Source organism: Protomyctophum bolini (genome assembly GCF_963924005.1).
Source record: "Protomyctophum bolini genome assembly, chromosome: 18".
Classification (NCBI taxonomy): domain Eukaryota; kingdom Metazoa; phylum Chordata; class Actinopteri; order Myctophiformes; family Myctophidae; genus Protomyctophum; species Protomyctophum bolini.
This window is the reverse complement of record NC_137879.1, coordinates 2,969,506-3,041,594: the sequence shown is the minus strand read 5'-3', so window position 1 is coordinate 3,041,594 and position 72,089 is coordinate 2,969,506. Positions and strand designations below refer to the sequence as shown.

At 45.0% G+C, this 72,089-nt stretch overlaps 4 protein-coding genes across 5 annotated transcripts in view; 2 read left to right on the top strand and 2 right to left on the bottom strand.

The window, feature by feature from the left end:
- LOC308333097 (kelch domain-containing protein 3-like) overlaps window positions 1-367 on the top strand; it is a gene marked incomplete at both ends in the record, with an annotated part of 1,679 nt that extends 1,312 nt beyond the window's left edge. Inside the window, one exon of the mRNA XM_080789292.1 lies at window positions 360-367. Coding sequence (XP_080645418.1) covers window positions 360-367 — 8 coding nt within the window. The remainder of the gene's footprint in view (window positions 1-359) is intronic.
- The window catches only part of LOC308333227 (leucine zipper putative tumor suppressor 2 homolog), a 66,969-nt gene extending 50,112 nt beyond the window's left edge, over window positions 1-16,857 (bottom strand). The window contains exon 1 of the mRNA XM_080789463.1: window positions 16,275-16,857. The gene's annotated coding sequence lies outside the window, so the exon portion shown is untranslated. The remainder of the gene's footprint in view (window positions 1-16,274) is intronic.
- Window positions 16,858-39,636: 22,779 nt separating this feature from the next.
- On the bottom strand, window positions 39,637-56,354 carry twnk (twinkle mtDNA helicase; the record flags this gene model as incomplete). The annotated part of the gene is made up of 10 exons (XM_080789291.1): window positions 56,214-56,354; window positions 55,346-55,634; window positions 54,534-54,728; window positions 53,447-53,833; window positions 48,994-49,221; window positions 48,224-48,338; window positions 45,285-45,525; window positions 43,667-43,774; window positions 42,783-42,924; window positions 39,637-40,146 (listed from the first exon to the last, which is right to left on the bottom strand). The coding sequence occupies exons 1-10, from the start codon at window positions 56,219-56,221 to the stop codon at window positions 39,637-39,639; spliced, it is 2,223 nt and encodes a 740-aa protein (XP_080645417.1). The 5' UTR covers window positions 56,222-56,354.
- A 4,061-nt stretch (window positions 56,355-60,415) lies between these two features.
- Window positions 60,416-63,793, top strand: mrpl43 (mitochondrial ribosomal protein L43). 2 transcript variants are annotated; one of them, XM_080788944.1, is made up of 4 exons: window positions 60,416-60,574; window positions 61,708-61,854; window positions 62,628-62,734; window positions 62,841-63,793. In XM_080788944.1, exons 2-4 carry the CDS (start codon window positions 61,724-61,726, stop codon window positions 63,047-63,049), a joined length of 447 nt encoding a protein of 148 aa, XP_080645070.1. In that variant the 5' UTR covers window positions 60,416-60,574; window positions 61,708-61,723; the 3' UTR covers window positions 63,050-63,793. The 2 variants fall into 2 exon arrangements, with proteins under 2 accessions (XP_080645070.1, XP_080645071.1); XM_080788945.1 differs by having other exon boundaries at window positions 60,423-60,558.
- Window positions 63,794-72,089: the final 8,296 nt, after the last annotated feature.

Genomic DNA, 72,089 nt, shown 5'->3' with positions numbered 1-72,089 from the left:
CATCAGCCAAATCGAATATTCGACAGCTCTGCCGATCTGACTGGGGGCCAGCCCTGGGCCAGTGGCCCTGACTGGGGGCCAGCCCTGGGGCCAGTGGCCCTGACTGGGGGCCAGCCCTGGGCCAGTGGGTCCGTAGAGATTTTTGTTCTAACACAAACATTAAATGCCATCGACAATGAATGGAGAATTTACGTAATCTGAGGACGAGCAAATCCACATGTTGCGTCATGATGATAAGCGCGAGCAAATCGGCCATTTTCGTCCTACACAAAATGTAATTCCCATTGATGGTGACAGTACATACTGTACATACTGTAGGTGGACTCCATATAATGGCGTTTATTGGCGCTCCCCTGCAGCTAAATGAGTTAAAATAGCATAACAATCAGTTTAACCACTTCAACACTCATTTTATGCTTCGGCTATCCAAAAACACAGCAGATCTACAGGCTCAGTTTGACAACCACTGCTTTAATTTCAGTCAGTTGTGTTTTATTTCATTTGGACGGATGCTATGCCGAAAGGTAGCCGTTTGAAGTAATGAATCGCACCAGAGTCAAAGGATGCAAATGAGAACTGCTGCACAAATTGGCGTCCTTAAGGCGTGCATGGCAACAGTTTGTGTTGCATGTGATGATGTCACACCGGGATATATAAGATGATGCACTGACACACAGACAGACAGACAGACAGACAGAGAAGGTGATGTTTTCTTGGACGGTTTCCAAAGCAGGAGGACCAAAGGGAGTATATCATGCATCTGTAGCAGTGAGGAACCAGATTTATTCCTTTGGAGGCTTCCATGTCTACATGACCAAGGATCAGTTGATTGATGTCCATGTCTTCAACACAACGTCTTTATGCTGGAAGAAGTTACCTCCAGCGAGTCCTGGAAGAGGAGACGGTCACCTTGAGGTTCCATCCATGTGCAGGGGACACACAGCTGTGCTGATAGAAGATACGGTCTACATCTGGGGAGGCCAATATGGAGGGGAGCGCTACAATGAGCTTTATGCATTTGATGTGGACGCCCACGTGTGGTCCAAACCCAGAGCTACCGGGACCGTTCCAGAGGGGAGGAGCTCTCACTTAGCCTGTGTGTTAGAAAAGGTCATGTTTATCTATGGAGGATACCAGCGGTTTGATTACGTCACAAATGACGTGTACAAGTTGGACACCACCTCAATGATCTGGAATTTAATTGACGCCAGAGGCTGTCCACCAACCAGGTCACCAGTTCGCTCTGCAACCATCATTGGAACAAAGATGTTTGTATTCGGGCCCATGGGGGTCAAATACCCGGGGGTCAAATACAACAGTATCGGAGTGTTTGACACAGAGGCCAACAACTGGATGAGCACACCTTCTACACAGCTTCTTCCAGATGATCGCTACTGTCATTCAGCTTTTACCTACAATGGAGAGCTTTACATATTCGGTAGCCGTAGTACTGGTTTATGTAAACACACCTTCAATGATCTGTGGAAATTCAGTCCAGAGTTCTTATCCTGGACGAAGGTTGAGCCCAAGGGGAAGAGACCCATTCCAATGTATGGAGTGTGCTGTTGCATGGTGGGAGATCTTATCATCCTGTTTGGAGGACACAAAGGAGACGACACTGTCGCTGTTGACGTGTACATCGTGGACTTAAGTCCTCATTTGAAGACGTTATGTAAGCTAGCAGTTACTCAGCACGGTCTGGATCAGTCTGAACTCCCACACGACATCAGGTGGGAACTGGAAGCCATGACCAAAACAACACACAACTGAAGAGGCTACTTACTGGTGAACCCGATTTGGATACATGGTCTGACGTAGGACAATGTCACTAGTCCCCAAAGCAGGTCCAACGCGAGCCTACCATGCGTCTGTAGCAGTGAGGAACCAGATGTATTGAGCCTACCATGCGTCTGTAGCAGTGAGGAACCAGACGTATTGCTTTGGAGGCTTCGGTGCAGGAGGGACCAACAACAACCAGATGGACGTCTTTGTCTTCAACACAGTGTCTTTATGCTGGAAGAAGTTACCTCGAGTGACCACTGGAACAGGACGACGTCACCTTGAGGTTCCATCCAGGCAGCTACGACCACACAGCTGTTCTGATAGAAGATCAGAACATCTGGGGAGGCTGCTGTAAAGGGGAGAACGACAATATGCTTCATGCATTTGATGTAGACCAGAGGCCCACGTGTGGTTGAAACTAGGGACGCCAGAAAGTGACCATCAGCCAAATCGAATATTCGACAGCTCTGCCGATCTGACTGGGGGCCAGCCCTGGGGCCAGTGGCCCTGACTGGGGGCCAGCCCTGGGGCCAGTGGCCCTGACTGGGGGCCAGCCCTGGGGCCAGTGGCCCTGACTGGGGGCCAGCCCTGGGGCCAGTGGCCCTGACTGGGGGCCAGCCCTGGGGCCAGTGGCCCTGACTGGGGGCCAGCCCTGGGGCCAGTGGCCCTGACTGGGGGCCAGCCCTGGGGCCAGTGGCCCTGACTGGGGGCCAGCCCTGGGGCCAGTGGCCCTGACTGGGGGCCAGCCCTGGGGCCAGTGGCCCTGACTGGGGGCCAGCCCTGGGCCAGTGGGTCTGACTGGGGGCCAGCCCTGGGCCAGTGGGTCTGACTGGGGGCCAGCCCTGGGCCAGTGGGTCCGTAGAGATTTTTGTTCTAACACAAACATTAAATGCCATCGACAATGAATGGAGAATTTACGTCATCTGAAGGACGAGCAAATCCACATGTTGCGTCATGATGATAAGCGCCAGCAAATCGGCTATTTTCGTCCTACACAAAATGTAATTCCCATTGATGGTGATAGTACATACTGTACATACTGTAGGTGGACTCCATATATGGGGTTTAATGGTGAGAGTACATACTGTAGGTGGACTCCATATAATGGCGTTTAATGGCGCTCCCCTGCAGCTAAATGAGTTAAAATAGCATAACAATCAGTTTAACCACTTCAACACTCATTTTATGCTTCGGCTATCCAAAAACACAGCAGATCTACAGGCTCAGTTTGACAACCACTGCTTTTAATTTCAGTCAGTTGTGTTTTATTTCATTTGGACGGATGCTATGCCGAAAGGTAGCCGTTTGAAGTAATGAATCGCACCAGAGTCAAAGGATGCAAATGAGAACTGCTGCACAAATTGGTGTCCTTAAGGCGTGCATGGCAACAGTTTGTGTTGCATGTGATGATGTCACACCGGGATATATAAGATGATGCACAGAGACGGTGACACAGACAGACAGACAGACAGACAGACAGACAGACAGACAGACAGTCAGTCAGACAGTCAGAGAAGGTGATGTTTTCTTGGACGGTTTCCAAAGCAGGAGGACCAAAGGGAGTATATCACGCATCTGTAGCAGTGAGGAACCAGATTTATTCCTTTGGAGGCTACTGTTTTGAAGGCTACATGACCAAGGATCAGTTGATGGATGTCCATGTCTTCAACACAACGTCTTTATGCTGGAAGAAGTTACTTCCAGCGAGTCCTGGAAGAGGAGACGGTCACCTTGAGGCTCCATCCAGGCGCTACGGCCACACAGCTGTGCTGATAGAAGATACGGTCTGCATCTGGGGAGGCCAATATCGAGAGGAGTACGACAATGAGCTTTATGCATTTGATGTGGACGCCCACATGTGGTCCAAACCCAGAGCTACCGGGACCGTTCCAGAGGGGAGGAGCTCTCACTCAGCCTGTGTGTTAGAAAAGGTCATGTTTATCTATGGAGGATACCATATGGATGAATACACAAATGACGTGTACAAGTTGGACACCACCTCAATGGTCTGGAATCTAATTGACGCCAGAGGCTGTCCACCAACCAGGTCACCAGGTCACCCTGCAACCATCATTGGAACAAAGATGTTTGTATTCGGGCGCATGGAGAACCCGGGGGTCAAATACAACAGTATCAGAGTGTTTGACACAGAGACCAACAACTGGATGAGCACACCTTCTACACAGCCTCTTCCAGATGATCGCTACTGTCATTCAGCTTTTACCTACAATGGAGAGCTGTACATATTCGGTAGCCGTAGTACCGGTTTATATAACCACACCTTCAATGATCTGTGGAAATTCAGTCCAGAGTTCTTATCCTGGACGAAGGTTGAGCCCAAGGGGAAGAGACCCATTCCAATGTATGGAGTGTGCTGTTGCATGGTGGGAGATCTTATCATCCTGTTTGGAGGACACAAAGGAGACGACACTGTCGCTGTTGACGTGTACATCGTGGACTTAAGTCCTCATTTGAAGACGTTATGTAAGCTAGCAGTTACTCAGCACGGTCTGGATCAGTCTGAACTCCCACACGACATCAGGTGGGAACTGGAAGCCATGACCAAAACAACACACAACTGAAGAGGCTACTTACTGGTGAACCCGATTTGGATAGGGACACATGGTCTGACGTAGGACAATGTCACTAGTCCCCAAAGCAGGTCCAACGCGAGCCTACCATGCGTCTGTAGCAGTGAGGAACCAGATGTATTGAGCCTACCATGCGTCTGTAGCAGTGAGGAACCAGACGTATTGCTTTGGAGGCTTCGGTGCAGGAGGGACCAACAACAACCAGATGGACGTCTTTGTCTTCAACACAGTGTCTTTATGCTGGAAGAAGTTACCTCGAGTGACCACTGGAACAGGACGACGTCACCTTGAGGTTCCATCCAGGCAGCTACGGCCACACAGCTGTTCTGATAGAAGATCAGAACATCTGGGGAGGCTGCTGTAGAGCGGAGGACGACAATATGCTTCATGCATTTGATGCAGACCAGAGGCCCACGTGTGGTTGAAACTAGGGATGCCAGAAAGTGACCATATCCGATCTCTGGTTGTTTACAGGGTCATATCTGCCGATTCTGATATTATACAGAGGACCACAATGGAAACAAGCCTATAGGGGGCCTGTTAATAAAGTATTCAATCAATCAATAAATACTGTATACTCTTTTTTTTTCTTCAAGAATGAGTACAAAGCCATTGGCGGTCACATTTTTATTGCGTCATCAATAATCTGTGAAAATAATCTGGATTATTTTGAGACCGATCGGTGGGTCATACCAAAGACTGTGTAAAAACGGGACCCAAAGCCTTGGGGGGTCAGTCCCTGCTTGGCACTCAGCATCAAGGGTTGGATTGGGGGGGTCAGTCCCTGCTTGGCACTCAGCATCAAGTGTTGGATTGGGGGGTCAGTCCCTGCTTGGCACTCAGCATCAAGGGTTGGATTGGGGGGGTCAGTCCCTGCTTGGCACTCAGCATCAAGGGTTGGATTGGGGGGGTCAGTCCCTGTACTAGCATCATGTCCAGGGGGTGTACTTGGGCATCAAGCTGCCTCACATCACGCTACAGAAACAGGAGGTCCTCATGGCTCGACAAGGCTTACTATCTGTGACAAAATTTGACTGAGGGACTGCCATTGGATTTTTTCATGTCATATATTTTCGTTTCTTCATGTCATGTGAAAGCAGGGAATCATAGCTTCAAATTGACATATTGGTTGTTCAGTTTGACCCACCGGTTCTTGAGATATGGCTTATAGAGTATAATGTCTTGCAGAGAAACAGTGAGTTGAGAAAACAGGCTTGAAAAGGTTCACTTCTGTGGACTCAACATTACACCTATAGCTACATGTTTAAGCATTTATTTCATATTTACATGTCTTCTGTGGACTCTAACATTACACCTAGCTACATGTTTAAGCATTTATTTCATATTTACATGTCTTCTGTGGTCTCTAACATTACACCTATAGCTACATGTTTAAGCATTTATTTCATATTTACATGTCTTCTGTGGTCTCCAACATTACACCTATGCTGCATGTTTAAGCATTTATTTCATATTTACATGTCTTCTGTGGACTCTAACATTACACCTATAGCTGCATGTTTAAGCATTTATTTCATATTTACATGTCTTCTGTGGTCTCTAACATTACACCTATAGCTACATGTTTAAGCATTTATTTCATATTTACATGTCTTCTGTGGTCTCTAACATTACACCTATAGCTACATGTTTAAGCATTTATTTCATATTTACATGTCTTCTGTGGTCTCTAACATTACACCTATAGCTACATGTTTAAGCATTTATTTCATATTTACATGTCTTCTGTGGTCTCTAACATTACACCTAGCTACATGTTAAAGCATTTATTTCATATTTACATGTATTCTGTAGTCTCTAACATTACACCTATAGCTACATGTTTAAGCATTTATTTCATATTTACATGTCTTCTGTGGTCTCTAACATTACACCTATAGCTACATGTTTAAGTATTTATTTCATATTTACATGTCGATTTCAGCTCTGACATTTGTTTCAGACATGCTCTAGTATGTGAAGAGTCTGCCTGTGCTATTAACTCATTTTTGAGGGGAAAAAAATCTCCTCTGGTGAAAAGCTGGAATTTGCGCGATGGCAGTCTCTCAGTCAAATCTGGTCATATCTGACTGTAGGTGGTGCCGGAGACAGACAGACAGGTGTGGTGTGGTTATATACAGGCTAACAGACAGACAGACAGACAGGTGTGGTGTGGTTATATACAGGCTAACAGACAGACAGACAGACAGACAGGTGTGGTGTGGTTATATACAGGCTAACAGACAGACAGACAGACAGACAGACAGACAGACAGGTGTGGTGTGGTTATATACAGGCTAACAGACAGTAGAGTCAGTCCACATGTCTGTGTTTACACGACATCCACACCCTCTGGACCGCTGCCTTCAACAGTCTCCCTCTGAGAGAGAGAGAAATTAAGGCGTGTGTGTGTGTGTGTGTGTGTGTGTGTGTGTGTGTGTGTGTGTGTGGCGTGCTTAGAAGGTGGTAGAGTGTTTGGACAACATCACCCTCTCTCTCTGGCCCAGTTTACCAAACGCTGAGAGTCTAACCACTGCTAGTCTTATCATCAGGGGCCCAGTTTACCAGGATGATTAATCTAACGACTGCTCCTTCATTCAGGGGACGGACGGACGGGGCCCCTCCCTGCGCTGCGGGGGGGGGGCCAGGGGGCCGATACAAGGTGGTATCATAATGTCACCTTACAGGAGAGAGTTCTACTTCTGAGGCAGACATGAAAAGGAAGGAGAACAAGTACAATAACCTAGTAATCTCGGGTAAAATGCAGCGACTTTGGTACCAGGTACCCTAACCCTAACCCTCAACGTAACCTCGGTAAAACTATGCTTAAATCTAACCTTATTCCTAAACGCAACCTCAATAAAACTGTGTCTAAACCTAAGCGTATACAGTGAAGAAGTGGTCCGCACACTGCTTTTTAAACTATAGTTAAACCTAAGCGTATATAACCCCAGTGAAACTATGCCTAAACGTAACCTCAGTAAAACTATGCCACTGCCCGCCAAGAGACTACAAAGCTACTGGTAGCTCTAACAAACAAACCTAAACGTAACCCCAGTAAAACTATGCCTAAACGTAACCGCAGTAAAAACTATGCCTAAACGTAACCCCAGTAAAACTATGCCTAAACGTAACCTCAGTAAAACGATGCCACTGCCCTCCAAGAGACTACTGGTAGCTCTAACAAACAAACCTAAACGTAACCCCAGTAAAACTATGCCTAAACGTAACCTCAGTAAAACGATGCCACTGCCCTCCAAGAGACTACAAAGCTACTGGTAGCTCTAACAAACAAACCTAAACGTAACCCCAGTAAAACTATGCCTAAACGTAACCGCAGTAAAAACTATGCCTAAACGTAACCCCAGTAAAACTATGCCTAAACGTAACCTCAGTAAAACGATGCCACTGCCCGCCAAGAGACTACAAAGCTACTGGTAGCTCTAACAAACAAACCTAAACGTAACCCCAGTAAAACTATGCCTAAACGTAACGCAGTAAAAACTATGCCTAAACGTAACCCCAGTAAAACTATGCCTAAACGTAACCTCAGTAAAACGATGCCACTGCCCTCCAAGAGACTACAAAGCTACTGGTAGCTCTAACAAACAAACCTAAACGTAACCCCAGTGAAACTATGCCTAAACGTAACCTCAATAAAACTATGCCTAAACGTAACCTCAATAAAACTATGCCTAAACGTAACCCCAGTAAAACTATGCCTAAACGTAACCTCAGTAAAAACTATGCCTAAACGTAACCTCAATAAAACGATGCCACTGCCCGCGCCAAGCGACTACAAAGCTACTGGTAGCTCTAACAAACAACAGGGCTTGTGTGTTCGTGACATTTTATCGTCCACAGAAACTCTGTAAAAAACAACCCGTCCCACAAACCACTAATTCACACCACCACACTAAAAACAGGCCCACCATTAGCTTTGGAGTAGAAACAGACGTTCCCATTTTAACTTATTTTGACTTGGGAACGATTTTTTTTCTGAAAAACCCTATGTTTCGTTCTCAAACATTTTCATGTCAAGGACCCCCAAAAATATATGTAATATGCCGCCGACCCCCCATCTGAAAATATGTTGTTCCAGGGACCCCCCATGAAGCAAAGATTTTAGTTAAAATGCTCGCTCTGAAAGAATATATATTCAAAGATTTGAGTTAAAACGCTCGCTCTGAAAGAATATATATTCAAAGATTTGCGCCACATTTTCACATTCTTTTAAAAAATAGCAGACCTACAGTACAAGTTCATAGCGCGGCACTTGAGCTTGTAGATCTGCTATTTTTCAATAGCTAAAGTAGAACATAATGCAGTTGAAAGTGAAACACCAAAAGGGGTTCCTGTTACAAAAAAATTGCTATATCGTGCGTTATCGGGATATAAAATGAGCTATATTTAATTGCGATATGACCAATATGTGAGATATTGGTCATATTATCGTCCAGCCCTATAATCTGAAACATGCAGACAGGAGGATTCTGCCCGACAGCAGTGACATCCTGCTCTGGGATTGGCGGTCCTTTCTCATCGTTAGTGGGAGTCAACCCATTTTGGACGGGAACCAATTTTGGGTGTTAGCATTGTGTTATGCTTTAGCTATTGAAAAATAGCAGATCTACAAGCTCATAGCGCGCCACCGAGTGGCGCGCTAAGAGCTTGTAGGTCTGCTATTTTTTGAAAAATCGAAATCGAAGAACGACTGACATATAGAAACATAGCTTTTTCAGAAAACTGACAAGTGTCCTTGACATTTTGTAGAATCTGATCTCAGGTCAGAATGGGTTAAACTTATACAGAAAGGGCTTTTCACGGCCGCTCTGTGAGAAGTGCAGCGACTTGACCTGTCACTTTCTACATCCTCAACAGACACCCATCACTTTATACACTATCACTTCCAAAGCACCGCTTCTAATCTACTTACTGTACTACTGCAGAACTTGAGGCAAGTAAATTGACCGGGTCAATTTGACCCTATATGGGCAAATTCCAATACCCAAAAACTTGGGACACTCGCTCACTCACACTCGCTCACTCCAGCATGGTAAATTATGATGAAATTGGTGACCTGCAGAAATATGTGACCATCTTGTTGTCTTCACTCAATTTACATGGAAGTCTTTAAATGTGTGGCCTAAATATCGCTATAGGTTGAAGCTGCTAATGAACAAACTGCAACGATTTACATTCAGACACCGACGTTATTTATGTGATTGACTCTACACAATTGTCACATATTTCAGCAGGTCACCAATCTCACCGTAACACCACCATGCTGTGAGTGACCGAGTGTAAGTGAGCGAGTGGTCGAGATTTGGGGTATTGGAATTTGGCTTATGGGAGCCAAACCCAGGGCAAAAAGACAGGAGGGGAAAGAAAGAAGCGTAAACCACCTAATGTAGACGTGCTGCGGCTACGACAGCTTGGCTGACAACACTGAAGAGCTCAAGAACCTGATGTTGGATTATAGGACATTGTGGAGGACAACTAGAACCTGATGTTGGAGAGGACATTGTGGAGGCAGCGATCCATCCAGGAATCCCGAGTTGGTGTTGGCTAGACCTCACTCTGCTTTTTTCTCCCTCCAGCCCTGAAATCCCTAAATTCTATTGCAATATTTAGGAAAGACCTGAAATCATGGCTCCATCTACACACTCACTGGTCATAGTTAGATTCCGACCCTGGATAGCCCATCTCCCATGCTCAGGACTATTCTCTCAGGGTACCTCTTGTCCTATGTATATAGCTCCCAGCCTTATATATAAGGATTATTTATTATATGTTCCATGGTTGTTTTGTCTGTACAGTATGTATGTGTATAGTGTCATGTTACAAAGTGGACCACAATGGAAACAAGCGAAGGCTTTTTTGTGTCTAAGTCCATTTGGCGTTTTTTGAGACTGCATGTATTTCAAAACTTTAGTTGCAAGCAAGCAGGCCCCAGTTTGGGGCTGTGTTGTTGTGAGCTTGTAGATCGGCTGTGTTTTGGGCTATACTTTTGTGTGACACCCTGTGTACTACTATGCCGAAGTATAAGGCGTTCCTTCATTAAAGCATAAAAAGCTAAAGTGGATTAAAGGGAAGGTTTCAGGACGACAGCTCCGACATGCAGATGGAATGAGAGCGAGGAGAGATCCGCCCACAGACAAAGGAACCATTATGTAGCCCGAAGCGTAAAACACAAACACACACACACACACACAAGCACGCACACGTGCACACGCACACACCACGTGAATAAATCATAACACTCATGCTTAGTTACAGTTCTAACCCATCTTACAGTTAAGTCAGTCTACTCTAGGGAGGTTAAGAGCAGAAACAAACAGGCATAATGAATGATGCTGATGCACGGTGAAGAGCTGATGAATGAATGAACACAATAGAGCAGAGAGAGAGCAGCGTAGCAGAGAGCAGAGAGCAGAGAGCAGAGATAAATACGGATGTGGGTCAAGGGAACATGTGGAAGAGATGCTGTTACAGTACAGACAGCCTGGCCCTGCTGCCCTGCCTGGCACCACTAACTGACAGAGATACAGTACAGTACAGACAGGCTGGCCCTGCTGCCCTGCCTGGCACCACTAACTGACAGAGATACAGTCAGTACAGACAGCCTGGCCCTGCTGCCCTGCCTGGCACCACTAACTGACAGAGATACAGTACAGACAGCCTGGCCCTGCTGCCCTGCCTGGCACCACTAACTGACAGAGATACAGTACAGACAGACAGGCTGGCCCTGCTGCCCTGCCTGGCACCACTAACTGACAGATACAGTACAGACAGACAGCCTGGCCCTGCTGCCCTGCCTGGCACCACTAACTGACAGAGATACAGTACAGACAGCCTGGCCCTGCTGCCCTGCCTGGCACAAACTGACAGATACAGTACAGACAGCCTGGCCCTGGCTGCCCTGCCTGGCACTATAACTGACTGTATAACATAATGCTAAACATGACATAAAACACCAAAAAGGGATTATATCCCCTGGGCCCTGACTATACAGGGGACAGTATGGAGGTGTGATCATGGTATGGAGGTCACAGCAGGCTGTAGCTCCATAAGGAACATCCTCACATTGTGTTCTGTGGATAACCTGCTGCGATGACTTAAGAATGAAGTCTGCTGACGCAGCAGAACACAGTGTGAGGGAAGCCTTCTGCCCAGTGCCCACCCACCTACTCACCCACCAGCCCACCCACCCACCCACCCACCCACCTACACACCCACCCACCTACTCACCCACCCACCCACCTACTCACCCACCCACCGGGCTGGGAAATCACTAGAGGAATCTGCACTGCAAATAAAACATGAGGCTCCCTTCAGACATGGTGCACGCACGCACGCTACTGTACTGTAATGTTTTGAGGACAGCAACATTTAGGGTTTTTAACATCATTGCTCATTTCTAAACCAAGGAATAGGCGCGAGGAGGCCATAACCAGCTGAGGGCTGCCCACAGAGGGGCACAAGGGGGACATAACCAGCTGAGTGCTGCCCACAGAGGGGCACAAGGGGGACATAACCAGCTGAGTGCTGCCCGCAGAGGGGCACAAGGGGGCCATACACCTAAACCCCAAACCTAGCCACTACTTATTGCAAAACCTCAACCTACACCCCAACCTCAATCTTTTACTATTTGAGCACAGCGGTGGAAAAGGTAATCACATTTGGAAATGCTCTGTGGAAAAGTAAAAGTCTGCAATTCAAAATTTACTTCAGTAAAAATAAAAAATAACAAAAGTGTTGATGGTATCAAAAGTAGAAAGTATAGGCTACTCATTTTTGCGGAATGTCCATTTTCACAAGTTTTCAAATGCATCAAAAACCTTTTGAAAATATGACGATTTACAAGCTTATACGCAGTACACACGCACACACACGCACGCACACACACATGCACGCACGCACGCACGCACACACGCAGTCTCAGGCTGACACAGCGTATTAGGTATAAGGATCAGAGCAGGCCGTTCGTGCAGTAAAATGAGAGTATTGTAAGGAAGGAGTGGTTGGTTTTGGGAGGTGTTCTGCTTTGCATCGTGTCCACTGTTGTTTTTGTTATCGCTGTGACCGGGGCAGGAAAACCTTGCAAGTCCAAACAAAACCTTTGTACTTGTACCATTATTATTATTATCATAAAAAAGAAAAACATAAAAAGTTGTCGATTTACAAGCCAACAACAACGCCTCTTGGCTTGTAGAACGGCCCCTAATGTCACTATACTGTTGCGCAAAACTCTTGTATGGCATTAATTATAATGTACAAACCAACGTAAAGAGTTGAAACATGGAGATATGGTTTCCTCCTCACAGTGACGCGATGAAAGCAAAGCAAATGGAATACAGGGCCCTATAAATACATGATAATGCTTTTTTTTTGTTAAACTAAGTATACACGAATGAGTACACTGCAGGGAATAAAGGACTCTGTAAAAAAAGATGATACTAGGGTTTTTTTTTTTAACTAATTATACTTAAGTCATTCTGGACGGGAACACCTTTTGGTGTTTTAAGCATTACGTTATACTTTAGCTAAATGTTGAGAACCACTGACATAGAAACATACGTTTTTATTTTTAACCCTGTGAGAACCACTGACATAGGTTTTTCTTCTGAAAGAAAACCGTCATGATTCAGAAGACATTTTGTAGAATGTGGCGTCAGGTGTAAACGGATTAAAACGAACTACACGTCAGGGAATAAAGGGCCCTATAAATAGATGATAATAGGTTTTTTCTTTAAACTAATTATACTATTATACTGCCAGAAATAGCAGCCAGGAGAGTGAGACTATAGCGGGACATTGCCAAAAGGCATCAAGAAGAACTGCCAGCCAGCAACCTGGTGCTCTGGGGAACCAACCAACACACTACGGGCATCGATCAAGAGGACGCCCCACGCCAACGCAGGAGCACAAAGCACCAACGAACTGGTCCAGATGTATGGAGAACCATCTGGGAGGATGACTGGAGGGGACGATGGAGGGCTCGTCTGAGGACGACCTAGAGAGAGATACTTAAATGAGTATACCCTCCAGGGAACCATGCGCGCTATAAAAAGTGCATTGTGCAGCTCTGGGCTACACGGACTCATGACAGCAGCATAAATCTAGTGATCTAACACAGTGACAGAGAACACACTTCACTTCTGACCGAGCACAGCTGCACAGCGCTGCTGTGTAATTACACGGCGAAATTATACCGTTGTTAAACGGCTTGTGTTTTATGATCCCCCCCAGGGAATGGGACGGTCAACAGAACACCAGCAGACGATCACACCGTCTCTTCTGAAGGATGGGATTTCAGAAATGTAGTTATGTGTCGACTGTCGAGTCAGTTCTCCCTTCTGGCTCCAAAACTATGGAATGCACTTCCTATTACAGTCAGAACTACAGACTCACTCCCAACCTAAACTATGGAATGCACTTCCCATTGCAGTCAGAACTACAGACTCACTCCCAATCTAAACTATGGAATGCACTTCCCATTGCAGTCAGAACTGCAGCCTCACTCCCAACCTAAACTATGGAATGCACTTCCCATTGCAGTCAGAACTACAGACTCACTCCCAATCTAAACTATGGAATGCACTTCCCATTGCAGTCAGAACTGCAGCCTCACTCTCAACCTAAACTATGGAATGCACTTCCCATTGCAGTCAGAACTACAGACTCACTCCCAACCTAAACTGTGGAATGAACTTCTCATCGCAGTCAGAACTACAGACTCACTCCCAACCTAAACTATGGAATGCACTTCCCATTGCATTCAGAACTACAGACTCACTCCCAATCTAAACTATGGAATGCACTTCCCATTGCATTCAGAACTACAGACTCACTCCCAACCTAAACTATGGAATGCACTTCTCATTGCAGTCAGAACTGCAGCCTCACTCCCAACCTAAACTAGTATGGAATGCACTTCCCATTGCAGTCAGAACTGCAGCCTCACTCCCAATCTTCCGCCGTAGTCTGAAAACCCACCTTTTCAGACTCCATCATGCATGGCCCATAGCACTTGCCCTAGTTCCCCCTTAGATAGAACGTTATGTATAGACTTAGATAGCAAATATACAGACTTATAGCATGTTACGTAGACAGCACTAAAATGGCATTTTATGTAGTCATAGAACTTTATAGTACAGTACAGTACAGTACAGTACAGTACAGTACAGTACAGTACAGTAGTATATAGTTTGATTGGCGGAAGGCCCCTGCTCTATCCTGATTGGATGAAGGCTGGGCCACCTATAGCCAAAAAACGAACCCTAAGGTTTTTTTGACCCCCAGGGGTTAACTCAGGACAGGGAGGAACTCCTTATATTATGGTCAGCACACTCTATAGAAGGGAGGATTATAAAAAAATAAAAAAACAAAATAAAATAAGTGATATTTGAATTAAGTGAAAAGGACGACTTTACCACTTTTCAACCAAGGGCCCTTTTGCAACAACACAAAAGAAAAATCACACGTGTGAACTAAGTGAGATGTGCCCACTGATGTCGACCACATGACGTCTGACATCGTCACACAAAGCTGTGCATAGGAGTGGCTGGCACCCCTCAAAGAAAAATCACATACAGTCCGGCACAGCATCCGAGTTTCTTCAAACGTCAATCACAGATCAGGCATTGTTCAACAGTCTGATGGTAGCCACTATCCGCCTCATTCACGCACACACGCACACACACACACACACACACACACACAGTGCACACACAGTGACCAACATGCTCAGAGCTGGCTTTCTCAAACAGGAAGTGGGTCTTTGTTTTGTCTAAAACCATTCAAACTTGGCATGTCTGACCCACGCATGCATGCACGCACACACGCACAGTACACACACACTCTCACACACACACGCACAACACACACACACACACACACACAAGTGGTCTTGTAGGAATCAGACAGACCACATGTAACTCTGAGAATGTATAAATGGAACCAAATGGACCCTTACAGGTCTGTAACTCTGAGAGTGTACAAACGGAACCAAATGGACCCTTATGGGTCTGTAACTCTAAGAGGGTACAAATAGAACCAAATGGACCCTTACAGGTCTGTAACTCTGAGAGTGTAATAAATGGAACCAAATGGACCCTTACAGGTCTGTAACTCTGAGTGTACAAATGTAGGCTACAAACAATTCATCAACAACAACAAAACACAATGCATAACTTTCTCCACACACACACACACACACACTCTAGCTCTTGGGAAACCAAACCAGAGGCCAGGGACAATTTCATTTAGAAAAAAACAAATGAATAATGATGTAACCTTGAGCCAGCAGAGAGAGAGAGAGAGAGAGAGAGAGAGAAACTTGTTTTTCACCCCCATGTTTATATTAGGCTACACTTAATTACGTTAAAAATGATGTTAGGTAGGTTAGCTTGGTCCAGAGACTGACAACACAATTTAAATTTTTCTGTAAATCGATTTTCGATCATGTTCAGAATCGAGGACAAATCTCTCTCTCTCTCAGTCGTGGTGGTGGCTCAAAGTCAATAGTCAATAAGGCCATTGTTTTGCCTAAAGTTGTATTCAATAAATACCAGTTAATATGAGACAGCCTCTACTCTCTATACCATAACATGACTTATGGATGGTAGTTACTGAATAAACAGTTAATAATAGTCCAGCTATAGCATCGCAGACACGTTTTAATACAGACTAATAACTTAGAGTTGAAGTTAGCCCCCTTTCCTTTCTCTGTCTGGAGTCTCTGGACCTCATTTACTGACGGTTGTATTTGAGAAGCTTTCCCAAAATACACAAAAAAAAACCACATCTAAACGATGTCCAGAAAGGGTTTAGTGTATAATATCCTACACAATGAGGGTTGAAGAAGAGACATGGTTATCAGTGTTTATCATTTCTTACCATGCGACGTCTTGAAGGTTTGGAGGACTGGAGGACAGCTGTGGAACACTCGGTACCGTCTCCTACACTCCTGTCCTCTGGTCTGGTTTGGACAGAAACTCGTGCAGTTTGTCCACTTGGAGCCGTGTCTGTCCACCGTGTGAGTCCACTGTCCACTGTGTGTCTGCAGTCTGTCCAAATGTTAAGTCCACTGTACTGTATGTCCACTGTATGTCCACTGCACTGTATGTCCACTCAGTCCGCTGTATGTCCGACAGACACACGGGTGGAGGAGAGACAACAAACAAACAGACAAACGCAGCTGCTGTCGGTTTCTACATTAATTAGCGTCCTCTGCTATCTGTCTGTGTCTGTACTCCGCCGTTTTGAGGGAAAGAAGAAGAAGACGTTTGTTATGTAGGCTTTGCTGTGAATTCTTGCTGGTGGTAGAGCGAGGTGCACAGACAACACACACAGAGAGAGAGAGTGTGTGTTGTTATAATGGTTGAGGCTAGGAGGAGTGTGGCTGTTTCTGCTGCTATCTACACGGAATGAGTGACTCTCTCTCTCTCGCTCTGTTGCTGTTGCGCGCTCTCTCTCTCTCTCTCTCTCTCTCTCTCTCGCTCGCTCTCTCTTTCTCGCTCGCTCGCTCGCTCTGTTGCTCTCTCTCTCTCTCTCTCTCGCTCTCTCTCTCTCTTTCTCGCTCGCTCGCTCGCTCTGTTGCTCTCTCTCTCTCTCTCTCTCTCTCCCTCCACACTGAGCCCCGCCCCCGGGAGTAGACCCCGCCCACCAGTAGAGCAAACGTGTTCCTCAAAGAAGAAGCGGGGTCACCCAGGGGTCCTTGGTGGGGGGGCGGGGCCGTTATTTATGTTTTATTGTTTTTGCTTTCGCCTGGAATCAGGACCATGTTATCTGTGTGAGGCAGTGACTCCACCTGTACAAAGTCTACAGGGCTGAGTACTGTCTGTGCCACCGAAGACAAAACCATTCAAAGTACTAAAAACCTTTTGCTGCATTATGTGTGTATGTGGCGACAGTTCACGGCGTACGGTGGCACAAAGTGACCTGCCGTGAGCTTGTAGATCTGCTATTTTTGAGTGGTGCAACCACTCCTATAATGCTGTGTGTCCCTGCATGGTCTGTCTGTCTGTCCGAGCACGGAAATGTCGGTGGCATAATTCGGAATCGGCTATATCGGTATCAAAATAATACAGATTATTTAATCGGGTTTAACCAACATTTTATTTATTTTCATTAAAAAAAAATCTACATTTAATGTGTGCACTCAGAGTCATCTCATTCAGTAGTCATTCAGTTATGAAAACAGACACTTGGAAAAGAGTATTATAGGCTATTTATTTATTTATTTATTGATTGAATACTGTATTAACAGGCTTCGGGCCAATCAGCCCCTATAGGCTTGTTTCCATTGTGGTCCTAGTCTGTATAATATCAGAATCGGTCAGAATCTGTATCGGCAGATAATATGACCCTGTAAATAATCGGAGATCGGTCATAATTTCATACTCGTGCAGCCCTAGAAGTAATAGAAGTGTGGAACACTTCTATTCTCCTATAGTGTCTGTTTTGACCACTCTCCAGCTCTCAGATCCATACAGCAGAACATCAAAGGGTTAAAATGGCCAGTCTACAAGCTCACAACGTGTCAATGTATAGATTGGCTGGTTGAACTATTCAAAAATGTTTTTCAAAATAGTAAAAAGAAAAAAAGGCAAAGAAGTTTAGGGATAAGGGGTTTAGCGGTGACGAAAATGGAGCCTGTAATCTAATAAATAATGTGCCTTGATTTGAAATGGGTTGAAAACCATTGATGTAGTTTAGCCTCGACGACTTTGCAGGCGTCTACACAAAGGCTAAATTATTTAGATATTGAATTGCATTTTTAAAGCGCTTTTCCAAGTGCTCAAATCGCTTTATTACAACGGTTCATTCATTCATACTCAGGGTTCAGTGTCTTCTTGCCCAAGGACACTTTGACATGTGGACAGGAGGAGGAGCCGGGATTCGAACCGCCGACCCAGGGATCATTGGACGACCTGCTCTACCTCCTGAGCCACAGCCACCCATATACTATATAGAGACATATCATTTAGCGTATATACTCATAGTTTCATTGTATAGATATTACTGTAAGACGGATGTTACTGTATGAATGAATGGAGGACCTTCTAAAGCACTTTGCGTAGGCATGTATGTAGACAGTGCACAGAAAAGCGCTATGAAAATGCAATACATTATCATTTCTACATGTATGTGAATGTGATGTATTACCATGTGTTGTTCTTGCTTGCTGTAAGTCGCTCCGGATTTAGAGCGTCTGCTAAATGCCTATAATAAATAATTTATATAAATGTTATATTGCAGTATTGTGTATATAGGCCTGCACTGCAGAGATGCAGAGATGAAATGGAGATTTGGTACATAACCCAGATTCCAAGCCTAGTGGAGCAAAACCGGTTTCTCTGCTCTGTGTGTGTGTGTGTGTGTGTGTGTGTGTGTGTGTGCTACTCTAAATATGTATACCAGTAAAAACCAGACAGGTGTGTGTGTGCATGCGCCGTGCGTGTGTGCATCCACTCAGACAGGTCTGAATGCACCAGTGAACTAGAAACAACGCCACACACACACACACACAGCAGTGAATGGTGATGAGTCACGTTCTTAATGTCAGTCCTCAGACGCAACGCAGTGAGATTCACAGAGCACATACAGTTACACCGACAGACTCCATGTGCTGTTGTCTGGTTAGGTTATACTGTGTGTTATGGTTATAGAGTTGGAAACACTGTCTTGACTCCATCTTTCTGGGTCAGGGGTCAGAGGTCAGGGGTCAGGGGTGAACAAACCTCTTTAGATATTTTCACAGAGTGTTTGTCGTCCCTCTCCCAGATCTGATCTCTTCTGTCCCCCCTCCTCTCCTCTCCTCTCCTCTCCCTTCCCCCCCTCCTCTCTCTGTCTCCCTCCTCATCTCACTCTCCCCCCCTCCTTAATATTTGCTTTATTTCCAGACAGCTGACATCCATTCATGAGGACCAGCAGTCAGAGTTTTTCTTTATATAAATGGCTCTGCTATATGCAGACAGAGCTGCATGGTGGGGCTCCCTCTCTCTATGCAGACAGAGCTGCATGGTGGGGCTCCCTCTCTCTATGCAGACAGAGCTGCATGGTGGGGCTCCCTCTCTATGCAGACAGAGCTGCATGGTGGGGCTCCCTCTCTCTATGCAGACAGAGCTGCATGGTGGGGCTCCCTCTCTATGCAGACAGAGCTGCATGGTGGGGCTCCCTCTCTCTATGCAGACAGAGCTGCATGGAGGGGCTCCCTCTCTATGCAGACAGAGCTGCATGGAGGGGCTCCCTCTCTCTATGCAGACAGAGCTGCATGGTGGGGCTCCCCCTCTCTATGCAGACAGAGCTGCATGGTGGGGCTCCCCCTCTCTATGCAGACAGAGCTGCATGGAGGGGCTCCCCCTCTCTATGCAGACAGAGCTGCATGGTGGGGCTCCCTCTCTCTATGCAGACAGAGCTGCATGGTGGGGCTCCCCCTCTCTATGCAGACAGAGCTGCATGGTGGGGCTCCCTCTCTCTATGCAGACAGAGCTGCATGGAGGGGCTCCCTCTCTATGCAGACAGAGCTGCATGGTGGGGCTCTCCCTCTCTATGCAGACAGAGCTGCATGGTGGGGCTCTCCCTCTCTCTATGCAGACAGAGCTGCATGGTGGGGCTCTCCCTCTCTCTATGCAGACAGAGCTGCATGGAGGGGCTCCCTCTCCCTATGCAGACAGAGCTGCATGGAGGGGCTCGCTCCCTCTGTCCGAGCGGTGGAAATGCTCTCTCCACTTATCTGCGTCCGTGACGGGCCCCAGAGAGAAGAATGTGAGCCCGCAGAGACGTCTCCTAGTATAATGATGATAATTGTCAGCGTGGCTGCAGTGCTGCTGATAACAATGGCCTCTCCAAGCTATAACCACTGGAGTGGAAGTAAAACGTTTTTCACTGAACAACTTAACCGATTTAGGCCTGAGAAAAGATTCTATACAAATGCCTTCTAAATCCTGACAGTTTTCTGAAAAACCCTATGTTTCTATGTCAGTCGTTCTCAAAGTTTTTCATGTCAAGGACCCCCAAAAATATCTGTAATTGGCCGCCGACCCCATCTGAAAATATGTTGTTCCAGGGACCCCCGCCCAGAAGCAAAGATTTGAGTTAATATGTTCGCTTTGAAAGAATATATATATATATTCAAAGATTTGTGCCACATTTTTACGATTTTCTTTTCTTTCTACAAGCTCTCGCGCAGCACGACACGTTGTGAGCACGTCCAAAGATCTTTATCTTTTGGAGATCTGCCTGTGCTATTATATTAGCTCATTAAAAAAATAAAAAATATAAAAACGTTTTTCTGCTCTGGTGAAAAGCTGGAATTTGCGCGATGATGGCAGTCTCTCAGTCAAATCGGGTCACGTTTATTAGTATGGCTGTATATGCGAGGCTAAGACATTTAACCAGTGTTGGGGAGTATTAAGCTACATGTAGCTGAGCTACGTAGCTTAGCTACATTTTGCTGTAGCTTGTGGTAGCTTAGCTACATTCATATTGGTGTACCTCGTCAAGTAGCTCAGCTACTTTTTGGGTAATTTTTGGTAGCTTAGCTACTCAAGTTACAAGCTACAATTTTGGGCAATAACATGAAATAAATATATTCATTTTGACCATTGGTTGCTGTGTTAATGCTTGTACTAGAACAACCCCCCCACTAGAACACCACAAGTTCAACAGTGGTGTCCCATCCAGTGCCGCATGTGAGCGGCTTTTCAGTGTTGGCAAGGACATTTTCAGTGCCAAACGCAACCGCTTATCCGATAAGAACTTTGAGAGACTGCTCATGTGTCGCGTCAACAAACGGTTCTGCCCTGGCATATAAAAAAATATAGGCCCAACTTTCTTTTACAGTTAAGTTACAGTTTAGGTTGTGTTAAGTTAAGATTTATTTATAGGTGTGGCTATCAAGAGACCTTTATTATTATTTTCACAGTTAAGATGTGTTAACATTGACGATCAAATGCCATTTAAACACACAGTATCCTCAACAGATCCTCTTTTATTTGTGTGACTGTAAAGACTATGCCCGTTTTAATAACATTCTCAACAATTGGTTTGTTTTATCCTTTCTTTAATGGGGGAAAATCTGTCTAGAACAGGGGTCTTCAAATGTTGACGATCAAATGTCATCATGTAACAGTTGTTTAGTTATAATGTAGGTGTAGTTCTCATTATACAAGGGTCTCTTTTTTTACAGTTAAGATGTGTTAACATTGACGATTAAATGCCATGTATAACACACAGTATCCTCAACAGATCCTCTTTTATTTGTGTAAGTCTCTAAGTCTTTTTTTTTTTTTTTTTTTTTTTAATAAAACTGTTGAGAGGCATATTTCAGCTGGCATCGTGGCATGTGACTTTTTTGTAGGATATTATATTTTGTTTCATATGCACCGCATGTACATTCTCAATTTAACGCTGAAAAATATAAAGTAGCTGAGCTACTTTTTCCATGTAGCTGTAGCTTTACAAGCTACATTTCTCCAGGGGTAGCTATGTAGCTTGATCAAGCTACTGCCATGGTGAGCTACTTGTAGCTTTACAAGCTACGCTTTCAAAGTAACTTCCCCAACACTGCATTTAACCCATTCTGAACAGGAACCCATTTTGGTGTTATAGCATCATGTTATGCTTTAGCTATTGAAAAATAGAAGAACGACTGACATTTTTTAGAATCTGATCTCAGGTCAGAATGGGTTGATCAGACCAGTGTGTGTCCAGTGGAAACCTCGTATGAATCTGATCTCAGGTCAGAATGGGTTAAGTTGCAGGTGATGATCTGTACAGTACGTCCTCTTTCTGCTGTCAGTGCAGTGAAGCTAATCTTTAGTTCCTGATCCATACAGATAACAGTGAGACCATAAAAAATAAGGTACAGTTCAGAACCACTCTGTAAACAATAAGGTACAGTTCAGAACCACTCTGTAAACAATAAGGTACAGTTCAGAACCACTCTGTAAACAATAAGGTACAGTTCAGAACCACTCTGTAAACAATAAGGTACAGTTCAGAACCACTCTGTAAACAATAAGGTACAGTTCAGAACCACTCTGTAAACAATAAGGTACAGTTCAGAACCACTCTGTAAACAATAAGGTACAGTTCAGAACCACTCTGTAAACAATCAGGTACAGTTCAGAACCACTCTGTAAACAATAAGGTACAGTTCAGAACCACTCTGTAAACAATAAGGTACAGTTCAGAACCACTCTGTAAACAATAAGGTACAGTTCAGAACCACTCTGTAAACAATAAGGTACAGTTCAGAACCACTCTGTAAACAATAAGGTACAGTTCAGAACCACTCTGTAAACAATAAGGTGCAGTTCAGAACCACTCTGTAAACAATAAGGTACAGTTCAGAACCACTCTGTAAACAATAAGGTACAGTTCAGAACCACTCTGTAAACAATAAGGTACAGTTCAGAACCACTCTGTAAACAATAAGGTATACAGTTCAGAACCACTCTGTAAACAATAAGGTACAGTTCAGAACCACTCTGTAAACAATAAGGTACAGTTCAGAACCACTCTGTAAACAATAAGGTACAGTTCAGAACCACTCTGTAAACAATAAGGTACAGTTCAGAACCACTCTGTAAACAATAAGGTACAGTTCAGAACCACTCTGTAAACAATAAGGTACAGTTCAGAACCACTCTGTAAACAATCAGGTACAGTTCAGAACCACTCTGTAAACAATAAGGTACAGTTCAGAACCACTCTGTAAACAATAAGGTACAGTTCAGAACCACTCTGTAAACAATAAGGTACAGTTCAGAACCACTCTGTAAACAATCAGGTACAGTTCAGAACCACTCTGTAAACAATAAGGTACAGTTCAGAACCACTCTGTAAACAATAAGGTACAGTTCAGAACAACTCTGTAAACAATAAGGTACAGTTCAGAACCACTCTGTAAACAATAAGGTTCAGTTCAGAACCACTCTGTAAACAATAAGGTACAGTTCAGAACCACTCTGTAAACAATAAGGTACAGTTCAGAACCACTCTGTAAACAATAAGGTACAGTTCAGAACCACTCTGTAAACAATAAGGTACAGTTCAGAACCACTCTGTAAACAATAAGGTACAGTTCAGAACCACTCTGTAAACAATAAGGTACAGTTCAGAACCACTCTGTAAACAATAAGGTACAGTTCAGAACCACTCTGTAAACAATAAGGTACAGTTCAGAACAACTCTGTAAACAATAAGGTACAGTTCAGAACCACTCTGTAAACAATAAGGTACAGTTCAGAACCACTCTGTAAACAATAAGGTACAGTTCAGAACCACTCTGTAAACAATCAGGTACAGTTCAGAACCACTCTGTAAACAATAAGGTTCAGTTCAGAACCACTCTGTAAACAATAAGGTACAGTTCAGAACCACTCTGTAAACAATAAGGTACAGTTCAGAACCACTCTGTAAACAATAAGGTACAGTTCAGAACCACTCTGTAAACAATAAGGTTCAGTTCAGAACCACTCTGTAAACAATAAGGTACAGTTCAGAACCACTCTGTAAACAATAAGGTACAGTTCAGAACCACTCTGTAAACAATACGGTACAGTTCAGAACCACTCTGTAAACAATAAGGTACAGTTCAGAACCACTCTGTAAACAATAAGGTACAGTTCAGAACCACTCTGTAAACAATAAGGTACAGTTCAGAACCACTCTGTAAACAATAAGGTACAGTTCAGAACCACTCTGTAAACAATAAGGTACAGTTCAGAACCACTCTGTAAACAATAAGGTACAGTTCAGAACCACTCTGTAAACAATAAGGTACAGTTCAGAACCACTCTGTAAACAATGAGGTTCAGTTCAGAACCACTCTGTAAACAATAAGGTACAGTTCAGAACCACTCTGTAAACAATAAGGTACAGTTCAGAACCACTCTGTAAACAATAAGGTACAGTTCAGAACCACTCTGTAAACAATACGGTACAGTTCAGAACCACTCTGTAAACAATACGGTACAGTTCAGAACCACTCTGTAAACAATAAGGTACAGTTCAGAACCACTCTGTAAACAATAAGGTACAGTTCAGAACCACTCTGTAAACAATAAGGTACAGTTCAGAACCACTCTGTAAACAATAAGGTACAGTTCAGAACCACTCTGTAAACAATAAGGTACAGTTCAGAACCACTCTGTAAACAATAAGGTACAGTTCAGAACCACTCTGTAAACAATAAGGTACAGTTCAGAACCACTCTGTAAACAATCATTTACCAGATGACCACGTGCTGTCATCATCTCTGATACTTCACTGGGATGCTTGGTGGGGCTTAACCCATTCTGACCTGAGATCAGATTCATACGAGGTTTCCACTGGACACACACTGGTCTGATGAACCCATTCTGACCTGAGATCAGATTCTAAAAAGGTCAGTCGTTCTTCGATTTTTCAAAAATAGCAGACCTACAAGCTCGTAGCGCGCCACTCGGTGGCGCGCTATGAGCTTGTAGATCTGCTATTTTTCAATAGCTAAAGCATAACATGATGCTAACACCAAAACGGGTTCCCGGTCAGAATGGGTTAACCCATTCTGGGCGGGTTAGGGTTAGGGTAACCCTCGCATTTACTGTGACATCAGGGTCTCCACATCTCCATCCCTGATGATGTCACATGATGTCACACGAGACCTGGGCACCATATATGGGGGCTTGCCTGATGGGGTGACCAACAGTGTAGATTTCGTCGACTTGGAACTAAGACGAAAAATGTTCGTCGACTACCTTTTATCACTGACGAAAACTGAATAGAAACTAAATCTGTTTCTATAGCGGAAATGTAACTAATTCAGTAACAATAGCGTTTTCTCTCAATCTGTTGATTCTTCATATAGAGGGTATATGAGCGTGACATGTCCCGGGGGATCTGTAAACACATGTAGTTAGTATTTTTTTTTAATTTTCAGCAGTAATTTCGACCGTAATGCACTCAAGAATATTATCTATGTTGGTTGTCATTTCTTTCACAACTCAGGAGCAGAGAGTCAGGTTTACCCTACATTCACTAGGGCATTTATAAATTCAGATCAGAAATTAACTTCTCTTTCTTTTTCTTTCAGGGGAATGCAGTCAAAGGTAAGGGTTCAACACAAAGTTCATTTCCAGGGTCATAAGGAGGATCTTCGTCGCTGGACGTCACAGGTGAGTTTGGATTACTTTCACAGAGGACTCGGGTATAAGTACTCCTGCAAGGGATTCCAGAGGCGAGTATTTGAGGGTTAGCTTAGGCCTAGCGTAGCTCTTAGCGTAGCTCCTAGCGTAGCTTCTAGCGTAGCTCTTCCTTCCAACGGGTCAACTCGAACAGGTGGATGAAGGTCAATAAATAAATGCCCTCAGAACAGGGTTTCAGAACGATACGTATTTCGACTCAGCCTGTACTCGGGAAGTTGTACTCCTTCGCTGTACGCTGTGTACTGGGTCCGTATTTACTCCTTTTCCGTGTTCCTGTACTCTGGTTCCGTTCCTTTCCATTTCCATACGCCGATAGTCACTTCATTATGCGTGAAACAAGCAACTTGTACTTGGATGAGAGAACAAACACACAATGAAAACCTTTGTCACCTTGTTTTCCCTCAATATGCCCAAATAAGGAAGACTGAGGATGATGTCATGGCCGTACCAACCGAGTGATATAAAACAGATCGCAACGATGAACGAAACGTCATTCCGCGACTTGACTCGACCGATACGGTGACCTTCCAAGTAACAGTCGATGTAAACTTGGAGAGAAATGCTTCGCTGGACGATACACCAGAAAATGGAACCGGATTATGACCCCTGTGGTGGTGTGGTGGTGGAGAAGGAGCTGTACTGCTTTGTAGAACACGGTGACGTTCATATCTTCAACACAATGTCTTTAAGCTGGAGGAAATTGACCCCAGTGAGTCCTGGAAGAGGAGACGGTCACCTTGAGGTTCCATCCAGGCGCTACGGCCACACAGCGGTTCTGGTAGAAGATAAAGTCTACATCTGGGGAGGGTGCTCATGGGTAGAGGAGTACTACAATGAGCTTTATGCATTTGATGTGGACGCCCACATGTGGTTGAAACCCAGCAGGGTTTCTGGTACTGTTCCAGAGGCGAGATACGGCCACTCAGCCTGTGTCTTGGGGAGGGACATGTTTGTCCATGGAGGATACACCAAGCTGACTGGAGAATGTACTAATGACATGTACAAGTTGGACACCAGCACGATGGTCTGGTCTTCAATTAACACCAGAGGAACTCCACCTCCTGCTTCATACCTTCACTCTGCTACCATCATTGGAACAAAGATGTTTGTATTCGGGGGCAGTAAGGTTGAGCGTCGGTACCTCAACACCATCAGAGTGTTTGACACAGAGACCGACCTCTGGATGAGCACACCTTCTGCACAGCCTCTTCCAGAAAGACGCTCTTGTCATTCAGCCTTTACCTACAATGGAGAGCTGTACATATCTGGTGGCTGGAACCAGAATCAGAACTTCAAAAATCTATGGAAATTCAACCCAGAGAACTTATCCTGGAAGAAGGTTGAGCCCAAAGGGAAATACCCTTTCCCCCCTTTAATAGATGATATGTTCTGTTGCATTGTGGGAGATCGCATCATCCTCTGTGGAGGAGAGAAAGGATGGAAAACACCCGCCGATGACCTGTTCATCTTAGACTTGAGTCCTAGTCTTAAGACTTTATGCAAGCTAGTGGTTATCCAGTACGATCTGGATCAGTCTGAACTCCCACACGACATCCGGTGGGAACTGGCAGCCATGACAACCAACAACAACAACAGAAAAATCCCACTTGTGGGGAAGTGAGTGGTGCCTTCACCACGATGATGTCAACAACATGATGTCATCTTTACCATGATGATGATGTCAACAACATGATGTCATGTCACACACAGGGACGTGCACACATAGACATCAAAGGGGGCTTCAGCCCCTGCCCTTTTACCCGTCTGTAAAACAACTGCCCTCTCCAGACCATGAATGCAGCGTACCAAAAAAAATGCAAAAGAACACCAAACGACATAAAAAAATGCATAAAAAGGCAAAAGAAATAATAGGTAAAACAGTGAGATTAAAAGCAAAGGATTCAGCCGAATGCTAAAATAAAAAAATGCCAGTCCTTTCCATGCCATAGACACTGGGTTCTGGTTCCGAAGTCTCCAGAACTGGAACGCAGCATTTGTTCAGAAATCCAATGTCGTTCGTCACACACCTGCATCTCCACTAGATAAAGAGTGCTGGGTTGCGCCCCGAAAATAGCTGATCTACAAGCTCTCAACGTGTCGCAGCGCGACGCGTTGTGAGCTTGTGGATCAGCAATTGTCCCTATTTTTCTTATGGGATTTCAGCGTTGGTTGAGCTAACCGTCAGGCTGGCTCAGAGGCCTCTAGGGGCCCGACGGTTGAGCTAACCGTCAGGCTGGCTCAGAGGCCTCTAGGGGCCCAGACGGTTGAACTAACCGTCAGGGCCGGAGCCTACAGACTTTATACGGAATATTAGTGTAACCACACTAATTACACAGCCTTCGAGTGTATAGAAAAATTAAATATTTTTCTATTTCTTTTGTGGCCTTCATATTACATCATCAGACATCACATTCCGTGCTCAGCCAATCATACCAACCATACACAAACAGGTATACTGTATATACAGTACCTGTTTGTGTATCATTTCCACTTTGAGTACTTCTTCCACCGCTGTATACTCCCAGGAGAGCAATAACTGGCAGCGTAAAGTTTAATGTAGGCTACTATTTAAATTAAAAACGCGTCAAGGTTAAAACCATCCTGGTGGCATTCTGGCTTGTGGCCATTCAACTCTCTCTCTCTCTCTCCCTCTCTCCAGCCAGCTTAATGTCTCTCTCTCTCTCCCTCTCTCCCTCTCCAGCCAGCTTAATGACAAGACTGATTTGCTGTAACATTCTGTAAAAAAAAATAATAAAACAATACAAATTTCAGAAAGTCATCCGGACATCAGGGCCAACTTGAAAGCGTGCCAATATTTGGTTGGAAGTTAATAGAAAGCGACGCACACTCAAAACGACCACTCAAGCCACTCCCTGTGTGTCAGTCAACAGAACATCATAAAGTCACTGACTATATTTATTTATATATATTTATATTTATATATTTATACCCTCATTTCAAGGACAAACAGTTTCATATCGCTGCCGTCGGACAGAAACCTCGAAAACTATTAAATATTAATCCATTTAAGCCTGATGTCGAAAATAAAAAAAACAGATTTTTTTGTCAGTGGTTCTCAAACATATTCATGTCAAGGACCCCAAATATATATATATATGACATTGGCCGTCGACCCCCATCTGAAAATATGGTGTTCCAGGGACACCCCCCCGCCCACCAGTAGCAAAGATTTTAGTTAAAAACGTTTGCTCTGAAAGAATATATATTCAAAGATTTGCACCACATTTTCACGATTTTTCAAAAATAGCAGACCTGCTGCGCTACAAGCTTGTAGGTCTGCTACAAGCTTGTAGGTCTGCTACAAGCTTGTAGGTCTGCTACAAACTTGTAGGTCTGCTACAAGCTTGTAGGTCTGCTACAAACTTGTAGGTCTGCTACAAGCTTGTAGGTCTGCTACAAACTTGTAGGTCTGCTACAAGCTTGTAGGTCTGCTACAAACTTGTAGGTCTGCTACAAACTTGTAGGTCTGCTACAAACTTGTAGGTCTGCTACAAACTTGTAGGTCTGCTACAAACTTGTAGGTCTGCTACAAACTTGTAGGTCTGCTACAAGCTTGTAGGTCTGCTACAAACTTGTAGGTCTGCTACAAACTTGTAGGTCTGCTACAAACTTGTAGGTCTGCTACAAACTTGTAGGTCTGCTCCATGAAGTGAACGGCGGAGTTGACTCATGGATCCTGCATGCCGTCATAGACCAATAAAACATGAACCCAGTGTCAATAAAACAATAAAACATGGGACCCAGTACAGTACAGTACAGTACAGTACAGTACAGTACAGTACAGTGCCTCCCTGCATGAGCATCAAGGGCTGGATCAGGGGAAAGTCCCTCCCTGTGACACACTGTAGGCTACCATCCCATTCTGACCTGAGATCAGATTCATACGAGGTTTCCACTAGTGGACACACACTGGTCTGATTAACCAATTCTGACCTGAGATCAGAAAAAAATGTCAGTCGTTCTTCGATTTTTCAAAAATAGCAGACCTACAAGCTCATAGCGCGCCACTCGGTGGCGCGCTATGAGCTTGTAGATCTGCTATTTTTCAATAGCCAAAGCATAACATGATGCTAACACCAAAATGGGTTCCCGTTCAGAATGGGCTATATAGCATCATGTCCAGAGGGTGTGTACTATAAGGCAACGGCTTTTGCAGTTATGTCATATATGTGGCAGCCAAGTCTAGGGACTTTTAAAGCTTTCAAATAAAACATAGTGGTGTAATATTTGGATCCGAGAGATGTAGAAAAGAGTAGAGTATGAAAGTAAGTATTTGTAAAATGAAAATAAAGTCCAGTAAAGTAAAAGTTAAATAGAGCAAAATAGTAAGTGAGTCGAGTACAGTGCGTGAGTAATTTTTTTTAAATAAATTCTCCATGAAGTTCTCCATTCATGTGAGCTTTTCACGCGCAGCGCAGGCGTGCACACCCGCACACACACACACACACGGGCACGCGCACACACACACGCACGCACACACACACACACACACACACGGGCACGCGCACACACACACACCACACACACGCGCACGGTAAACAGAAACAACAGTTGGTGGACGGAGTAAAGTGACCCGTTTCTGCTTTTTTTATAGAGAGGTTCAATATTGACATTTCATTGTAGGGCGAGGCCAGTGAGGCAGCTCTCTGAACAGAGCTCAGTCAGGAGGAGCTAATACTGTAGTGTTTCTTTCATGGGGCTTTAAATCCTGTATATTTTATACTGAGTGTTAAAAAAAACTACTTTCTGGCCTTGACAAGCATCCAAAAGTCCTTATCTGATTGCGTTAAATAACATTAAACAATGTTAAACTCCCTTTGCCTGTTGCTTTGCCAATCGATGTGCCATTCACTTTAAGCATACCCTCTATAACTCTGATAGAGATCGTTAAGTGTAGACGCCAATCAGTCGCTGGCAAAAAACTAATTAGCCTACGACAGTGTGATATGAGTGTGACTTTATCCAGACTACCAGGGGGCCACGGACCACCAGGGGGCCACGGACCACAGGTTGAGAACCCCTGCATGAAAGGATAGAACATAAAACCTGGCTGTCTCACACACACACACACACACACACACACACACACACACCAGCCTGTTTTGCTTCTTCTGTTGCCAACCATAACATGCGACTCAACTCTGCGCTGCAAGAAGACAATGCTGTTGTTTTTACAACAATATTTTCCAGCTGGGAGTTGAGCTGAGAGCCAACAACACATTTTTCTGAAATACCTCATGTTTCTGTATCAGTGGTTATTATATAATATGTTTCTGTATCAGTGGTGCTCAATATTTCATGTCAAGGAACCCCTAGAATTATCTGTAATTGGCTTTTGGTTTTGAGATTTTAGTTAAAAACGTTCGCTCTGAAAGAATATACATTCAAAGATTTGCGCCACATTTTTCAAAAAGAATATAGCATATCGACAAGCTCGTAGCGCAGCACTCGAGACTGTAGATCTGCTATGTTTCAATAGCTAAAGTATAACAGAATGCTTAAAACACCAAAAGGCGTTATGGAAATGGGATAAGGATCTGCAGAGACACAGTCCACATGTTTATTGTGTAGAGACTGACGCCAGGAACCCCTTATAGTGTGCAAAGTAATGTTTTACTAAAAGTAATACAAATGTACTTTACTACTTCAAAAAAATCATGTATTTTCAAATGTATACAAATCTCTTGAAAATAGCCGATCTATAGTTGCTCAATTGTGAGGCAATATAGCCTACAATGCATTGTGAGCTTGTAGATCGGCTACTTTCAAATGGCCTCATGGCTCGGCAAGACTTACAAAGTCACTAGTACTGTAGACAACAAAACATACTCTCTCCCTGTGCCTTCGGCCTGGTGGAGACAATAAAACATACTCTCTCCCCATGCCTTCGGCCTGGTGGAGACAACTAAACATACTCTCTCCCCATGCCTTCGGCCTGGGGGAGACAATAAAACATACTCTCTCCCCATGCCTTCGGCCTGGTGGAGACAACAAAACATACTCTCTCCCCATGCCTTCGGCCTGGTGGAGACAACTAAACATACTCTCTCCCCATGCCTTCGGCCTGGTGGAGACAACTAAACATACTCTCTCCCCGTGCCTTCGGCCTGGTGGAGACAACAAAACATACTCTCTCCCCATGCCTTCGGCCTGGTGGAGACAACTAAACATACTCTCTCCCCATGCCTTCGGCCTGGTGGAGACAATAAAACATACTCTCTCCCCATGCCTTCGGCCTGGGGGAGACAATAAAACATACTCTCTCCCCATGCCTTCGGCCTGGTGGAGACAACAAAACATACTCTCTCCCCATGCCTTCGGCCTGGTGGAGACAACTAAACATACTCTCTCCCCGTGCCTTCGGCCTGGTGGAGACAACTAAACATACTCTCTCCCCGTGCCTTCGGCCTGGTGGAGACAACAAAACATACTCTCTCCCCATGCCTTCGGCCTGGTGGAGACAACTAAACATACTCTCTCCCCATGCCTTCGGCCTGGTGGAGACAACTAAACATACTCTCTCCCCATGCCTTCGGCCTGGTGGAGACAACTAAACATACTCTCTCCCCATGCCTTCGGCCTGGTGGAGACAACTAAACATACTCTCTCCCCGTGCCTTCGGCCTGGTGGAGACAACAAAACATACTCTCTCCCCATGCCTTCGGCCTGGTGGAGACAACTAAACATACTCTCTCCCCATGCCTTCGGCCTGGTGGAGACAACTAAACATACTCTCTCCCCATGCCTTCGGCCTGGTGGAGACAACTAAACATACTCTCTCCCCATGCCTTCGGCCTGGTGGAGACAACTAAACATACTCTCTCCCCATGCCTTCGGCCTGGTGGAGACAACTAAACATACTCTCTCCCCATGCCTTCGGCCTGGTGGAGACAATAAAACATACTCTCTCCCCGTGCCTTCGGCCTGGTGGAGACAACTAAACATACTCTCTCCCCATGCCTTCGGCCTGGTGGAGACAACTAAACATACTCTCTCCCCATGCCTTCGGCCTGGTGGAGACAACTAAACATACTCTCTCCCCATGCCTTCGGCCTGGTGGAGACAATAAAACATACTCTCTCCCCGTGCCTTCGGCCTGGTGGAGACAACTAAACATACTCTCTCCCCATGCCTTCGGCCTGGTGGAGACAACTAAACATACTCTCTCCCCATGCCTTCGGCCTGGTGGAGACAATAAAACATACTCTCTCCCCATGCCTTCGGCCTGGTGGAGACAACTAAACATATACTCTCTCCACATGCCTTCGGCCTGGTGGAGACAATAAAACATACTCTCTCCCCATGCCTTCGGCCTGGTGGAGACAACAAAACATACTCTCTCCCCATGCCTTCGGCCTGGTGGAGACAACTAAACATACTCTCTCCCCATGCCTTCGGCCTGGTGGAGACAACTAAACATACTCTCTCCCCATGCCTTCGGCCTGGTGGAGACAACTAAACATACTCTCTCCCCATGCCTTCGGCCTGGTGGAGACAACAAAACATACTCTCTCCCCGTGCCTTCGGCCTGGTGGAGACAACAAAACATACTCTCTCCCCATGCCTTCAGCCTGGTGGAGACAATAAAACATACTCTCTCCCCGTGCCTTCGGCCTGGTGGAGACAACTAAACATACTCTCTCCCCGTGCCTTCGGCCTGGTGGAGACAACAAAACATACTCTCTCCCCGTGCCTTCGGCCTGGTGGAGACAACTAAACATATACTCTCTCCACATGCCTTCGGCCTGGTGGAGACAATAAAACATACTCTCTCCCCATGCCTTCGGCCTGGTGGAGACAACAAAACATACTCTCTCCCCATGCCTTCGGCCTGGTGGAGACAACTAAACATACTCTCTCCCCATGCCTTCGGCCTGGTGGAGACAACAAAACATACTCTCTCCCCATGCCTTCGGCCTGGTGGAGACAACTATACAAACTCTCTCCCCATGCCTTCGGCCTGGTGGAGACAACTAAACATACTCTCTCCCCATGCCTTCGGCCTGGTGGAGACAACTAAACATACTCTCTCCCCATGCCTTCGGCCTGGTGGAGACAACTAAACATACTCTCTCCCCGTGCCTTCGGCCTGGTGGAGACAATAAAACATACTCTCTCCCCATGCCGGTGGAGACAATAAAACATACTCGGAGCAGGTTGCAACACGTTTTCTTGTTAAAAGTTGGCTGCTATATGAAATCATTCAGAAAGCCAGACGTTGGAGGGGCTCCAGTCAGTCTCTTATAGTGTGAATAATGCATGGTGGTACCCGACACCTTCCACCTGGCTCCGTCAGCCAATCAGACGCGAGCATCATTCAGGCAGGTGGGTGGTATAGCAGCAGCTGTATGTAAAGTAACAGGTTAAGGTAAGCTTAACAGGTTAAGGTAAGGTAAGCTGAGACGCTTTTCTTATCAGCGTTTAAAGACATGATACGTCCAACCAGCAGCTCACTGGACTTCATGAGGACGTTATTGCGAACGCAGTGAGCACTTACTATGAGACCTAGCAGATCATGTCTGTCTGTCCGTGTGTCCGTGTGTCTGTCCCGCTATCCAAATATGGAGTGTGTTGCATCAGCAATCACTCAGCTCCATATATGGGCACAAAAGGGGCCAGGTCCACATATACAGTAACAGCGGGACAGACACACAGACAGACAGACACTGACAGACAGACAGACAGACAGACAGACAGACAGACAGACAGACATGATCTGCAGGGTCTCAGCTGCGTTCGCTTCCCGCGTTTGCACGTCTTACTGGTTAATGTACGTGATGAGTCTCACTGGACTTCATGACTCATGAGGAAGTTATTATCACTCAAACATACATGATGTTAAGGTGATGTTCTGGTTACATAAGACGGTCACATATAGGGCATACGTAGCTCTCACAAGCAGGGACGTGTTAGAAAGGCAGGGGCTGGGGAATCCCCTAAGAGGGCACTTTTGGACCAAAATATAGCAGATCTACAAGAGAGCTGTGTGGTTTTTGGCAGCATTTTAAACAATCAGAAACAAAACAATCTGCTCTAATGCCAGAGTCCTCTCCAGGTTCAATTCCCATCAGGAAAAAAAAACCCATTTGTTGTTCGTCTCTCCTCTAGTTGTTCCAGTGTGTTCTCTCTCTCTCTCTCGACACTACACATCAAATAAAGGATAAACCTGTTACTTGACCCATTTACATCAGGACCCCAACAATGATAATTATGTAATTGGCCGCCGACCCCATCTGAAAATATGTTGTTCCTTATTCTGGGTGATCTCAGTCTCAACACAGTTTCATGGAATAATACGTTTCTCTCATTCTAAAACCAACACGTTTTAGTAAATAGCTGAAGAATCCTAAACTGTTGGAGACTCCCTGGAACCCCCCCAAGAACCCTGGGGGTCCCTGGAACCCCCTCAAGGACCCCTGGGGGTCCCTGGAACCCCCTCAAGGACGCCTGGGGGTCCCTGGAACTCCCCAAGGACCCCTGGGGGTCCCTGGAACTGCCCAAGAACCCTGGGGGTCCCTGGAACCCCCCAAGGACCCAAGGGGTCCCTGGAACCCCCCCCAAGGACCCCTGGGGTCCCTGGAACTCCCCAAGAACCCTGGGGGTCCCTGGAACCCCCTCAAGAACCCTGGGGGTCCCTGGAACCCCCCAAGGACCCCAGGGGGGTCCCTGTACCACTGAAATAAAGTGCTAGAGGTGACATTTACACCCACTAGAATAATTATTCTCACGTCTAGAACACAAGCACCACCTACTGGTTAAAGATGATAATGCATGCAAGAGCGCTTTACAAAGGTCTTGTGTGAGATATGGAAATGAATTAATTCCCGCCCCTAGCTCTGATCCATAGCTCTAATGCGTTGCATTTAGAGCTATGTCACTGTCAACTTCCGCCGCCCGCATGAATGCAGACCAGCCTCGATCTTCTCTTTAGCGTAAATAAAAAGAACGTTTTTGCTACTCACCAAAACAAAGGCGTGTTGGGTCATTAGAAAGCCTACTTTCGGGGACGCGGTGGCACAGTTGGTAGTGCTGTCACCTCACAGCTAGAAGGTCCTGGGTTCGATTCCCGCTCGGGACGCTGTGGGTGCTGGCGGCGTGTTTCCTCCTCCGCGTCATCAGTGCCCATACCGGAAAGGCGGGGGTTGGTGAAAGGGCCTTTCTGTGTGGAGTTTGCATGTTCTCCCCCTGTCCCCTATAGGGTAGGTACCCTCACATGTTCTCCCCGTGTCCCCTATAGGGTAGGTACCCTCACAAAAAACATGCAGTAATCCTGGTCTCTAAACTGCCTCCCCCTGGCCAGCCGGGGTGCCTGATGGAGGGGAAAGGAACTGGTTGGAATAACGTGTTCCTTCCACGCGCTACGTCCAACCAGGGAAACTCCCCCCTGTCAGGTGTAAAGGAGCAACTTGGACACTCAGGCATGAAGGAATCATGAGTGCAAGTCCGTTGCTCTCCCCTTGTCCCCCATATATGGGGACTAGGTTGGTCTCCCCATGTCCCCCATATATGGGGACTAGGTTGGTGGAGGGTGTGTAGAGCCCAGGATCACATTAGATGATTGACACAGGGGTGAACAATGGGTTACAAAATTGTGGGATAAAAATATATATATTAAAAATGAAACCCCGCTCACTTCACACAGGTGTGATTTTTAATCATTAACCCCTTCAGTGAAGAACAGTGCATTTAACCCCTTCAGTGAAGAACAGTGCTTTTAACCCCTTCAGTGAAGAACAGTGCATTTAACCCCTTCAGTGAAGAACAGTGCTTTTAACCCCTTCAGTGAAGAACGGTGCATTTAACCCCTTCAGTGAAGAACAGTGATTTAACCCATTCAGTGAAGAACAGTGCTTTTAACCCCTTCAGTGAAGAACAGTGCATTAACTCCTTCAGTGAAGAACAGTGCATTAACTCCTTCAGTGAAGAACAGTGCTTTTAACCCCTTCAGTGAAGAACAGTGCCTTTAACCCCTTCAGTGAAGAACAGTGCATTTAACCCCTTCAGTGAAGAACAGTGCATTAACCCCTTCAGTGAAGAACAGTGCATTAACCCCTTCAGTGAAGAACAGTGCTTTTAACCCCTTCAGTGAAGAACAGTGCATTAACTCCTTCAGTGAAGAACAGTGCATTAACTCCTTCAGTGAAGAACAGTGCTTTTAACCCCTTCAGTGAAGAACAGTGCCTTTAACCCCTTCAGTGAAGAACAGTGCATTTAACCCCTTCAGTGAAGAACAGTGGCTTTAACCCCTTCAGTAAAGAACAGTGCATTTAACCCCTTCAGTGAAGAACAGTGCATTTAACCCCTTCAGTGAAGAACAGTGCACTTTATTAAACGGAATCTCCTCCTCAAGACATAATACATTCATAATGTACTTACTGTACATGCATAACAACACTGTACAGTAGAGTTCAGTCATAATCATAAGCAACCCAATCTCACAGAAACAACATGTAAACATCGCCTAGAAAAACCCCCACTTTCACTAGTAACGGAAGTGCTATTTCACCGTGGCTGGGTCGGGGGCGGGGCTGCTGGGCGAGTTCGGGTTTCACATCATTTGCATCGTCGCTGTGGGGAAGGATTTCAGTGTCATAACTGTGTGTACAGTACAGTACAGTACAGAGAGAGGTTTTTGGGGGGTTTTCTTTCTAGGCGTGTATATTCCATACATATCCACGTGTAGTTCTGAGGGACTGGGTAGCGAAAACACACGGTGTTCATAACCCATTTTGACCTGAGATCAGATTCTATAACAATGTCTGTTTGAAAATGACAGTTTTCTGAAAAAGCTTATGTTTCTATATGTCAGTGGTTCATCGATTTTAAAAAAAAAACAGACCTACAAGCTCGTAGCGCGCTTGTGTGTCGGTAGGATACAACAGCAGCGACAAGACAGAAACGTGTGTGGGGGAGGAGGCATACATTGGCATAATGACTACATTGGCGAGAAAAAATTACGTAAAAAATATATTTGGCTACTCAAAAAAAAAAAAAGACATAACAAAAGAAATAAGGCCTCTTTCTCAGGTTGTGGGCCATACTAGACCCGGTCCATACTGGACCATACCGGACCTGGTCTATTTCATTCAACATCAAGGCTCTTTGCCTCGTTTGTGTTGTTCTCCCAGAGCAGATCTCCATCAGATAGAGAGAAGAGGTTTAGGGAGAAGGAGAGGCAGGACACACTACAGACAGACGGACGGATAGAGAGAGAGAGAGAGAGGGACGGACGAAGCTCTAATCAGCACATCAAAGGCACAAGAACAAATGAACTATATGTAACAGATGTTAAAAATGACCTCTGGCCTTTAGAAAACCTCTACTGTACGTCAGTCGGTTCTCAGGAGTTTTTTTTTAGTTTAGTTTAGTGTGGCTCTACTGTTGCCTCTCTCCCTTCTCTGCTGTCGTCAACGACTTCTCAACTGTTTTATTCGACTGAATGTGGACGATTTAGTCGACTAAAATGTATTTTTGGCGTGGCCTTGATGGCGTCGAAAATGGCAGGTTTTTAGACAAGTCATTTTACGTTTGGTTTGCGTGCTGAAAATGAGCGATCTACAAGTTCACAACGCGTCGCACTGCGGCGTGTTGTGAACTTGTAGATCGGCTATTTCCAGCGTGCAAACCCAAACATAAAATGACTTGTAATTTTAGTCTTCGTTTTTTTCGTCGATGAAACCGTCAATACATTTAGTCTTAGTTTTAGTCGTCATAGCTTAGTTTTTTTATTTATCGTCATAGCTTAAGTTTATATTTATTATTTAGGCTACTTGGTTTTCCTCAGTGAAAAAGTTTCCCCATAGTTTTAAGGCCTATTCATAGTGAGCTGACCACCGCTCCGGTGGTGAGCTGACCACCACCGCTCCGGTGGTGAGCTGACCACCGCTCCGGTGGTGAGCTGACCACCGCTCCGGTGGTGAGCTGACCACCGCTCCGGTGGTGAGGTGACCACCGCTCCGGTGGTGAGCTGACCACCACCGCTCCGGTGGTGAGCTGACCACCGCTCCGGTGGTGAGCTGACCACCGCTCCGGTGGTGAGCTGACCACCGCTCCGGTGGTGAGGTGACCACCGCTCCGGAGGTGAGCTGACCACCGCTCCGGTGGTGAGGTGACCACCGCTCCGGTGGTGAGCTGACCACCGCTCCGGTGGTGAGCTGACCACCGCTCCGGTGGTGAGCTGACCACCGCTCCGGTGGTGAGCTGACCACCGCTCCGGTGGTGAGCTGACCACCGCTCCGGTGGTGAGCTGACCACCGCTCCGGTGGTGAGCTGACCACCGCTCCGGTGGTGAGGTGACCACCGCTCCGGTGGTGAGCTGACCACCGCTCCGGTGGTGAGCTGACCACCGCTCCGGTGGTGAGCTGACCACCGCTCCGGTGGTGAGCTGACCACCGCTCCGGTGGTGAGCTGACCACCGCTCCGGTGGTGAGCTGACCACCGCTCCGGTGGTGAGCTGACCACCGCTCCGGTGGTGAGCTGACCACCGCTCCGGTGGTGAGCTGACCACCGCTCCGGTGGTGAGGTGACCACCGCTCCGGTGGTGAGGTGACCACCGGAGCTGAAATAACGTTGAGCGGTGGCGAGTAAAAACAGAAAGAAGGGCCGGAGCGGTGGCGGTGGTTTGCTCTTCACCGCGGCTCGTGACGTCATGTTGTAGTTCGGTGGTCACCTCAGTGACGTCATGTTGTAGTTCGGTGGTCACCTCAGTGACGTCATGTTGTAGTTCGGTGGTCACCTCAGTGACGTCATGTTGTAGTTCGGTGGTCACCTCACCACCGTAAATCGGAATGGACACTACTTCTCAGCGGTCGTGTCTCCAGTCTCTGCTGCCACTCCGTCCTTCTCGGCCGCCGTGGCGACCTTCTTCTTTGCCTTCGTCTCTAACTCGACCGCCTTCGTCGTCTGCGACTTCGTCTCCGCGGTCTCTATACTGACTTCTTCGTCGCACGTCCTTTCTTCGCCGTCGTCGTCGTCGTGGCAGCTCGTTTCTCCACGTTTCTCGCGTCTCCTCCCTCGACCGCCTTCGTCGTCTCCGCGGCCTCTCATTTCTTGGCGCTCTTCTTCTTCTTAGTCACAGCCGTCGTGGGTTCGACAGCTGTCGCAGCTGTCGTGGGTTTCTTCTTAGTCGCAGCTGTCGTGGGTTCGACAGCTGTCGCAGCCGTCGTGGGTTCGACAGCTGTCGCAGCCGCCGTGGGTTCGACAGCTGTCGCAGCCGTCGTGGGTTCGACAGCTGTCGTGGGTTCCTTGCTGTCGTGCGTTCCAGCCGTCGTGGGTTCCATATCCTTCGTCGTCTCCGCGGCCTCTCCTTTCTTCGCGCTTTTCTTCTTAGCCGTCATGGGTTCCTTGCCGCCGCCCCCCTCCGCCGCCGCCGCCTTCCTGAGCTTCTTGGCTTTGGGCGCGGCGAAGGTGAGCGAGGCCTTCTGGAACTCCAGCGGGAAGATGCCCACGTCTCCGTCGTAGCGGTTCTTGGTGACCTGCAGCGACCTCCGTCCGGGAGACGACACCAGCTTCTTCTCCTGCAGGATCAGGACGTTGTCCGCCTCCTGGCTGGCCTGCAGGGAGGAGGAGGGGTCAGGGGGGGGGGGGCAAAGGTCAGATCCTAGTACCGGGTACCGGTCGGGTACAGAAAAAAGGGCCCCCCGTAAACTTAACCCATTCTGACCTGAGATCAGATTCATACGAGGTTTCCACTGGACACACACTGGTCTGATGAACCCATTCTGGCCTGAGATCAGATTCTAAAAATGTCAGTCGCTCTTCGATTTTTCAAAAATAGCAGACCTACAAGCTCGTAGCGCGCCACTCGGTGGCGCGCTATGAGCTTGTAGATCTGCTATTTTTCAATAGCTAAAGCATAACATAGTGCTAACACCAAAATGGGTTCCCGGCCAGAATGGGTTAAAGGAGAATTCCATGCTAGAATGCTTTCTTATCTTTCTTACCTTTCTTTGTAGTCGTTACGTCCCCACCAAAGAGGTCCAGGTGTTCTTTTTGTGCAAAAACTCCTTATTGGCTATTTTCCCTACCATAAGCCCTCAATGAATTGCATTGCATTGAATGGGAATTGAATGGGGCTATGGGGTGTTATGCTAGTTCGCTTGTTTCTATCGAAAGAAGTAGTAAAGTGTGCCGTTTGGGATATTATTTACATTATGAAGAGAGGATATATAAAAATAAATTATAATTTTGAGCGATGGAAATAAGCGAATTAGCACAACACCCCATAGCCCCATTCAATTCCCATTCAATTCAATGCAATTCATTTAGGGCTTATGGTAGGGGAAATAGCCAATTAGGAGCTTTTGCACAAAATAACACCTGGACCTCTTTGGTGGGGACGTAACAACTACAAAGAAAGGTAAGAAAGCCTTTTAGTATGGAATTCTCCTTTAAGGGCCGAATTCACTCTCTGGGGTGCTGTCATGTGGTTAACACTAATTAAGCCTTGGACGTGTAGCTTTAGGGCTTTTTTAATTTATTTCCTTCTGCACTGTACTTCGTTTCGCTGCCGTTCACTTCCTTGTTTATGGATCCAAAAGAATGGTTCCCTAATCTAGGGAGCTCTCCATGGTTTTGACCAGAAGGACAATGTTCTGTCTTCATTTCTGACTTCAACAAGCCTCTCGTTTGGAATATTAATATTAAATAAATTTTTTGTATTTTTCCAGTTTTTCATGTGTCTATGAGGTGACAGTACTTCATTAGACACCCTGGAGTTGTTTTTATGTGCAATGGTGTATTAACTTTGTATTTAGGGTTTCTTCCTGGAGGCTGAACCCTTGACAGTCAAACGGGCCAATGATGTAAACAGTAATATAGTGACACCACACTATCAGCCCCTCCCCTAACCCCTCCCCCTTTATCATACAACTACAGCTGTGGGCGGGGCTTCAGTTCAGGTGGATCACCACCCACCAGGCAAACCAGGCATACTTAATGAACCGGTGGGCATGTCCACATAAAAGCATGATTTTAACAAATACTGTACACTTTTTGGAAAAAGTTCTTCCCCCTTATATTGTAATAATACCTGATGATCATGTTTTACGGTGGAAAAAAATGGTGGCACTCCATCTTTAACGCTTCTAGAGAGACTTTAGCGCGAGGTAAGAACGGAAGATTATGCGTCTCGGTTTTAGGGGGAAAGGATTTCAGAGTAAAATATGCTATATCTGCTGGCACTCTAGTGCCTTTATTTTGAAGAATGCCCCGGCAAAAATGCCACACTGTAAGGATGTAGAAACAATGATAGGACATTTGTGATCAGATTTGACTGAGAGACTGCCACCGTGCCACCGCGCAAATTACAGCTTTTCACCAGAGGAGAATCTTTTTTTTTCTTTTTCAAATTAGTTAATAATATCACAGGCAGACCCTTCACATACCAGAGCATGTCTGAAATAAATGTCAGAGCTGAAATCGACATGTAAACATGAAATAAATGCTTAAACATGTAGCTAGGTGTAATGCTAGAGACCACAGAAGACATGTGAATATGAAATAAATGCTTAAACATGTAGCTATAGGTGTAATGTTAGAGTCCACAGAAGACATGTAAATATGAAATAAATGCTTAAACATGTAGCTATAGGTGTAATGTTAGAGTCCACAGAAGACATGTAAATATGAAATAAATGATTAAACATGTAGCTAGGTGTAATGTTAGAGACCACAGAAGACATGTAAATATGAAATAAATGCTTAAACATGTAGCTATAGGTGTAATGTTAGAGACCACAGAAGACATGTAAATATGAAATAAATGCTTAAACATGTAGCTATAGGTGTAATGTTAGAGTCCACAGAAGACATGTAAATATGAAATAAATGCATAAACATGTAGCTAGGTGTAATGTTAGAGACCACAGAAGTGAACCCTTGCAAGCCTGTTTTCTCAACTCGCTGTTTCTCTGCAAGACATTACTCTATCCACACTTTTCCTGGGCTGTGTGTGCTCCAGTTCCTGTCAATTTGATCCAATGAAAGCCAATGAAACTGGTCAGATGACCAATGATATCCAATGAAATCAACAGGAACTGGAGCACACACAGCCCAGGAAAAGTGTGGATAAGCCATATCTCCAAAACTGGTGGGTCAAACTGAACAACCAATATGTCAATTTGAAGATATGATTCCCTGCTTTCACATGACATGAAAAAACTCAAATTCTAAAAAGTCCCTCAGTCACCTTAGCGCTTCCAAAGATGGAGGCGGTCTGCAGGTCCTTGTCGTCCTCCTCCTTCCGGGGGTGGATGATCAGGGTGACGTGGCAGCTGCTGTCCGTGGCGAACTTCCTGAACGCTCCCACAGCGTGGTCCTGGAGAGAGAACCTGAACACACCATCACTCTGTTAGTTTAATGTCCTGGAGAGAGTACCTGAACACACCATCACTCTGTTAGTTTAATGTCCTGGAGAGAGTACCTGAACACACCATCACTCTGTTAGTTTAATGTCCTGGAGAGAGAACCTGAACGCACCATCACTCTGTTAGTTTAATGTCCTGGAGAGAGTACCTGAACGCACCATCACTCTGTTAGTTTAATGTCCTGGAGAGAGTACCTGAACGCACCATCACTCTGTTAGTTTAATGTCCTGGAGAGAGTACCTGAACGCACCATCACTCTGTTAGTTTAATGTCCTGGAGAGAGTACCTAAACGCACCATCACTCTGTTAGTTTAATGTCCTGGAGAGAGTACCTGAACGCACCATCACTCTGTTAGTTTAATGTCCTGGAGAGAGTACCTAAACGCACCATCACTCTGTTAGTTTAATGTCCTGGAGAGAGTACCTGGAATCAACGTGAATTCCTTAGTTTAACACACTAGTCCTTACCCGTTGCTCTTCATTTTAACACTATAACATGAAACTATTCGTATAAATGCATGGTAGGGAAATGTTATTTGCAGTAATGTAAATAGTACATAGTGTCGGCACACAGTACATACACTAGTGTCGGCAGTTCTCTTTGCACAACTCAAATACTTGCCGACTTGTGACCACGGGGGGTAGGTACTGCGCCCGGGTGCGTTTTCACATTTCTTATTCACTAATAAATTCAGAGGTCACTCACTTGTCCATGGTGATGCTCTCCTGGCCCATCATGAACTGCAGGTTGTCGATGACAACGTGGTTGATGTCGTACATGTAGACCGCATGCTGCATGGTGTCCAGAACGGTCCTACACACACACACACACACACACACACACACACACACACACACACACACACACACACACACACACACACACACACGTTAATGAACACCGCATGCTGCATGGTGTCCATCCCTGGGTCGGCGGTTCGAATCCTCCTGTCCTACATGTCGAAGTGTCCTTGGGTAAGACACTGAACCCTACGTTGCCTCCAGTGAGTCGGTCGGTGTGAGCTCGCCACCGTCGGTGTGTGAATGTGGGAAGTGAGGACGCTGGCGTCGACTGTTCACCGCTTCACCTCCCAATGTATGAATGAATGAACCTTCACCTCCCAATGTATGAATGAATGAACCTTCACCTCCCAATGTACTGAATGAATGAACCTTCACCTCCCAATGTACTGTATGAATGAACCTTCACCTCCCAATGTATGAATGAATGAACCTTCACCTCCCAATGTATGAATGAATGAACCTTCACCTCCCAATGTATGAATGAATGAACCTTCACCTCCCAATGTATGAATGAATGAACCTTCACCTCCCAATGTATGAATGAATGAACCTTCACCTCCCAATGTATGAATGAATGAACCTTCACCTCCCAATGTATGAATGAATGAACCTTCACCTCCCAGTGTATGAATGAATGAACCTTCACCTCCCAATGAATGAATGAATGAACCTTCACCTCCCAACGTATGAATGAATGAACCTTCACCTCCCAATGAATGAATGAATGAACCTTCACCTCCCAACGTATGAATGAATGAACCGTTGTAAAGCGCTTTGAGCACTTGGAAAAGCGCTATAAAAATGCAATTCATTCATTCATTCATTCATTCATTAATAGACAGGAAGCAGAGTTACATGAGGTCGTGCTGCCAGTGGAAATAGTGCTGCACGATTACTCAAAAAGAAAAAGATCGCAATCTAGATTCAGACAAACTATGAGATCTCATTCCTACACTTTAACCAGAACGGTGCGGCAGTAGTTCGGCTGTCCAATTCATTTTAGTTATACTCTTGTGCAAGAGAGAGACTTTAAGAGAGGTTTTAAGTCGAGCACTTTGATGTTGTCTGTTTTAAAGCCACAGTAGTTATGGCTCCATGGTGACACATTTTGAACGTAGCACCATGTTCAGGAACTACACAGTACATGCACACAAGACAATACATACTTTCATGAAAAGAAAAAAAAAAAGAGAATCGTGAGAAATTGTGATTTCTTTTTTTTTTTTATATATATTTTTTTATCCCACGATTTTGTAACCCATTTTTCACCCCTGTGTCAATCATCTAATGTGATCCTGGGCTCTACACACCCTCCAACAACCTAGTCCCCATATATGGGGGACAAGGGGAGAGCAACGGACTTGAACTCATGTTTCCTTCATGCCTGAGTGTCCAAGTTGCTCCTTTACACCTGACAGGGGGGAGTTTCCCTGGTTGGACGTAGCGCGTGGAAGGAACACGTTATTCCAACCAGTTCCTTTCCCCTCCATCAGGCGCCCCGGCTGGCCAGGGGGAGGTACCTGAGGTGGTGCTGGCCGTGGAAGGTCATGAAGTGGAGCGGCAGCGTCTCGAAGCGGTCGGCCCAGTGGTCGTAGAGCTGCAGGTTGTCCTCCAGACGCTGCATGGAGAACTGGGTGAGCATGATCTTGGCCAGACGCACGTTGTTGATCTCGAAGCTGCCCCACAGCGTGTTCACGCCCTGCATGCACAGGTCCAACGCCACCTCGCTGATCAGGGTGGTCTTCCCACTGCCCGTAGGACCTGGGGAGAGGGGGGTACAGGGAGAGGGATTAGAGGTGGTCTTCCCACTGCCCGTAGGACCTGGGGAGGGTTTAGGTTTCAGGTTTATTTATTTAGCATGTAGTACAAAAAATAGACACCCTCACAAAAAACATGCAGTAATCCTGGTCTCTAAACTGCCTCCCCCTGGCCAGCCGGGGCGCCTGATGGAGGGGAAAGGAACTGGTTGGAATAACGTGTTCCTTCCACGCGCTACGTCCAACCAGGGAAACTCCCCCCTGTCAGGTGTAAAGGAGCAACTTGGACACTCAGGCATGAAGGAAGCATGAGTTCAAGTCCGTTGCTCTCCCCTTGTCCCCCATATATGGGGACTAGGTTGGTCTCACCTTGTCCCCCATATATAGGGACTAGGTTGCTCTCCCCTTGTCCCCCATATATGGGGACTAGGTTGGTGGAGGGTGTGTAGAGCCCAGGATCACATTAGATGATTGACACAGGGGTGAAAAATGGGTTACAAAATCGTGGAATAAAAAATATATTAAAATAATAAATAAATAGACAACAACATTATCAAAGAACAAAAATACAATGCAAGGAAGGGAAGGGAAGAAGCCAGCTGGCTTATTTGGAATCCTTTTCCTGTATAGGAAGAGGTCATTGGTTTAAACAGATTAAAAGTTCATAAAGAACAGTAAAAATGTAAAAAGTCTTCAAGTTGTCAAAGGGGGGCAGCTGAAATAAAAACACAGACTGCACAAAAAAACGGAAATAAACAATACAACAACAAACACACAAAAGAAAATATAACGCAAAATCAAAGTAAAACAGTGGTAGACAGGGATGTGAAGAATCTCTTTAAATATCTGGGCATAATGGTGGACAGGGATGTGAAGAATCTCTTTAAATATCTGGGCATAATGGCAGACAGGGATGTGAAGAATCTCTTTAAATATCTGGGCATAATGGTGGACAGGGATGTAAAGAATCTCTTTAAATATCTGGGCATAATGGCAGACAGGGATGTGAAGAATCTCTTTAAATATCTGGGCATAATGGTGGACAGGGATGTAAAGAATCTCTTTAAATATCTGGGCATAATGGTAGACAGGGATGTGAAGAATCTCTTTAAACTTAATTATACTGTGCTACTTAATAAAATAGAAGAGGATTTGAATAGATGGACACATCTATCTATCACTTTGATGGGCAGAATTAACTGCATTAAAATGAATGTTTTGCCCAGGCTGATGTATCTTTTTCAATCCCTGCCAATCCCAGTGCCTCAAGGTTTCTTTAAATCCTTGAATAAGAAGGTTAGAGATTTTCTGTGGAACAATAAAAACTCACGGGTGTCTATGGAAAAACTTACATGGGGTTATTGTGAGGGGGGGTCTTCAATTGCCCAATTTCAAAATATATTACTTGTCATCTCAAATGAGATTTGTTTCCTCTCCTTTTAAGGGTAATGATGCCCCCTCCTGGGTTCAAATTGAAACGCATGCTTTAAAAAACACATTGGCGAGTGAATTTATATATAAATGGAACCCTAAAACCATTGTTGCCAAGTCCAAAAAATATTTCTCAATTCATTCAATTCAAGTACAAAACGGATTTATCTCCTAAAACACCATTAAAGAAAAATGGGCTTCTACCCATGTCTGTAGACAATAGAATCGTGGAGAACTGGCATGTCAAAGGGGTTAAACATTGTTATAAAGATAGACAGCTCATGTCTTTTGAACAACTGAAGGGGAAATATGACTTGTTAAACAGGGATTTTTCGGTTTTTTTGCAACTAAGGGATTACCTTAGAAGGATGTTAGGGCCGGAGATGACTTTACCTTTATTATTTATTCGTTTATTATTATTATTATTATTACCTGTGTTTAGCGATGTGGATAATTTATTACATAATGATCAATGTTCATACGGATTCATTTCTACTATGTACTCTCTATTGCTGGGTCAATGCCCAAGGGAGAGCATACACACATCTAGAGAAAGATTTAAATATTATTATCGATGAAGATTTATGGTCTGATTTGTGTCGTGACAGCCTCTCTGCTACTGTCAATTCTAGGTATAGACTCATTATAATTTTCTCCACCAACCTTATTATACACCTCAAAAGTTGCATAGATACAAACATTCTTTCAGAGCGAACGTTTTTAACTCAAATCTTTGCTTCTGGAGGTGGTCCCTGAAACAACATATTTTGAGATGGGGGGGTCGACGGCCAAATACAGATAATTCTGGGGATCCTTGACATGAAATATTGAGCACCACTGATACAGAAACATAAGGTCTTTCAGAAAACTGTCGGGATTTTGAAGATTTTTTATTTTATTTTGCCTAAATGGGCTAACCCTGAGGGCCACATTAACCCATTTTGGGGCGGGAACCCCTTTTGGTGTTAGCATTATGTTATGCTTTAGCTATTGAAAAATAGCAGATCTACAAGCTCATAGCGCGCCACCGAGTGGCGCGCTACGAGCTTGTAGGTCTGCTATGTATTTTTAAATCGAAGAACGACTGACATAGAAACATAACTTTTTCAGAAAACTGTCAGGATGTAGAAGAACATTTTTAGAATCTGATCTCAGGTCAGAATGGGTTAAGTGAAGGTGGGCTGGGGGCATGTGGCCCCCGGGGGCCCATGTATGGAGCAGAAGGCCTCTCACACACACACACACACACACACACACACACACACACCTACCTGTGAAGACGGTGAGCTCCCCCTTGCGGTGTCCCTTCAGGATCCTGTTGAGCTCCAGGAAGCGCGTCCACTTCACCCCCGCAGCCTGCTCCACGTTGCTCAGCTCGCCGTACACCTTGATTGATTGATTGATTGATTGAAATATGTATTAACAGTTTGCAGAATTACAGTACATCTCAAGCACAAACTCAATACAAAGACTGTTAACTGTGAGTGGACGACCCAATTAAGCATTACACTTGTCCACCTTGTTCAATTCATCAAAACATTTAGAGACGTACAAATAGACACTTCTATGTAGTTAAAGAACAGAACAGGAATTCATCATATAGGAAGCAAAAAGGGAAAAGAAACATATACAGTGAGGGGGGAAAAGGGGGGGGATTCAGATTTTACGGGGGCCAGTTTCGAATTGCAGCCGTCCGTATAGGTGCCCTTTGAGAGCGGTTTTGAAGGAGTCTAGGGATTCACATGTCTTAAAGACTGGTGGTAGGGCGTTCCACATTTTGGTGGCATAGGAGGGAAAGTAATTTAGTCCCTTTAGACCTACAAGCTCATAGCGCGCCACCGAGTGGCGCGCTATGAGCTTGTAGGTCTGCTATTTTTGAAAAATCGAAGAACGACTGACATTTTTTTAAATCTGATCTCAGGTCAGAATGGGTTAATCAGACCACTAGTGTGTGTCCAGTGGAAACCTCGTATGAATCTGATCTCAGGTCAGAATGGGTTAAGTGAAGTATCCAGACAGGTACACGGGTACAGTACAGTACCTCGTCTCGGAGCTGCTTGAAGGACACGATGGACTCGTGCTCCGACGGGATGGCGGCCCGGAGGATGCGCTGCAGGCTCCGCCCCCGGGCCAGGGCCTCGGCGGCGCCCGGCGCCTCCTCTCCGGGCCGGACCAGCGAGCAGCGCTTCAGGCCCAGCTTACGGGAGAACGCCTTGGACGCCTCCCAGGAGCGCATGTCCCCTCCCAGCCACAGGGTCACCTGCTTGAACTATGGGACGATATGGAAATGATTACATGTCTCCTCCAGGGGGGCAGTCAGACAGATCTTTTGTGAAGCCACTAAGGAAATGAAAGTTCATATATTGGCCTGTTGTGGCGCTGTCATTGGGCTCAAAAAAACCCATAGCCCCATAGAAGTCCATGTATTTGGGCCCAACTTCACCTAGACTGTATTACCTTAAAGGGGGAGTGTCCCGGCCCGAGATTAACATTGCTGATAAGGTACATCACGTGGTCTGAATGAAAACGGTTTCAAACGACACGTGACTATATCTCAGGCTCTGACGTGACCTAGCATCTAGGCGAGCTGAGTGGCTAGCGCACTAAAGGCTAGTGGTTTTGAGGTCACTTTTTGCGTCATACTAGGTGGAAGTATCATAAAAATAAAAAAAATTGCTCGAAAATCTTCATTAGAATGATATTGATTTGACGTGTAAGTTTTAGCGTAAACTGTTGCATAATCGCAATTTCGCGTGACGGGTTCCATCGTACCTATCTTGTCTATCTGTCTCCCCCGCTCCCCATGCGCTCAACCACGGCTAAGTGCTGAGCCCGGAGCCCTGGAGCTTCACAGCCAGTTTACCACTGGTCTGGTCTGCCTGTCTAGCGGCACTGCGCTTGGCTAACCCGAGCCCTCTCTCTCTCTCTCTCTCTCTCTCACACACACACACACACGCACACACACACACACACACACACACACACACACACACACACACACACACACAACATTGTTTGAACATGTGAAATGTTTGTTTATGCATAATGAATTCATGAGAATCGCGGGCCGCGGTAAGCCTTGAACTCTGGCCGGACACAAGGCACTTCAGAACGGGGAGATTGCGAGAGGAGGTGGGGGTGGTTTTGGGGTTTTTTTCTCTCCCTCCGTATATCTCTCTCTCTCTCTCTTTAGGGTCTCAGAGGGAGACAACTCACCGAGTCCGAAAACTGTATTAAATTAATAGTTTGTACTTTGTAGAACTGTAACAAGCACAAAAACTATTCAATACAGTATTAAAATGTCTGCTTTGTTTGTTAATGTTTACAGATTTGCTCACGATTTATTGAAATTGAAAACGTGTTTACAGTACTTACAGTGTTTGCATAATCATTCAGGCTACAGGAATGTTTTAGCCAATAGCCACAGGTGTGAAACAGTTAGTCGCACCGTCATTGTTCTGATTGTGAGGGGGGTATTTTTATGTCTACTACTCTACTTTACTTGTCCTAGATTCTAAGCCATGAAAAGATTCTGCATTCTTTTCCATTCTGCAGCAAGGGGCGATATAATGCTGTGATTCATTCCACTTTACTGACTGTTTCATATATATTATGTCCGATTGTCCGTCATGAGTGACTATACTCGTCGCCATAATATAAATATGAAATGGGAATATTTAGGTCAAATTGCTGATTGATTTTGAACATGCATTAACAATAGCCCCGAGAAGATAAGAACACAAGACAACATGCATTTATTTATTCCAATTACTGCTGCTCTGTCCAATTTATTCATTACAGCCGATCCCTCCATTATGGGGCTATAGCAGGCTAGTCTGCCCTACCAGAACAGCGGTTCCTGCTGCGGTTGCGGCCAGCTAGTCTCTCTCTCTCACACACACACACACACACACACACACACCGCGTCTCGCCGTCTTGCAGTTGCAATGGATGACGGATCCGATGCTCTTGGTAAATAAACACAACTCTTCGCGTTCACAACAGCTATACACAGGCTAAAACATATCGATATAATCAACTTGGTATGATTGCTCAGATGCCCCGCGCACTTTACCCGCGCACAGAATCTGTGCCTTTCAATTCAATTCAAAGGGCTTTATTGGCATGAGAAAACATACGTTTACATTGCCAAAGCAGAAAGAACAATACAGCAATACAATCAAAACAAAAATTATGTACTTTGAAGGTCAGAATCTTCAATAGATCAACTTCTATGTACCAAGATCACTCGATGCAGGTATAGTGCAGGAATATACACAATGATTAGTCTTTATCTCCATAGAAAAGTAAGGGCTTACAGCACACATTTTCTTTGTACAGTATGTCACAAAGCCCACGTTGGAACAGATATTATACTCTTACTAGATCAAGTGGGGTGACGTTCATTTTAATACCAAATGGATTATATCGATATGTTTTAGCCTGTGTATAGCTGTTGTGAACGCGAAGAGTTGTGTTTATTATTTACAAAGCTTTGTCAAATTGTCACCCATGCGATAATCGGCCATGCCTCCCTGAACCTGTGTGTGTGTGAGAGAGAGAGAGAGAGAGAGAGAGAGAGAGACCGCCCCCCCATATCGGTGTGTGTGTGTGAGAGAGAGAGAGAGAGAGAGAGCCTGGCGCAGTGCCGCTAGACAGGCAGACCAGTGGTAAACTGGCTGTGAAGCTCCAGGGCTCCGGGCTCAGCACTTAGCCGTGGTTGAGCGCATGGGGAGCGGGGGAGACAGATAGACAAGATAGGTACGATGGAACCCGTCACGCGAAATTGCGATTATGCAACAGTTTACGCCAAAACTTACACGTCAACTCAATATCATTCTAACGAATATTTTCGACCAAAAAAATTAATTTTTCCACCAAACTTTAACCCAGCTATGAAGCTAAAAGTGACCTCAAAACCACTAGCAGGGGTTGATAGCCACCAGGAACGCTAACTCGCAGAGCCCAGAGCCGCTCTGCCGTTTAGCCAGGATACAAGATCAATTTCATTGGTCAAATTGAGCTGGCCCGACTTGACGTCACAATCTAGATGCTAGTTTTAATAGCCTTAATAGCTTCCCGAGGGGCGTGTCAGTCCCGCTTTAATAAACATGGTCATGAATACTTTCTTCTTCCAGTCACTAGTTTAAAGTCTCATTTCTAATGTCATAATACTATTTTTGGAAAATTATGGTCCCATTTATTAAATAAATGACCATAAAGTCGCGCATGTTCTGAGGGGCGTGGCTACCGTTACAGTCTATGATCGGGATCCCCCTCCCACTCGAGTCAAAATAAAAACCAACAAAGAAGAAGGGGCAAAGTCCCGCCTCGTTGTCTGGGCCAGCCAATGGGCCAGCTGGGCCCAAACGGATCTAGAAAGATGGCAACTTCCATTGCAAGGACTGACAGACAGGCTTCATTTTATGTTCATGTTAGACCCGGGGAACGCTTTGTCCATATTTTTTACAGTCTATGGTCTCCTCCCAGCCACATGGTGACACGCTTGAACTATGGGATGGACGGAGAACGGTATGGAAATTATAATGTGACGACCGTCATGGCAAAGATATTTAGCCATTAAGGACATTGTCGCGATAATCAAATTGTGCTTGAAACTCAAAATGCCTCTGGTGTTAAACCACTTTAAACCAGCATCCTTATTACGGTCCAAGGAAGGGTCCAATTGGAACAATGTCCAGACTTTTCCTGGGCTGTGTGTGCTCCAGTTCCTGTCGATTTGATCCAATGAAAGCCAATGAAACTGGTCAGATGACCAATGAAATCAACAGGAACTGGAGCACACACATCAAATTATTTTGTGGTTGATTTTGCAGATCACTGGCCACTAGCCCAGGACAATCGTCACATTTAAAAGACAATATCATGTCTCAAAACGCTAACTTACTAAATAAATATGAATTAGAAATTAAGACAAATAAATACTACTACTAGACAATGCTACTGAACATTGGCTTGCAGTTATTGCACATAGCCAAAATGAAATAATAATATTCACTATATTAACAGCCACTTTAACATCTCTAGTCTGACGTCAATATCGGTAGAGGGCGCTATAAACCACGGGTTCATGTACCTTTTATTTGCATTGTAATCCCCATAGGGGGGATTTTAGATCGCCTCATATAAGAACTGTGTTTGAAAAATAAACATGTCACCCCGGCCGTTTCACTCATATGGATATGAAGGATCAACTGACTGAGAGAAAACGCTATTGTTACTGCTACTGAATTAGTTACATTTTCACTAGAAACCGACTGTATCATAATTATATGAGTGACTGACTGTCGTAAACGATACAGAGACAACCTCCCTGACAATAACGCAGAGACAGCTTGTTTATTTTTGGACCACAACGCTTATATGAAACGATATTAAGATCACCCCATGTTATTCTCCATAGAGAAGTGACTTCCGTGAACCAGGGGAATGGAAGGGACGAGCGAGTTACGTTAGAGGCATGTGCTGCTCACCTGCTCCAGGTAGGGCAGCAGGGCAGGGGGCAGGCAGCTGAAGCCGCGGGGCAGGGCCAGGCTGGGCAGGCCCGTGGCCTGGCTCACGGCCAGCGCGTCCAGCTCGCTGCCCGTCAGGACCACCTGGGAGTCGGCGCGGCCCACCAGAGGCATGCCGAACAGGCAGTGGTAGGAGGCGGGCTTGGGGACGGTGGCGTCCGCGTAGCGCACCTTCCCCGAGGCCTCGTCGATCTGGGCCGAGAGGAGCTTCACCCCCTTCAGCTCCGAGGAGGAGGAGGAGGAGGAGGAGGAGGACGGACCTCCGAACCAGGGGAACACCAGGCTCTTGGTGGGCCTGAAGACCTGCACCCGGAACCTCTTGAGGGTGGAGTCGGAGATGTCGGTGATCTGAAAGCACGCAGTATGACATGTTTATTTATTTTTTAACCTTTATTTAACCAGTAAAAACCACATTGAGACTGAAGTCTCTTTAACACAGTGTGAACTGGCCAGAACAATAGGCAAAAATAAGTGACACAACTCTGCCAGTAACAAAAAATACACAACAAAAAAACAGGACAGACATACAATGCTCATAAATACAGTACCTACTACCGAAGAAGCTTAAAGGGAGAACAGGAATGTGACCAATAAGGACTAAAAAACTAAGCAACGGAAATTGCTAGTTGACTAAAAAGCAAGCAGACAGTTGCTACACGTCAAAGCAGGAGCAATGTATGGGAAGTGTGCCCATGATGGCAATCCTTTTAAAGCTCACTAGGGGAATCACAGCAGCCAGTTTGAGTCTGGACTGTAGATCATTCCAAGACCAGGGTCCATGTACAGTAAGGTCAGATACTGTACATCCATCTCCCAGACACAGCAAACACTAGACTAAACAAAGAATCAAAGATTTGACTTGGAAAAAAAAACGTTCACTTCCGAAAGAATACATTTTCATGATTTTTCAAAAAATATCAAATCTACAAGCTTGTAGGGCGGCGGCACTCGGTGACACGCTATACGAGCTTCATTGTAGATCTGCTATTTTTATAGCTAAAGTATAACGTAATGCTTAAGAACACCAAAAGAGGTTAATCCACAGTACCTGAAACATGGTTTTGATGAGCGTGACCTCGTCATGGGGGAGGTCAGCCAGCGGTACGGAGCTGTCCCAGATCCTCTCCGCCTCCCCCTGCTCCCTCCGCCTCTCCTCCATCTCCTCCTGGCTCTCCAGGTAACCCAGCAGGCTGCTGGGCTTCAGGAAGGTCTTCTCCTCCTTCACCATCAGCTCCAGACAGTCCTGGAGGAGGAGGAGCAGAGCCGGTGAAATACTGTATAGATCACAAGCTCGTAGCACGCTTGTAGGTCAGTCTGCTATTAATTTTTTTATCGTGAAAATGTGGCACAAATCTTTGAATATATGAGTGACAGAGTGAACGTTTTTAACTCAAATCTTTGCTTCTGGGGTGAGGTCCTTCTGGAACACCATATTTTCAGATGGGGGTCGGCGGCCAATATCATATATATTTGGGGTTCCTTGACATGAAAATGTTTGAGAACCACTGATATAGAAACATATGGTTTTTCAGAAAACTGTCAGGATCAAAGGTCATCACACACTGGCGAATGCGATGCGAATAAGCGATCTGAAAATGCGAAATATTGCATGTTGCAGTTCGCCTGCGAATCTCTGCAAAATACGACACCAGAGCGAACAAATAAAGAGCGAAAACGGGCGCATTTTCGCACATTCGCCACTGATGTGGAAGCTTGCATGGACTTCAATTGTTTTTTTTTTTAAATGCGAATTATTCGCACGAATATATCGCGTCGCCAATTCGCCAGTGTGTAATGACCTTTAGAAGACATTTTGTAGAATCAGGTCAAAACGATATTAACAACAATGATGGTTCGTACCTGCAGGTCCTCCCAGCTGCCCTCCATCAGCGTGTCCGTGCACAGGAACTGTCCCGTGGTCTTGTCGATGAACATGTTGAAGCCCTCCTTCTTCCCCCCGGTCGAGGCCCCGGCCCCCTCCTCCTTCCCCCCCTCGGGGTCCAGGAAGATGCTGGGCGCGTGCAGGCAGCTGTGGCCGTCGCGGAAAGGGACGTTCTTGGAGCGCAGGTAGAGTTTGATGTCGGCCAAGGTGACGGGGGGGTTGGTGGGAGGGAACACCGTCATGGAGTTGGTGTCGCTCCTGTACCTCCTGGTAGGAGGACACACACACCGCCGTTACGTTACGTTATTGCACATGTGACAGTGTACAGTTCTTATTCTCATTGTTTTTCTGAGTATGTCTTTGTTTTTTTCCATACAAAAGCTTGTAGCTAAACTCCAAGTTGTCTCTAAGAGAGTCTAGAGAGAAATATTGCATGTTGCCTCAGCCTGCAATAAATGGTTGTCAATTCATGATACTTTCTCATCTCCTAATTTTTATACTTAACAGTGTCAATGATGTGTAAGAAGAGTCATTCATTAAATACAGTAAGTATATAAGCTACACAATGGAAAAATGTATGGATTTCACGACGCTGTGATCGGTATCGGCAATATCGGTATCGGCCTTTACTGTTTCCAGTGATCGGTGTTCGGTGATCGGCCCCAAAAAGCCTGATCAGAGCATCTCTAGTTACGTAGTATTATTACATGGCTTGGTTGAATGCTTGATTTCTGATTGGTCAGATCTACAAGTTTATTATAACATTTTAATTTAAGTATTTGCGCTGACAATTAATTAAAGCATCAACTTAAATTGTGTGATGACGGAGACAGCCCTGGAGCGTACCTGGACATAGTGGCGAGGGGCGGGGCCAGGGGGGGGTCGATGCCCAAACAACGCCAACGGTGTGAGAACGACGCCGCATGGCGTGTCGTACCGCTAGCGTAGCGGTGGTAGCCGCCGCACGCCGCCGTCCGAGCGCCGCTACGCTGCGTCAGGACTCTCACCACGGACCACGAGCAGTGGCTCTTATGGACGGGGAGACGTCCCGCCGCCTCCAACCACCAGGTGGAGGCCTTGAGCAGAGAGCTGCTCCACATGATGAGGGCGATCTATCGGTGTTCAAAGAAGACATCCGACCTGCCGAGAACAAAATGAGATTATTTATGATTATTACAATAATAAGTCCAGTAGAGCAGTGGTTCTCCAACGTTTTCATTTCAAGGACCCCCCAGTTTGACATGCTTTTTTTAGGCTACAGATGCCCATTTTTCATGTTTACTTTATTTTTATTCATTTTTACAGGTCAATACAGGCAGACAGGCGATTCAGTCAAAACAGTTAATTTTTCATTTTTTCCTCCCCTGTACCCCACCCCCCTCCCCCCGTCCAGAGACAGCAAACAGATGAAGGATAGAGTATATATGCACAAAATGTATATAATAATAATAATAATACAACTTTATTTGTATAGCACCTTTCAGGACATGAAATGCAGCTCAAAGTGCTTTACAGAGCAATGGAGAAAAAAAAAGAAAAGCAAGGCAACGACATTAAAAAACAAGCAGTAATGCAATACAGTGAGGACATGAATAACAAAAAATAAAAGATCAATTAAAAGCAATGTTGTAGAAGTGGGTCTTGAGCTGATCTTTAAAAATGTCTACAGAGGCTGCCTGACGAAGGTACAGTGGGAGTTTGTTCCATGCCGACGGCCCGTAGAAGCAAAAAGCTGCTTCCCCGTATTTTTTTGTTGCCATTTTTTTAGGCAAAGCGAGCAGGCCAGCAGTGGAAGACCTTAGGGGGGCGGTTTGGGACATATTTAGGCAGGCAGTCATGTAGGTAGGAAGGTGCGAGACCATTGAGAGCTTTACACAAGTAAAATAATTAAAAAATCAATCCTATATAGAGAAATAGGATAGCACACACATACACAGAAAACAGAAAAAAAAAAACAGAAAACCAAAACAGATGCCCATTTTTAACAGAATTTCTATCTCTGGGACCCCAATTTATATTGTAAAATCAAAGTAAAGTGTGCAAATGGGATGTCTAATCTATGCAGTCAACTGGATGCGTGTCACAGTGTGACGATATACCTCGTTTATACCCATATATGGGCTTTCTACATTGACCCGATGTCAGGGCTAGATAGCTCCGTTGTCTCCATATAAAGAGCAGGCAGGCTCGAGGAGGAGGCTGACATCAGAGAAGAGTTTGAGCGACATTGAGGGGGCAGAAAACAGCCCGGTCACGTGGTTTTATGTAACTCACACGAGCCCATATAGACTCCAATGCATTCCGTAAACTTCTGGTTGTCCCTCTGTGGAGCCTTCAATTAGCCCATTCTGACCCGAGATCAGATTCATACGAGGTTTCCAGTTTTCCACTGGACACACACTGGTCTGATTAACCCATTCTGACCTGAGATCAGATTCTAACAATGTCAGTCTTTCTTCGATTTTTCAAAAATAGCTAAAGCATAACATGATGCCAACACCAAAACGGGTTCCCGTTCAGAATGGGTTAAGGAAAAACCAATAGATGTCTATGTAGAAGAGACTGAATGAAGCCACATGAAGTGAACGGAGTTTGCGTAAGGCTGACATAATCCGAGCTATGCGGTACACCGTGACACGCCATATATGGACATACAGTGGGTTCCCACGAGAGCTCCATATATGGACATGTGAGGAGGTTGTTCTGACATCAGCAGAATGATGTGACCTCATCATCTCTCCATGCAGGACAGAATTATAAGACCCGTCACTAGTCTCTCCACCAGGTTCTGGAGTTCAGTTTGGAGCAAGAAGCCACTCCGAGGAATTCTCACCCACGTTCTGAGAACTCTACAGCCAATCTTTCACTGACCAGAGCCAGTAGAACACAACAGTGGACCTTTCACAGATCAGAACCAACTAGAACTCTACATTAGATATATCACAGACCTGAACCAACTAGAACTCTACAGTGGACCTCTCACAGACCAGAACCAACTAGAACTCTACATTAGATATATCACAGACCTGAACCAGTAGAACTCTACAGTGGACCTCTCACGGACCAGAACCAACTAGAACTCTACATTAGATATATCACAGACCTGAACCAGTAGAACTCTACAGTGGACCTCTCACAGACCTGAACCAGTAGATCACTACAGTGGACCTCTCACAGACCTGAACCAGTAGATCACTACAGTGGACCTCTCACACACCTGAACCAGTAGATCACTACAGTGGACCTCTCACAGACATGAACCAGTAGATCACTACAGTGGACCTCTCATAGACCTGAACCGGTAGAACGTTGAGCTGATCGAGGCTTCAGTCGTGTTGCAGACTCCTCCAGACCAACAACAATCTCCAACACATTATATACACAAGGTAAGAAATAATAAAAGTTGTAATGCAAACAAATAGTGCTAAAAAAAATAAGTGTGAAGTATAAGTGAGGGACGCTCTTATACGTCCCCGAGCTAAATTAAAAGAGTGAAATGGTAAGTGGTGCATTTTATATAGCGCCTTTATCCGAGGCGCTTTACATAGATTGTGCATCAATTCACACACCGATGGCGGAGGAAACCATGCAAGGCACCACCAACCAGCACATCAGGAGCAATGTAGGGGTTCAGTGTCTTTGCTCAAGGACACTTTGACCCACAGGGTTCAGAACTGGCAACCTTGCAGTTATACCATCCAGCCACTCTACTACCCCTGCGCCACATTTGCACTGTGTTTGCAGTGCGTGTTTAAAAAAAGCCAATTTGCTCAGAAACATATGACGTAAATTCTCCTTTCATTGTCAATTTCGTCTAAACTTTGTACCTCCATGGTACACTGTTTCCTTCATACATTATGTCTTATCTCTGCTTCATACAAGAGACACAAGTAGTGAAAATAGCAGATCTACAAGCTCGTGGATGTGCTGTGGTTATTACTTTGTATAATGATGATGAAATTAAAAAGCAACGCTATTAATTTATTTTTGACAGTGACAATATTATCATTTACAATGTCATCTTCTCATGTTTACTGTACTGACTGATGGGTTGTTTGGGGACGCGTGTGTGTGTGTGTGTATGTGTGTGTGTGTGTGTGTGTGTGTGTGTGTGTGTGTGTGTGGCAGGCAGCCAGGGAAATAATCAAAAGATAGAACAGGGCACACAGAATATAAATGGGAGAATACATTCGAGCAGCTCACACACCACACCAAAACACGTATAATTTGTACTAAAAGACAATGTGTAACTAACAAACAGCATTGTGCAGTACAGACCTGCTACACACACGCACTACACAATTAAATGTTATGCTCATTACTCTAAGTATTAACCAAAGATATTTAGCTGTTGAGAGTGTAAGGTATGACACGAAATGGACCCTGATAGTTTCATGTTACGCTCTCAAGACTTAAATTGTTAAAAGTTTAACTTAAAACATCTGCGTTACTTCATTGGAAGGTCAGATAATTTTGCTATATCTCAATCTGTTTGGTCTGATTTCCAAAATCCCACAAGAGATCATAGAACTGAAGATCATATTATTACATCATTACATGTATGAACACGAGCATTATATGCATCTCTACGAAGCCACGTTAAACGAACAGCCTATAATAACTGTATAAAGTGTAGATAAACGTCATAATTTCTACTCACACAACAACACAGCAGTGTCACTGCAGCCCGCTCTGCTCCTCCATGCTGTCTCTCTCTCTGCGACCCGGGCTTTTCGGTGCGTCTCCAAAAATAAGTCCGTGTGGAAACCGTCGACGAGCAGACCCAGAGGACAGACATTATTATAATAGTACCGTTTTTACAAACAAATAAATAAATACCAAACGTTAACACGTTTCACAGTACACCGCGAGATCAACAAAACACACGTTTCAATGTGTATTCTGATAAAAGCATAATGTCATGCCGGAAAAAAAGACAAATAAAGAAAATAGCATACGTTGCTTTGCAGTCAGAGTTAAAAGAAAAAATAGTGTACGTGTTTCAGTCCGGAAGCAATCAGACGGACCACATGTAGCCTACTGTCATGGCGGCCACCACTAGCAGTGTGTCTGTCCTCTGATTGATTTACTGTAGATTTGTATTATTAAAAAGAAAACATTCACACTGACTGATCCCATCCGTGGGTTTACAGTTTATTCTAGGTCCACCAGTCGAGGTTGAGGCTTAATCGTGAGTTTTGCCAGGGGTAAGGTGTACAGTACTGTACATTAATTTCTCTTATGTCTTCATGTTGAGTTTATGTAGCTCCGATCCATAGCTCGAATGGCCTTTTATTAATGCAAAGGCATTAGAGCTATGGATCAGAGATAAGTCTTTTATGTATGTAATCTTTTTTGTTCTTTAAAGTGCTATATGTCAATGTGTGTACTGTCTGTGTAGCGTATTATGTTCTGTATAATGGCTGCTGAGTCGCAAGACACATTTCAGTGCTGTGAACTGACAAAGTATATAATATATATCAGTCATTCAACCCTTTTCATATCGAGGTTCATTATTTATCCACCGTTTGAGGCAGCCACGTACGGACCACCATTTGATGGACATTTAGCATCTCAGTCAGACCCAAAAAACTAAGAATATTTTGTATACAATTCCATATTGATGTGGTACCAACACAACAACAGGCAAACGTTGGTCAAACTAACAATTCTTTCCGAATTATCTTGCCTATGTAGATTTCTTGTAAATTAAATAATGCAACAATAATTTAACTTACTCTTGAGAGCATTTTTACGACTCTCAAGAGTTACAGATCTAATTGGGGTCCCATTTGGTTAACAATAACTCTCCATTGGCATTTAGCTGGGGACCACCTGGACCAATATTAAAGACCACTGGTGTTTCCCCCGTGAAAAAAACCCTGATTGTACAGCAGGGGTAGGCAACCTTGGGCACGGGTGCCAACATTGGCACAGGGAAGGGTAGTCACTGGCTCACTGGCATAAGTGTGAGACAGATACGTTTTTTCTTTAAAAATGTAATATTCCAAAAAGTCAGTTCAATTAAGTCCATTATACGAATTACATCCTGCACATAATTGTACATTTATTCAGCTGCTAACCCATGACTGGGGAGGGATTCTGGGACAGTTTAATGATCATTACGGTCCCTGATGTGAAAGAAAATATCTCTAAGGTTGTTATGTGTATCCTATGGACAAATCAATCATTTGGGAATATTACATTTTGATGTGGTGTCATAATTATACATGGCACACTGACTATCACAAAAATGAAAACATCGCACTTCATGTGGAAAAAGGTTGCAGACCCCTGATGTACAGTATAATGAACAGCTGCTGTGGTTGTATTCCTATAGTTGTGCCGACACCGCCATGACAGCCAGAGGCACCGCCAGTCGCTTCCTGCAGAGCGTGCTCCGCAACGGGGTGGGCCGATACGTGAGTCAGCTCAAGAGGGTCTCCATCTGCTTCTGTAAGAAGAACCCAGCCTCGCGAGGGGCCCGGTGAGTGTTCTGTTGAGGAGGCACTGGATTGAATACTTTAATTAAACAGTCTGTAAAATGGTACCAATGTGTGGCGAGATTATATACAATGAATATGATGCTTGATATATGTTGTCTGAAATAATCACTGTCGCAACAACAAGTCCTAGGCACAGGTACAATAATAATAGACAAGGAAGAACATTGGTTGAAAAAAGTACTCGCATGTCTTACGGAAAAGTATACTGCAATATAGAAATACTCCAGGATTATAAATGTACTTGAGTACAGTATTGGGTTTTTTTTTTGTAGTACCATAAATAGAAAGTAGTCATTATGTAGAGTAGTATTTCACAAGTTTTCCAACAAAAAAATTATCTTTTGAAAATAGCAGATCTATAAGCTCACAAAACGCACACATACAGCTTCAACAAATCCAGATTTACAAGCTTGTAGGTTTAGTATTTTCAGGGTAAGTAGCCTTTCTGAGCCATGAGGCCCATAGGGGCAGGAGCCTATCTCCTGTTTCTGTAGCGTGAGGCAGCTTGATGTACAAGGACACCCCCTGGACACGACGCTAGTATGTCACAGGGACTTATACCCCCAATCCAACCCTTGATGCTGAGTGTCAAGCAGGGAGGCACTGGGTCCCATTTTTACAGTATTTGGTATGACCCGGCCGGGGATGGAACCCCGACCTCCCAGTCTCAGGGCAGACACTCTAACCCTAAGACCACTGAGCTGGGGGGGTTTTTTCAGGGTGGATTAACGTTGTTTTCTGGTGTTCTCGGCAGGGAGTTCATCGAGGAAGGGGTGGTGGATTACGCCAGGAAGAACCCTGGAACTGTGGTGTACGTGTCTCCTCAGACCTCAGGGGCTCCAAAGCTCCTCGCTGAATACCGTAAGTAAAGAAACGCATACGTTTGGAGAGTTTGGCGATCGGCCTCGGTGTCATTATTATTTGTCGAAAATAAGGCTCTCTTTCCTTCCTCTGCTCCCCCCTGCAGTGAACGGCAGCGTGAAGGAGGTCCCCATCGACAACAAGACCTCCGTGCACATCGGCGAGCTCCTGACCAAGCTGAGCGATCAGTCTGGCCTGGACGTCATCCGCATCCGCAAGCCTTTCCACACAGACAACCCCAGCATCCAGGGGCAGTGGCACCCCTTCACCAACAGACCACCGTCCATCGGCCCCATCAGACCACAGACACAATAACATCACCAACAGACCACCTTCCATAGGCCCCGTCAGACCACAGACACAATAACATCACCAACAGACCACCGTCCATAGGCCCCGTCAGACCACAGACACAATAACATCACCAACAGAACACCTTCCATAGGCCCCATCAGACCACAGACACAATAACATCACCAACAGACCACCGTCCATCGGCCCCATCAGACCACAGACACAATAACTCACTGAGACAAAGTTTCTTCTAAAAAATACCGACTGTTTCTGAAAGAAAAAAACGTATGTTTCTATATCGGTGGTGCTCAAACTTGTTCATGTCAAGGACTTCCAGAATGATGTATTTGGCCACCGACCCCCATCTCAAAATGTTGTTCCAGGGATCCCCGAAGATTATTATACTTTTTTTTTTTTTTTAAATAACAGATCAAAGTGACGCGCTATGAGCTTGTACAGCCACAGTATTAAAAAAATCATGCTTTTTAGCTCAAATCTAAAATGAACACAAATGCTTTCCCTGCTAGAGACTGAATGTTTTGTTGTGTTTTAGTGATGCATGTGTACTTTGATTTGAACGTCGGTATTCTGGTCAACATGTAGACTAGAGTACCGGTAATTACGTAGCACTAGTCTATTTCTTTTTTTCTTTTTGCTTTGTAAAAACATTAAATAAACCTCATTATTTATATAATTAATGTAAATCTTTCTTTGTTCTTGTGCTAGTTTTCTCCATAGGCTTTTCAAAAAGTATTTATATAAAGACGGTTACGCCGCGGACAAAGCCAACTCGGATCGTGACTAATCATGACAACACAAACACAATATTTTGTGCCGATCAAATAATTTGAAAGAAGAAAATAAAGGCATTTGATACAACACTATTCGTTTTGTTTTTCTACTTACTGTCACGTTGGCTTTGTCCGCGGCGTAACCGTCTTTATATAAATACTTTTTGGACTGCGACGCTCTATAGTGCTGCATGATTGATTTAAAAAAACAACAACATTGTGATCTTAGATTCAGACAGCTATGCAAGCTCATTTCTGAATTTAAACAAGAATTGTGCAGCACTAGTTGGCTGTCCAGTTAATTTAATTTACTCTGTTACTTGTTTTTGCTATACAAGAGAGACTAAGAGAGGTCGAGCATTTTGAGCATTTGACAGTAGTTATGGCTCCAGGTGCCACATTTTGAATGTAGTAAATGTTCAGCAACTACAGACTAAAGACATGTCTTTAGTGTGAGAATCGTGTGAGACTCGATCTCAATTCTTGACGAGGCAAATGGAGATTCACATTTGAGAAAGAATGCCAGTGAAGTTGACATTGTGTACGTGGTGGGACACAGAAGCAGTGCACCTGCCCAGGCATAACTACTGTATGCAAATAAGTAATTTAGTCACTAAAGCACTCATAAGTTGAGAGTGGATAAAAAAGCACAGCTTTTACCTCTGCGATGTAAAGTATATATACACACATTCATTAAAGGTACACTAATGAACTAATGAATAACAGTCCAGATTAGATCTGTTTGTGTTAATAATATATCCATTCAATGTATTTACATACAGGATACAGACTATAGGCTACGTGTAGTCAAAGGGTTTGTCGATTCTTTGTATAAATACTTGATTTTCTATTCAGACAAACCGTGACTACACTGTTCTTCCAGCAGGGGGCAGTAACGGCACATGTTAAAACCCCCTAAACTCATTTAGTTTTGGGTGATCAATACATTGACACGTGAGTTTCAACTACTGGCAGGTGGAGAGTAACTAAGTACTTTTACTTAAGTACTGTTCTTAAGTACAATTTTGAGGTATTTGTAGTATTTTGTAGTATGTCTTCTGTGGTCTCTAACATTACACCTATAGCTACATGTTTAATCATTTATTTCATATTTACATATCTTCTGTGGTCTCTAACATTACACCTGCTACATGTTTAAGCATTTATTTCATATTTACATGTATTCTGTGGTCTCTAACATTACACCTAGCTACATGTTTAAGCATGTATTTCATATTTACATGTATTCTGTGGTCTCTAACATTACACCTAGCTACATGTTTAAGCATTTATTTCATATTTACATGTCGAATTCAGCTCTGATATATATTTTTCAGACATGCTCTAGTATGTGAAGAGTCTGCCTGTGCTATTAACTCATTTTGGATCAAATATACTGTAAATAAATTCAGTTTTTCTCCTCTGGTGAAAAGCTGGAGGTTGCACAACAGCAGGCTCTCAGTCAAACCTGGTCACATATACTGTATGCTATTAGGGTTGATTACTAAATGACTAAACGGGTTAAAGGTCAAAGGATGACATCATTTTCAGCCTGTCCCATAATGGAACCTGACATTCTCTCAAGGTGTCCTACGTGTGACATAGCCTTATAACTTATAAGTTATTATCTATTAGGGAGAAATAACATGTGCATATTGATGTACGTACTGTCAATTTGTCATAAGATTCTAAAACTTAACAGTGTAATTGACATCCACTTTGATCTATATCCTACATTTCAGTCAGTGTGATTGAATTTATTTTTCTTTTTATATATATATATATTTTTTTTTATCCCACGATTTTGTAACCCATTTTTCACCCCTGTGTCAATCATCTAATGTGATCCTGGGCTCTACACACCCTCCACCAACCTAGTCCCCATATATGGGGGACAAGGGGAGACCAACCTAGTCCCCATATATGGGGGACAAGGGGAGACCAACCTAGTCCCCATATATGGGGGACAAGGGGAGACCAACCTAGTCCCCATATATGGGGGACAAGGGGAGAGCAACGGACTTGAACTCATGCTTCCTTCATGCCTGAGTGTCCAAGTTGCTCCTTTACACCTGACAGGGGGGGAGTTTCCCTGGTTGGACGTCGTAGCAAGTGGAAGGAACACGTTATTCCAACCAGTTCCTTTCCCCTCCATCAGGCGCCCCGGCTGGCCAGGGGGAGGCAGTATAGAGACCAGGATTACTGCATGTTTTTTGTGAGGGTACCTACCCTAGGGGACACGGGGAGAACATGCAAACTCCACACAGAAAGGCCCTTTCGCCAACCCCGCCTTCGGGTATGGGCACTGATGAAGCGGAGGAGGAAACACGCCGCCAGCACCCACAGCGTCCAGAGCGGGAATCGAACCCAGGGCCTGATTGAATTTAATTGAATTGAGAGAATAAAAAAATCAACAAACATAAATCACACCCGTGTGAAGTGAGGGGCGCTCTTATCATCGTACATCATCATGTATCGTGTATAATAATTGTCGATGGCTGCCAGTTCCCACCTGATGTCGTGTGGGAGTTCGGACTGATCCAGACAGCACTGGATAACTGTTAGCTTGGATAATGTCTTCAGGCTAGGACTCAGGTCTAAGATGTACGAGTGTCCTCCATGTCCAAAGAGGATGATGCGTTCTCCCACAATGCAACTACCATATATTGGACCCCGGCCTTTCCCTTTGGGCTCAACCCTTTTCCAGGTTAAGGTCTCTGGACTGAATTTCCAAAGATCGTTGAAGCTCTGATCCCTGTTGCGGTCACCAAATATGTACAGCTCCCCATTGTAGTTAAAGGCTGAATGACAGTAGTTTCCTTCTGGAAGAAGCTGTGCAGAAGAGGTGCTCAGCCAGTGGTCGGTCTCTGTGTCAAACACTCTGATGGTGTTGAGGTACCGAGTCAACCGACCCCCCATATAGCCCCCAAATACAAACATCTTTGTTCCAATGATGGTAGCAGAGTGACTCCATGAAGCAGGAGGTGGAGTTCCTCTGGTGTTAATTAAGGACCAGACCATTGTGCTGGTGTCCAACTTGTACATGTCATTAGTCCTTCTAGTCTGGGTGTCTCCTCCATGGATAAACATGACCTTCCCCAACACACCGGCTGAGTGGCCCCACCTCACCTCTGGAACAGCTCCAGAAACCCTGCTGGGTTTCAACCAAATGTGGGCGTCCACATCAAATGCATAAAGCACATTGCCGTACATTTCACAGTATCCTCCCCAGATGTAGACTGTATCTTCAACCAACACAGCTGTGTGGCCCCAGCGCATGGATGGAACCTCAAGGTGACCGTCTCCTCTTCCAGGACTCACTGGAGGTAACTTCTTCCAGCGTAAAGACATTGTGTTGAAGACATGGACCTCCATCTGATCCTTGTTGTAGCTCCATCCACAGTAGCCTCCAAAGGAATAAATCTGGTTCCTCACTGCTACAGATGCATGATATGCTCGCTTTGGTCCTCCTGCTTTGGAAACGGTCCAAGAAAACATCACCTTCTCTGTCTGTCTGTCTGTGATGGTCTACTGTAACTTACTGTAAAGTCTACTGTAACTTTCAACACAGTTCATCATCTTATATATTCTGGTGTGAACTTGAAATCACACACAACACAAACTGTTTCCATGCACGTCTTAACGACGCCAATTAGTGCAGCTGTTCTTCACCTGCACCCTTTGACTCCATTTAAAATCCTGTCCATTCACACTTACTGTAAACTGTGGGTATATATTACAGTCGTGAGTCGTGTGTGAACGTGTTCCAATCTTGTACGACACAGAGAAGAACTCTGAGAATCTAAGAGATCTTCTCTCTGCGGCTGTGCTTCCTGGTACAGAACACGTCTCTGTCGGGTGGAAAACTCATACGTCCACAACTGTGTGGAAGGAATCGGTAACGATGAAAGTTGAAGATCCATGCCCCACCCGGCTATGCGATGCCCGTTGTACCCGTGTCAGAGTACCCGGTCCACCCATCTGTCTGTGTCCCTTTTTCATGCCCATATATGGAGATTTATGTATCCGTCTCTCTGTGCAGTCCCTTTATTCCTATATATGGAGTTCTGTGTCAGGCATGCCCAAATATGGAGTGTTGTGATGTCAGAACAGGTCAGATCCATTTATGGAGATCTAGGGGTGATCGGGTCCAGAGCCCGGGCTCTGTGCTGGTTCTGGAGAACCAGAAATGCATCTGACCCTGAGTCCAAACAATTTATATTGATTGATTGGTTGATTTTGTTTCTATATTTTTTTATCCAACGATTTTGCAACCCAGTTTTTTCACCCAGTCAGTGTCAATTATCTAATGTAATCCTGGGCTGCACTTCCTCTGCCAACCTGGGGGGGGGGGCAGTGGACTGCCCTCATGCCTCCTCCTATGCATGAGGAGTCGAAGCTGTTTCCTTGCACCTGACAGGGGAGAGGTTTTTTTTGTACTATTTAAAAATAGCAGATCTACAAGTTCATAGCACGTCATTTCGTGCCACGCTTTGAACTTGTAGCTCTGCATTCTTTATCGTGATTTTTGTTGTTGTTGCAAATCCTTGAATATTATATTATATTTTCACGCAAACATTTTTAACTCAAATCTTAGTTTCTTGGGGGTCCCTGCTGGAACAAGATATTATGAGATGGTGGTCGGTGGTCAAATACGTGTGATTCTGGGGGTCCTTGAGGTGAAGAAGTTTGAGAACCACTGATAGAATCATGAGGTTTTTTCTCCATAAAGCTGATTTAGAAACATTCAGTAGAATGGGCGCTTACGGCTCTATAAAGTAACAGTGTCATTCAGGGTGCCGTGGACCATGAAGTTATTTACAGGGTTGACTTGAGCCAAACAACCACTGATCTGTAGTGCTTCTCAAACCCCACATTGATATGCAATGCTGCACACTGTGAGCTTGTAGATCAGCTTTTCTTTCCTTTCCTTTTGGGTGTCATAGTAGTGATGTCATAGGCCGGTCACATGAAAGCCACAGCGTCTGGTTTAGTTGACTCAATGTTTTCAGTTTTTCCTTCATTTCGTGACCTTGTTGGCAGTGAGCACACTGTTGGTTGTCATGGCTACCAGTTCCCACGTGATGTCGTGTGGGAGTTCAGACTGATCCAGATCGTACTGAATAACCGCTAGCTTGCATAATGCCTTCAGGCTAGGACTCAAGTCTAAGACGTACAGCTCATCAGTGAGTATGCGATCTATGCGACCTGAGCGTTTGTGGCGTTTGTATCCTCCAAAGAAGATGATGTGTTCTCCCACAATGCAACAGCACATACCATACATTGGACCCGGGCCTTTCCCTTTGGGCTCAACCTTCTTCCAGGAGAAGGTCTCTGGACTGAATTTCCACAGATCATTGAAGCCTTGAACGCTGTTCGTGCCACCAAATATGACCAGTTCTCCATTGTAGGTAAAGGCTGAATGAGCTCCGCGTCTTTCTGGAAGAGGCTGTACAGAAGGTGTGCTCATCCAGAGGTCGGTCTCTGTGTCAAACACTCTGATGGTGTTGTGGTACCGACCCCCCACTTCGCCCCCGAATACAAACATCTTTGTCCCAATGATGGTCGCAGAGTGACACCATGAAGCAAGAGGTGGAGTTCCTCTGGTGTTAATTAAGGACCAGACCATCGTGCTGGTGTCCAACTTGTACATGTCATTAGTGACTCCAGTCAGCTGGTTGTATCCTCCATAGATAAACATGACCTTCCCCAACACACAGGCTGAGTGGTCCCTCCTCGCCTCTGGAACGGCTCCAGAAACCCTGCTGGGTTTCAACCACATGTGGGCGTCCAAATCAAATGCATAAAGCCCATTGTAGTACTCCCCTCCACAGTATCCTCCCCAGATGTAGACTGTATCTTCTACCAGCACAGCTGTGTGGCCGTAGCGCCTGGATGGAACCTCAAGGTGACCGTCTCCTCTTCCAGGACTCACTGGAGGTAACTTCTTCCAGCATAAAGACATTGTGTTGAAGACATGGACATCCATCTGATCCTGGTTGTAGCTCCATCCATCACAGTAGCCTCCAAAGCAATAAAGTTGGTTCCTCACTGCTACAGACGCGTGAGAGACTTGCGTTGGTCCTCCTGCTTTGGAAACGGTCCAAGAAAACATCACCTTGTCTGTCTGTCTGTCTGTCTGTCTGTCTTGTTCTCGTTCTCTCCCTCGGCGTCTACTGTAACTTACTGTAACGTCTACTGTAACTTTCAACACAGTTCATCATCTTATATATTCTGGTGTGAACTTGAAATCACACACAACACAAACTGTTTCCATGCACGTCTTAACGACGCCAATTAGTGCAGCTGTTCTTCAACTGCACCCTTTGACTCCATTTAAAATCCTGTCCATTCACACTTACTGTAAACTGTGGGTATATATTACAGTCGTGAGTCGTGTGTGAACGTGTTCCAATCTTGTACGACACAGAGAAGAACTCTGAGAATCTAAGAGATCTTCTCTCTGCAGCTGTGCTTCCTGGTACAGAACACGTCTCTGTCGGGTGGAAAACTCATACGTCCACAAATGTGTGTAAGGAATCGGTAACGATGAAAGTTAAAGATCCATGCCCCACCCGGCTATGCGATGCCCGTTGTACCCGTGTCAGAGTACCCGGTCCACCCATCTGTCTGGGTCCCTTTTTCATGCCCATATATGGAGATTTATGTATCCGTCTCTCTGTGCAGTCCCTTTATTCCTATATATGGAGTTCTGTGTCAGGCATGCCCAAATATGGAGTGTTGTGATGTCAGAACAGGTCAGATCCATTTATGGAGATCTAGGGGTGATCGGGTCCAGAGCCCGGGCTCTGTGCTGGTTCTGGAGAACCGGAAATGCATCTGACCCTGAGTCCAAACAATTTATATTGATTGATTGATTTCTTTTCTATATTTTTTTATCCAACGATTTTGCAACCCAGTTTTTTCACCCAGTCAGTGTCAATTATCTAATGTAATCCTGGGCTGCACTTCCTCTGCCAACCTGGGGGGGCAGCGGACTGCCCTCATGCCTCCTCCTATGCATGAGGAGTCCAAGCTGTTTCTTTGCACCTGACAGGGGAGAGTTTCCCCGGCCGAACGTAGCGCGTGGAAGGAACACGTTATTCTGATCAGTACCTTTCCCCTCCATCAGGGGATTGATTGGTTGCGGCTTTGTTTACATCCTGGACACATCGCGCCTTCAACGGCTCTTAAAAAAAATGAAAGTAAAAACGCTGTAAACACTGGCAGATGAATTACGTAAACAATTAATACCTGCCACTCAAAGAGCCACACCCATTCAAACAGGAAAGCATCTGTGTCATTTTAGACTTTTTTTTTGTACTATTTAAAAATAGCAGATCTACAAGTTCATAGCACGTCATTTCGTGCCACGCTTTGAACTTGTAGCTCTGCATTCTTTATCGTGATTTTTTTGTTGTTGCAAATCCTTGAATATTATATTATATTTTCACGCAAACATTTTTAACTCAAATCTTTGTTTCTTGGGGGTCCCTGCTGGAACAAGATATTATGAGATGGTGGTCGGTGGTCAAATACGTGTGATTCTGGGGGTCCTTGAGGTGAAGAAGTTTGAGAACCACTGATAGAATCATGAGGTTTTTTCTCCATAAAGCTGATTTAGAGACATTCAGTAGAATGGGCGCTTACGGCTCTATAAAGTAACAGTGTCATTCAGGGTGCCGTGGACCATGAAGTTATTTACAGGGTTGACTTGAGCCAAACAACCACTGATCTGTAGTGCTTCTCAAACCCCACATTGATATGCAATGCTGCACACTGTGAGCTTGTAGATCAGCTTTTCTTTTATTTCCTTTTGGGTGTCATAGTAGTGATGTCATAGGCCGGTCACATGGAAGCCACAGCGTCTGGTTTAGTTGACTCAATGTTTTTCCTTCATTTCGTGACCTTGTTGGCAGTGAGCACACTGTTGGTTGTCATGGCTACCAGTTCCCACCTGATGTCGTGTGGGAGTTCAGACTGATCCAGATCGTACTGAATAACCGCTAGCTTGCATAATGTCTTCAGGCTCGGACTCAAGTCTAAGACGTACAGCTCATCAGTGAATATGCAATCTTTGCGACCTGAGCGTATGCAGTGTTTGGATCCTCCAAAGAAGATGATGCGTTCTCCCACAATGCAACAGCACATACCATACATTGGACCCGGGCCTTTCCCTTTGGGCTCAACCTTCTTCCAGGAGAAGGTCTCTGGACTGAATTTACACAGATCATTGAAGCCTTGAACGCCGTTCGTGCCACCAAATATGA

Excerpts from the sequence above, each read along its gene's own strand:
- mrpl43 (XM_080788944.1), top strand. The coding sequence starts at position 61,724 with ATGACAGCCAGAGGCACCGCCAGTCGCTTCCTGCAGAGCGTGCTCCGC. Across the intron at positions 61,855-62,627 it reads CCAGCCTCGCGAGGGGCCCG|GGAGTTCATCGAGGAAGGGG; the intron begins GTGAGTGTTCTG and ends TGTTCTCGGCAG. Across the intron at positions 62,735-62,840 it reads AAAGCTCCTCGCTGAATACC|TGAACGGCAGCGTGAAGGAG; the intron begins GTAAGTAAAGAA and ends TCCCCCCTGCAG.